Source organism: Monodelphis domestica, chromosome 5 (assembly GCF_027887165.1).
Source record: "Monodelphis domestica isolate mMonDom1 chromosome 5, mMonDom1.pri, whole genome shotgun sequence".
NCBI classification, from domain to species: Eukaryota; Metazoa; Chordata; class Mammalia; order Didelphimorphia; family Didelphidae; genus Monodelphis; species Monodelphis domestica.
The window spans coordinates 202213583-202285671 of NC_077231.1; the positions used below are offsets into that span (position 1 = coordinate 202213583).

At 39.1% G+C, this 72089-nt stretch overlaps 1 protein-coding gene and 1 long non-coding RNA gene across 2 annotated transcripts; one reads left to right on the plus strand and one right to left on the minus strand.

Annotated features, from left to right (window-relative positions):
- The first annotated feature begins 24103 nt into the window (after positions 1–24103).
- On the plus strand, positions 24104–30978 carry LOC130454591 (uncharacterized). Its single transcript, XR_008912300.1, has 3 exons — positions 24104–24715; positions 25558–26389; positions 29842–30978. It is a non-coding gene; the product is annotated as an uncharacterized LOC130454591 (long non-coding RNA).
- ZC3HC1 (zinc finger C3HC-type containing 1) lies at positions 25873–53891 on the minus strand. The gene is made up of 10 exons (XM_007504305.3): positions 53588–53891; positions 44196–44307; positions 39406–39556; positions 38681–38764; positions 35183–35310; positions 33206–33414; positions 30626–30869; positions 29867–30079; positions 29232–29438; positions 25873–26361 (listed from the first exon to the last, which is right to left on the minus strand). Exons 1-10 carry the CDS (start codon positions 53731–53733, stop codon positions 26293–26295), a joined length of 1563 nt encoding a protein of 520 aa, XP_007504367.1. The 5' UTR covers positions 53734–53891; the 3' UTR covers positions 25873–26292.
- Between the last annotated feature and the right edge of the window lie 18198 nt (positions 53892–72089).

Sequence of the window (72089 nt, forward strand, 5' to 3'; positions counted from 1 at the left end):
GTAATTACAATTCCAGAAGACTTATGATGAAATATGCTACCTACCTCCTGATACAGTGGTAATGCAGAGTGCAGCACAAGACCTTTTTTTTGGGGGGGGGGGGGGGGAGGATATGGCCAGTGGAGGGAATTTGTTTTGTTTGACTATACATGTTTATAAGTTTATAACAGGGGTTTTGTATTTTCTTGCTTTCTTGGTTGTGAAGGGGTAAGAAAATGGATCTTTGAAAAATAATTAAAATTTTAAAAGAACAACTTTACGTTCAAATCATTGACAAAATTAATTTTAAATTTTTGTTTTTTAAGAGCAACATAAATGGTCAAAAAAGATTATTATGAATCTCATTTAGGAGACTGCAATGTTCTGGAGCTTGATGCAATCACTACAATATCATCCGTGAATACAATCATCTGGATGACCTGATCTCTTACAGGGAATCTCTCCTCAATTTGCAGTCTGTGCTGGACAATCTTCATTTGACAGGGCAAACATTTTTGGTGAACATCTTTCTGTACGAGGTTAAATAGGTAGATAGATAGATAGATAGATAGATAGATAGATAGAAGGATGAATAAATGGATAGATGAACAAGTGGATAAAAAGATAAACCAATCAATCAATAGATGAACAAATGCATAGACAGATGAACAAATGAATGGATAAACAGATGAACAAAGGGATCGATAGATATGTATATGTACTATATGCACACGTTTTCATGATTTGAATATCAGTAAATAAAGTTATTTCTATGAACATTTTTTTTAACCCTTACCTTCTGTTTTGCAATCAATACTAAATATCAGTTCCAAGGCAGAAGAGGGTAAGGGCTGGGAAATAGGGATCAAGTGACTTGCCCAGGGTCACACAGCTGGGAAGTGTCTGAGGCCACATTTTGCCTCCTGCTTCCAGGCTTGGAACTCTATCCATTGTGTTACCTAGTTGCCCTTTGTGAACACATTTTTAAAGGAATATTGTAAGGTTTTAGTGTATACATAAATGATACTTTTCAAAAGAGATCCTTTAAGGTGATATTTTGATCTACCAAATCAAGCATGTGTTTTTTCCATCACTGTAATCACCACCAAAAACCCAACATGGTGGGATCTTGCAGTCTTCATATCTTTTAGTCAATTGTGTCACTCTAAATATAAGATCTACTATGTACACTGTTTGTAAAAACAACCTGCCTGTTCCTTTTTCATGCATATTTGAATTTCATTCAAATTGTCATTATGCAAGAGAAATTTTAAAACAGGAATAGGTTAATAACCTAAAGTGAATCAAACCCCTCCTTGACATAGTAGAATCAATTTTTGAGTCCAAGACCTGGGGTTAGCAATTACTATAGGTAATATATGGATCCTTTTGGATCCTTAACAAATGTTCAGGTATATTTGTGGGTTTTAAAATTAATAATCAATAACTAAATATTATATTTCATAAAGTTTTATTAATAACTAAAACAAAAGAACTGCCTGATTTCAGCCCAGTTGCAGGTTCAAGAGCAGAAGAGGGAGGAGTTACAGCCATTTAAATACAATCATGCAAAATGTGGGGACACAGAAAAATGGAATTTTGGGAAATACTAAGGGACTTCTGGGGGATGAAGTCCAAAGGCTCAAAATCTCCATTTATGCAAATCTCCCTGTGATCCTATTGGGAAACTAGTTTCCCCAAAAGGATCATGGAAACATAATCAACTTTAAAATTGCAATAATTTGTGGATAAAAGGAAAAGAGAACAAAACCAATGATTAGTAGGTTGACAAAAAGCCAATTTGGAGGTAGTCCCCTTTGGCATAAGAGTATACATTCAAAACAAAGGCATTTCAACCCCCCTTAGTTCAATTTACATCCCAAAGTTCACTCTGGATCTTCTGGTGCAGCATGTGATCTCTGCAGGCATCTATCTTCATGGGGCATTCTGGATTCTGGGAAGTACCAAGTTTCTTATCCCAAAATTGCTCGTATTTAAATCAAAGTTCACGACAATAACTTGGCCCCCCTGAGGTGAATAATAACAAACACAGGGATCACCCAGGGATGCATGGCTGAGTTATGAGGTATATGAATCAATTTGCAAAAGAAAATAAAAAACATGAAAAAATCAAAATAAAAGAGAAAAATAACTTGTGGGTGAAATACAAAATGTAAAAGTCTTATGTCTAAAAAAATCTAAGTAAAGGAAAAAAAATCTATAACAGGTCCTTGAATCAGGGCCCAATTAAAATGATTTAAGCAATTATGTATTTGCCCAATCAATAACCAGGACTATAAAAAGTTTGCCACACCATGAAAGACAGAGAAGGGACTAGATTTCAGTAGCAAATAGGAGCCAGTATGGCAGCAAAAAGTAGGTGCTTGATAGAATGTGGCTGAGAGGAAGTCCAGCCTCTGACATATGTCAAAACAGCTGCAACCTCAAACCCCAAACAAGTTCAAGCTTTCTTGTCTTGGCTCAAAATTGCATCAATCCCACTGGGATCTGGTCTCTTTGACCTTGTGCTCCGTAGGCACTATGCAGGTGCTCTGTGCTTCTTTAGCACTGTACAGTGGCTCTTTTGTATATTCCTTTCTTCTGAAATCAGACAGAATCATGAAACAAAGTCCCATAATTCTTTTAAACAATCAATGGCATAATTTTTATAGTCTAAAGCTTTTGGGGCATGCATTAATATTAGAACAAATGTATTTAAAACTTTTATTACTGCAAAATAAAAAAAAAATTAAAGAAACATCTTCTCAATACTGTTGACATGTGCTTCAAATACAAAAAGGAGAGAAAAAATAAAACTCAGATACAACATTCTTTATAATATAAATATAAATTAATGAGTTAAAGGCAGGTCTTCCTTGTCCCATTCTACCATTCCTTGTACATTCTACCAAGTATCTCAAATTTGGCTCCTTCCTGGCTCCTATAATCTAGTCCCTTCATGGTCACCAAAATGTGGATTTTAAAATTAATAATCAATAACTAAATATTATATTTTATAAAGTTTTATTAATAATAACTAAAACAAAAGAACTGCCTGACTTCAGCCTGGTCGCAAGTTCAAGAGAGGAAGAGGGAGGAGTTACAGCCATTTAAATACAATCACAGGAAAATGGAATTTTGGGAAATACTAAGGGACTTCTGGGGGATGAAGTCCAATGGCTCAAAATCTCCATTTATACATATTGGACCTCCCCTACTCTTCTCCTCTTAATAATCATTGATCTCCTACTATTGTTACATGTATTAGTACATGAAGGGACAATTACTATGCTTTATATTTACTTATATATAGATGGGAATTTACACACAAGGGACCAACCTCATCCATTCATGTCATCATTATTAGCTTATACATCTAATACATATATATAATGTAATATTATATAATAAAATTGTTTGCATATTTATCATATTCCTCTACTACTAAGCTCCAGGAGGATAGGACTATATTTCACCATTAACTTTTCATCCTTCCAAATTAAAGTGTAGCATTTTGTATGTAATTGGACATTAATAAATGGTGTTCAATCAGTGAGTATTTGCTTTCCATTCTCAAGTTTATAGATTAACACAGAGATGTAGATATTCTTCTCATACAATATTATTCTTTCACCTTTTCTATCAAATCTCAATATTACAATATTTTGGAATTGCAAGACATCTTTAAGATAATCTAGCCTAACTAAAATGAAACCAAATGCTGAGTAATTTTAAAAAATGTATTCTTTATCATTATAAGTTTGATAAATATCAACAAACATTCCCTTATCTGAATGCAGATCAAAAAAGAGGTATTTTATATAACACTTTGAATATCTATTACATAAAGCTTTTTTAAATTACATATTAAATTTAACTTGATAATTTTAATATTGCCCTGCTTGTCTGTGTTCCTTTCTGAACTTCCCAATGCTCCTTTCTGGGTATTTTTAAAATAAGTTAAATATTTAACTAATACCCTTAGCTTCTTTTTTTGGTATCACTATCAACAACCTTCCCTTACTTTTACTTACTTTCTTTCATTCCTCTGGGGGAAAAAAATCTTCTTTTCCAACAAGCATAATTTAATTTTAAAAAGCCAGGCATTTGCCATGCCTGAAAATGAATGCCAGATATGGCACTTGTAGATCATCATGTTAGTCATTATTCTTTGCAAGTCATGATTGGTCATTTTATTAATCGTAGTTCTTTTTTTTTTTTAACCCTTACCTTCCGTCTTGGAGTCAATACTGTATCTTGGCTCCAAGGCAGAAGAGTGGTAAGGGCTAGGCAATGGGGGTCAAGTGACTTGCCCAGGGTCACACAGCTGGGAAGTGTCTGAGGCAAGATTTGAACCTAGGACCTCCCATCTCTAGGCCTGGCTCTCAATCCATTGAGCTACCCAGTTGCCCCCATCATAGTTCTTAAGTCTTTCAGAATTCCTTTCCTTTGCAGTGTTATAGTCATTGTATAAATTATTGTCCCGGTTCAACTCACTTCATTCTGCACCAGTTCATCTCGAGTTTCTCTGAAACCACCTCTCTCTCTCTCTCTCTCTCTTCCCCTAGCACATTGATGTTCTATTCCATTCCACTGTAATTTGATCATAATTTGATTCCCCAACTACTTATGGGCACTCACTTTGTTTTTCATTTGTTTGCTACAGAAAAGTGCTGCTACAAATATTTTTGATCATATTTTTGTGTCCTTTCCTCTTTCTTTGATCTTTTCAAGGTATATGCCTCTGAGTAGTATCACTGGGGCAAAGTTGTGCACACAATAATGATTTTATTGGATTTGCTTCCAAATTTCTTTCTGGAATGAATGGATTACTTTACAACTCCACCAATTTCATGCACTTGACTCTTTTGTCCCACCCTCTAAAACAATTTTCATTGTTGTTTTTTCTGTCATCTTTGTCAATCTGTTAACATTGGGTAATTATCATGACAAATCTTCTCTCCCCATCCCTAAGATGAGAAAATAAGCACCTCCTTCCTTTCTGTAAAAAGGTGGGGTACTACCAGTATGGGATGTTGCATAAATGACCATTCAAAGTCAAGCCAGTCAAATGGTTTTTGCTCAACTATTTTTCTTTGTTACTAAAGAAAGTCTCACTTGGGGTAGAGGTGGGGGTATATCTGGAAATGACTGTGATATAACAATGAAAAACATTTTTTGAAAACCTCATCAGAAAAAAAAAATATATCTAATACAATCCCTTCATTTTGCAGATGAGGAAACAGATTTGTCCAACATCACACAGTTGTTAGGTGACAGAACTAGAACCTGAGCCTAGGTCTCTTGACAAGATCTGTTCAGTATTACTCCTTTAAGGAGTAATTTCTAAAATTTTCTAAAAAAAATTATTTCTTTAATTCTTTAATTTATCAAGAACATCAAAAAAATTAAGAAAGTTTTCACATACAAAGCAGAACAGACAAAAAACAAAAACCAAAAACCAAAAGATTCTGTGTGAAACCATAAATCTTTATTACATACTGCTTGCTTTTTCTTTAAAAGTATATAATAAATTCAATGTTATTTTCACATTTGACTTGCTTGTCTACCTTTCCCTCCTTTCTCCAGTTTTTTCTCTGTATTAAGAAAAAAATTTCTTTAAGGACTCTTTTTTTTGTTTCTTCTTTCTTTCTTTCTTTCTTCTTTTTTTCTTCTACTCTTCCTCTTTCACCTTTCTCCTCTTCCTTCTTCTACCAAGATTATCTCCAGATCCCTGCTTTCCCCATTTAAATCTTTCCCCTGCCACATTAAAATAAAAAGAAAATCACATCCTTGTAACAAATAAGCATAATCCAGTGAAATGAATACCAACATCTGCCATATTCAAAAATAAATCTCTTAATGCATATCCTTTGATCCACCACTAGGTTTGTACTCCAAAGAGATAAGGAAAAATGTTTGTAAAAAATATTCATAGCCAAACTCTTTATGGTGGCAAAAATAAATTGGAAAATGCAGGGATGTTCTTAAATTGCAGAATGACTGAATAAATTGTGGTATATGTTGGTGATGGAATACTATTGCACAACAAGGAATGATAAACTGCTTGATTTCCATACAAGATGGATAGACCTCCACGAACTGCTTCGGAGTGAAATGAGTAGAACCAGGGGAACATTGTACACAGACACTGAGACACTATGAGACTATCATAAGTAATCCACTTTGCTACTAATAGCAATGCAAGGATCCAGGACAATGCAGAGGAACTTGGGAGAAAGAACGCTATCCATATCTAGAGAAAGAACTGTTGGGATAGAAACTCGGCAGAAAAAACATTTAATTTATCATTTCTTTATATGGGTATAGGATGGGCAGTTTTTGTTTTTAGAAGATTATTACAAAAATGAATAACACGGAAATAGGTATTGAGTGATAATACTATATATAACCCAGTGGAATTGCTTGTTGGGAGGGGGAGGGAAAAAAGGAGGGAAAGAACATGAATCATGTAACCATGGAAAAATACATAAAGAAAATTTTTATAAAGAAAAAACATATCTCTTATACATGACCTTAGATCTATTATTTCTCTGTCATGAGATGGGCGGCCTATTTCATCACTGGCCCTCTAGCATTGTGGTTTGTTGCTGCACCGAAGAGAGTTCTTAAGTTTTTCCCACAATTATTTTCTACTACAATGTTGTAGTCACCGTATAAATTGTTTCCCTGGATTTGCTCTCTATACTCTGCATCAGTTCATATTTCCAGTTTTCTCTAAAACCATCCCCCAAGTAATTCTTGTGGTTCAGTACTCCATTACATCCATAAGACTATTTCAGCCATTCTCCAGTTGATGGGCACTTCCTTTATTTTTAGTTCTTTGCTATAAGAAAAAGAACTGCTATAAGCATTTTTGTTAATTTGGGACTTTTCCCTCTTTCTGTCAAATCAGAGTCCTTCTATTATTTGGGGAGAGGGAACATCCCTTCCTTGTATTTAGTCTTCTACAAAGGGTCCCTACTACTTATCTCTTTGAATTAAAATTCCAAGATCATTTATTATATATTCTTCCTGCAGTAGTATATAGACATCTGAAGTCATGGGGTGGGGCTAAGATTGTGAAAAGGGTATGATGTATTACTTGGGATTTGTCCCAACTGAGGTTCATGAAGCCCTGGCCAATGGTTCTTCGTTGCTGAAATGATAGACTAATTGAAAGGCTATGCATCATGAGGCTGAGTTAATAGGCTAATGAACACTGCTACCACAAAGCTTTCCTCCTCATCCTTTCCTTCTCCCACACCTTGAGGGCTGTTCCGATCTCCACCCCACATTTGCTGCCAAACTGAGAGAGTGCCTGTGGGGCAGTAGGTGGCAGCAGGTGTGCCAAAGCTTTTATTGGGGCACTTATGGTTGCCACAACCACCGCCTCTAATTACCTGGGGAAGTTGCCTTGTGCCTTTGCCCTGCCACAGGGAGACAGGGATGGTACAGCAAGAGATGCAGCAGTTGTAATTCCCTTTGCGTCACTCATACACCCACTGGAAAGGAACCCTCCTGGCAAACAATTGATCTTCTGCCTTCCTTCTTTCCTTCTTTCCACCTTTTAGGAAGAAGCCACACACTTAGTCCCTTGGGACCTTACCCAGAAAAGGTTGTTACCACTTAATTATTTCAACCTTCTGCCTCTATATCTCATTCTACATCTTGACTCTGGGTCTTCCTACTTATGTTTCTTTCCCTGAATACTAGTTACAGCTTAGATAAGTTTACAGATCCTGCTAGGAGAATCAGCTCTCAAGAGCAAGTTTCATCCACAGTAATTCTCAGTTGCAAGAGGGGGACAGAGTTATAACAAGGGCTTTAAGCTATAATAAAGGCTTTGCCCAAACTTAAGGGATTTAAGCATTTGTAGTCCTTCAGTGGTAAAGAAAATTCTTCCTTTTCTGCCCCTTCCCCTGTCACTCTGGCTGTCTCTCTCCTTAGACTCAGAGTTTTGAAATTTGTTTTTTTTCAACAGGTTCCTCTCCCCTCACCTTCTGCCTCTGTATATCCAAAGACACTTTTCCTAGGGCTCGTGTCAGTCAAGATTTGTACTGCTTGTCCTATGCTCAAAAATTCCTAGTTATGGATCTGGTAGGCAGAGTATCTTGACACTCAGTCTCTCTCCCTTCAAAAAAAAATTGTTATTGATACCTTCTCTCTTTATATCAGAGTTATCACTTGGAGGAAAACAAGCCCATTCCCCATTCCAGATTGAAACCTCCTTTATAACAAAGAAAAATAATTATGGAAAAATATCCAACATAGTGATAATATCTGACAATGTATACAATATTCTTTTTTTAATGGAGTTATTTATTAACCTATGTTTATAATCTTTGTGATATATGTATTCAGTAATTTTTCAGTCATATCCTAACCCCATTTGGGGCTTTCTTGTCAAAGATACTAGAGGGGCTTGCCATTTCCTTCTCCAGCCCATTTTATAGATGAGGAAACTGAGGCCAATAGGGTAAAGTGACTTGTCCAGGATCACACAGCTAGAAAATGTCTGAGGCAAGATTTGAACTCAGGAAGATGAGTCTTTCTGACTCCAAGTCTGGGCCTCTATCTACTGAGCCACCTAGCTGTCCATTATTCTGTCCTGGTAAGCCCCTGCCTCCCTGCCGTACTTCATCTGTTTTCTAGGATCACCACTAATATTTCATTATGCAGAATTTTGTTTCCCTTGAGAGATGCTCTTATTTTCCTTATAGTGGTCATCATGTACATTGCCTTTATGGTTCTGCATATTTCAGATGTGATCAGTTCATACATATTTCCCAAACTTCTCTTTCACAGTTGTTCCCCTGTGACTCTGAATTCCTTAAATTCATTATTTCTTACTACACAATAATATTGTTACCCTCAGATATCATGAGGTTCGCTGCCCCCTCCCAGTCATTCCCCAACTTATGGGCATCTGCTTCATTCCCAAGACTTTCCTCTCAGTTTTTTTTTTTGAGCTCTTGAACGTTTCCCTAGTTTCTTCCCCCACCAGCATCAATTCTTTTTATCTTTTCTTGCGGCTCTTTGACCTTTATCTATACTTGTTTCCCTCTTACTCCAATACACCAGAGACAGAGCAGGGGATTTTCTTTCCATTTTGCAGATGGAAAAACCATGATAGAATCAGTGGGTCTAGAATCTAGACTTCTGCTGACTTTGGGAGTGGAAATGCTGGAGGAAAAGAGAAAGGAAAGATGGGAGGTGATGTTTGCTGTTTCCTATTCTCATCACTGCTTCTTGGCTGGGCCTTCAACAGCCTATGAAACTGGTACTCTTAGGACTCAGAGAACACAGTTCTCCGCCGTATTTTCTTGCTCCAGAGTGTTTACCTCAGGGCACTTGTGCCTACTTGTCCTGATATTAGGCCAGCTATATCAAGTTCAGGGCTCTGTCTATTGAGCCATGCTGAATCATTTTTCAGGCAAGAAAACAACTGGGCTGAGGAGGGACTCACCAGGTGCAGGAGACAGAATGTATTCCACATACCCAGCTGTTAACTCCCAGCCTGCCTGTCCAGCTCAAGCCTCAGCTGGTTGGAGGGTTGAGGGTGATTCAGGAGAAGTGCGCTGGACAAACAAGCCAGTTTTCTCGCCTGCCTCAGCTGGATAATGACTATAATTAGCTTTCCTGTCCTGGTACTGTCATACCTTAAAGGGTGGGCCCTGCCCCTTGCTCGCTGGGGCCAGGGTCCAAGGAGACTGTCAGGAATGTGGTTAGTTTGGTCTGCGTCCAGTTGCCCAAGGTGTTTCCTGATGTTTCTGAAGCCAAGGTTAAAGAAAAACCAACTTCCTCTGCCATGCCAGGTTTGGGTTCCTAAGGCATACCACCACAGACTGGGGGTTCTTGGCCTTGGGGAAAGGCGAAGTGAATAGTCTGGCTAGGCAAGCTCAGCCAGATCTGTCCTCAAAGGAAAAAGAACGAGAAAAACAAAGCTGGTGCCTTTCTAAGACTGTGCCTTTGGGGGATGGGAGTGGGGACTGTCTGTCAGCTCAGAAGTTTGCTGCAGGAAGAAACGAAGGGAGCTTTTTATCAAATAAAATCATACGAGTAAAAATCCCTTAGTATTGTACTGCTATGGAAATACATATCTCGTTAGCTCAAAGCTGTCTTTCCCGAAGAGATCGAAAACACTCTAGAAGCCAGAAAATGTCAGGGTCGAAGAGAAGAGAGTTTTCCAGAGATGCACTGTGGATTGGGGGTTCTGTTAGATCAGCTTTTTTATAAGCACTTGCCCAATGCCACCCTTCATGTACCATTCTGGAATTGAGGAATGCCTTTTTAATTGGGCAGCTTCCAGAACATTATAATGATAATGATGGCACGATCTTAATAAAGATTCGGGTAGAACAATCAGATCTCGGAGCCTAATGCCACTGATTCACTGCTTCTCCCCCCTCTGCCTTAGTTTCCCCATTTTACTCAATCCATATAATGACCTCTCCCTCCTAAAACTGCTCTGAGTCAGGGTTAATTAGCATTAGTCCAGGGCTTTGGTATGCTCAGATGAAAGGGGGTCACTTTGCTTGCTAGGGGCTGGAGGTTAAGATGACATTCCAGACTAGCCTCCACCCAAGCCTCAGCCCTCTGCAGACTCATCCTCGGAGGTGGGGCTAAAAATGTCCTGCTGTGTAGCTTGGCCCCAAGATGACCCAGCCTGGAGTATCTGGCAGTGGTGGCAATCTATGTTTTTTTTAATCCCTCACCTTCCATCTTGGAGTCAATTGACTCCAAGGCAGAAGAGCGGTAAGGGCTAGCCAATGGGGGTCAAGTGACTTGTCCAGGGTTACACAGCTGGGAAGTGTCTGAGGCCAGATTTGAACTAGGGCATCCCATCTCTAGGCCTGGCTCTTAATCCACTGAGCCACCCAGTTGCCTCCCATCTATTTCTATTATGCTCTACATCAACAATGGTTTCCAATGGTTTTCTGTGGCATGACTGTGGGTTCGCTCCTAATGTAATACAGTCATCTATATTTCATAGATGTGAATATGCTTGGGATGCTACACATGACCCCGAGGTGTAACCGATTGGAGAGTGGGAAAATGGGCTGCACCCCATTGGGGTATCCCCTGTGGCTGGGGAAGCTCTTAGCCTCTTTCCTTCTCCCCTGCATTTATTATCACCTAATAGGGATCCTGGAACTGAGCCTCAGAGCCCTTTGTGACTTGTCTAAATGGGCTGTGTGCCCCACGACAGCGGAGAGTAAGGGTCCCATATTTCTTCCCTTTTCATTTTGAGACCCAATGACTCACACAGGATGAGCAGGCATAGACACATTTCACTTTAACTCTTTCCCTAAAAACACAGCCCTCTTCCAAGTCTCTGTTTAGGGTATCTCCTTCCTTTGGATCGCCTACATTTTAAACATGGCATAATCCTCGTCTCCTCCCTCTCTTGCACCAGGCATCCAATTAGCTGCTAAGTCTCCTCACTCCAACCTCCATTAGAACATTCATATTCCTCCCCTCATCCCTACTCACAGAGTTGCCACCCCAAGTCCCAGGCTACATTGTCAGGCTTGGAACCTGATTGGTCTACTCATCTGATCCACAAAATGATATTCTTTTTATTTATTTTTTATTTTTTATTTTTTTTTAAATATATTTTATTTGATCATTTCCAAGCATTATTCATTAAAGACATAGATCATTTTCTTTTCCTCCCCTCCCACCCCCCATAGCCGACGCCTAAATCCACTGGGCAACAAAATGATATTCTTAAAGCATGGGTGGACCATGGCAGCCAGGTGGTGCAGTGGATAGGGTGCTGGAGCTGGAGCTAGGAAGATCCAAGTTCAAATGTGCCCCTGGTTCCTTACTAACTGCATAACACTGGGCAAGTCACTTAACCTCTGTCTGCCTCAGTTTTCTCAAGTGTAAAATGGAGAGAATAATAATAAAAAACAACCTTCCTTCCAGAGCTGTTGTGAGGTCAAATAAGAAAATATTTGTAGAAGGGCAACTAGTTGGCTCAGTGGCTAGAGAGCTATGACTGGGGAAGGGAGGTCCTGTGATCAATATATAATTCTTAGTATAGTAGTATTTATATAATTTATAAATAAGGAAATATAAACATGTTGGGGTATATGCTCAATAAATATTTTACTGATGGGCAAGCAATCAAAAAATTTGGAGGGGGCAACGCAGTGACCCTGAACAACTTGGAGGAACCTATGAGAAAAAACACTATCCACATCCAGAGGAAACACTGTGGGAGTAAAAACACTGAAGAAAAACAACTGTTTGAATACATGGGTCGAGGGGATATGATTGGAGACATAGACTCTGAATGAACATCCTAGTGCAAACAACAACATGGAAATAGGTTCTGATCAAGGACACATGTAATACCCAGTGAAATTGTGCCTTGGCTGAGGGAAGAGTGGGTGGAGGGGAGTGAGGGAGGGAAATAATGTGATTATTGTAACTGAGGAATAATGTTCTAAATTGACTAAATAAACTTATTCAAATGGGGGAAAAAATTTGGAGGGGGGCAGCTGGATATTAAACCCAGGTCCTGGGTTTAAATCTGGCCTCAGACACTTCCTAGTTGTGTGACCCTGGGCAAGTCACTTGACTCCCATTGCCTAGCCCTTACTACTCTTCTGCCTTGGAGCCAATACACAGTATTGATTCCAAGGCAGAAGTAAGGGTTTAAAAAAAAAAAAAGGTTTGGAGAATGATGCTTTACAAGACTCATACCCCGAATGTAAAGTTTGGGAGTTATTTTCTAGGTTAGCCATCCAACATTCAATCTATTTATAGCAATGCACTAGAATACAAAAAGAAAAAGAAGAAATAGCTCAGACCTGCCCTCCAGGAGTTTCTAGTTTAATTGGGGAAATAAGACTTTCAATAAATAGAGAACAAAAGCATGAAACAGATTTTGGAGCTGATGGAGACACTTTGCTGGTCCTTGAGCTGCTGGTTGATGGTTGGGATGGTGATGTTCAAAGGCTTCCAAGGTCTCACAGACAAATACAGTCTCACGTGGCTGGAGGCAGGTGGAACAAAGAGGTCCTCTAATGGTGTGATTAGGTAGTGCAACATTTGGCACCCAGTCCCTAAAGTTCCAGAGTTGCACACCTAGAATTCACAATTTTTAATTTTTCAAAATGGGAACAATGATTTGAGTCAACTTGTTCTCAGGGCTCTGAAACACTGATGTATACCTAATATATTTATGTATGCATATATAGTATATTCATATATAAAAAGTGATTTGGGGGTCAGGGTACTAATGGCTAGGGAGTTAAGAAAAACTTACAAAAGGTAGTATCAGAGCTGAGCTATAAATGAATTTTAAAGCTTTTATTAAGAGTTTATTATGTGGGGATACATAGGTGGCTCAGTGGATTGAGAGCCAGGCCTGGAAATGGGAGGTCCTGGGTTCAAATATGACCTCAGACACTTCTCAACTGTGTGACCCTAGGCAAGTCACTTGACTCCAGTTGCCTAACCCTTACTGCTCTTCTGCCTTGGAACTTAATACATAATATTGATCTTAAGATAGAAGGTAATAGTTAAAAAAAAAAAGAACCTTTAGAATTCTGATCAAAGCAACAATCAGCCCCAATTCCAGGGGATCAACAGTGCAAGATACCACCTCTTTTTATTAATGTTGTTTACTTTTTAGGATATTTTTCCATGTTTACACGACTCATTTTCTTTCCTTCCCAGAGCTGACAAGCAATTCCATTGAGTTGTACAAATGTTATCACTTGATACCTATTTCTATATTATTCGTTTTTGCTATAGAGCGATCTTTTCAAGCCTAAATCCCAAATCACATACCCATATATACATGGGATAAGTGACATCATATGTTTTGCTTTTGCATTTCTACTGCCATACATAGTTCTTTCTCCCAATGTGGATAGCATTCTTTTACATAAATTCTTCAGGAGTATCCTGCTACCCACCTCTTGACAGAAAGGTAATAGACTCAAAATGCCAAATGAGAAAATTATTTTTTGGACAATGCAGTGATTTGTTTTGTTTGTCTATGTATATTTCTTACAAGTGCTTCTTTTTCTTTTCCTTCCTTCCTCCCTCCCCACCCCCCTCTTTCCAGAAGGGGAGATGGAGCAGAGAGAAAATAAATTTCTGTTCATTAAAAAAATTTAATTTAATTTAAAAAAGATTGATTGAGACAAAATTGTAAAGGGCTTTAAAAGTCAAAAAGAAGAATTTAAATTTGATCCTGAAAGGAGTCATTCTGGTTTGTTCAATAGGGTAGTGATGTAGTCAGATCTTGGCTTTAGGAAAATCCCTTTAGCATCTCTTTGAAGGGTAGATTGAAGTAGGGAAAGACTTAAGCCTAGGAAACCAATTAGGAGGTTATTGTAAGACTCTAGGCAAAGGATGAAAGACAATGAGTGTGGTGACCATGTGAGTATAAAGAAGGAGATGGATGTTAGAGATACAGCCATATAAATGGTAGAAGGAAATAAGCACTTATTTAATGGCTACTATGTGCCAGGAACTGCCCTAAGTACTTTGACTAATATTTCATTTGATCTTCACAGCAACTCTGGGAGGTAGTGGCTGTTATCTCCATTTTACAGATGAAGAAAACTGAGGTAATCAGAGGTAAAGTTAATTTGTCCAGGGTCACACAGCTAATAAGTGTCTGAGGCTGTATTTGAACTCAGGAAGATGAGTCCAAGCTCAGTTCTTTATCTATTACACCACTGAGTTGCCCTAGTTTATATTGATATATCTAATTTATATATAGATATAAAACACCCACATATGCAAGTTGTTTCTGCAAGTAGAATGTCAGCTTCTTAAGCAACAGCTTCACTTTTGTCTTTGTATGTCTTGTAGGCACAGTGTTGGGTGATCTAAGTAGATGGACAAATGGTTCTCGAAACTATTAACAACAAATGAAAGATTTCTACAGATCATGAATAAAGGAAATAGAAATCAAAACCAATGTTTTACCTAGTACCCAGCTAACTGGCAAAAAAAATAATAATAATAAAGATGGGAATAGTCATTATTGGAGGAGTTGAGGGAAGATAGACACAAGTACATTGTGAGTGCTATTGTGAATTACTTCAACCATTTTCTGGGAAATAATTAGGAATTATGCAATTAAAATGACTATATTATCCATACCCTTTGACTCAGAGATTTCACTACTAGTCATATATCCCAAGGAGGTCACTGATAAAAAGAAAGCACTTTCACACACACACACACACACACACACACACACCCCAACACCTTTTGTGTTAGCAAAGAAATAGAAATAAAAGAAAAGCCCAGCAATTGGAAAATGATTAGACAAATTTTGGAACATACATGTAATGGAATATTATTGTGCAACAAGAAATAATGAACATGAGGAATACAAAGAGACTTATATGAACACAGTGAAATAAGTAGAAGCAAGAAAATTATATTCACAATGAATGCAGTCATTTAAATGGGAAGAATAACCACAAAACAATCAAAAGTGAATGTTCCAAAATTACAATGAACAAGCATGGCCTTAAAGAAGACATATGAGAAGACACCCCCCCACACACCTCTTGCAGAGTTGGTAGGTCAACAGGTGCTAAATGTTGCATATATATTTTTATATTTTTTAACATAATTGTTAGGTTTTGCTAATTTTGTTTTCTTTCCTTTTTAATTTATTTTTAACAATTTTTTTTATGATATTGGAGAGTCCTAGGGAGGGAGAGAGGGGGGAAGATACATGGGGAAATTAAGGCAATGATAAAATAAAAGATATCAATAAAATTTTATTTTAAAAATTAACATAGTCCATTAAAAAGGAAAAAAGGAAAATATCTTCAATACTAATATTCTCTGGTGATATTACATAGCTTTGAATCATGGTACAACATGATGTAAGAAGAACTTATTTCACAACGATTCAAAGGGCAGTGTAAAGACATAGTGGGTGTCATTTAACTGAAGCATATTACCAAAAATGACTTATACTAAAAAATGCTATAACAGATGCCATCAGAGACATATCTGACCCAAAAAGGAGGTGTCCTCACATAGCAAAAATGAAAGACAAGGAGCATCCCTATTGGTACCCCTGAGATATTTAATAACAAAACAGAAGGTGGCCTTGAGTACTTTGGATGGAAATTCCATGGATGATTTATTGTGGAAACAGTTGAATAAGAATAATATAAATTAAGAAGACATAGAGGGACAGCCATCTACATTAGTGGAGACAGTATCCAAGTAGGGGAGTACCATATGTGACTACAGATCTATCAAAATATGTAAGAGAAGAGGCACCTAAATGGCTTATTGGTTAGAGATCCAGGTCTGGACTCAAAAGGATTTGAATTCAAATCTGACCTTAGACACTTCCTAGCCAGGTGATCCTGGACAAATCACTTAACAGCCATTGCCTGGCCCTTACTGCTCTCTGCATTAAAAATAAATTAGTCTCAGACACTTACCAGCTGTGTGACCCTGGGCAAGTCACTTGACCCCCATTGCGTAGCCCTTACCACTCTTCTGCCTTGGAATCATATTGATTCCAAGACAGAAGGTAAGGGTTTAAAAAAAATTAGTATTGATTCTAAGACATAAAGTAAGGTTTTTTTTAAAAAAAAGTATGTAAGAGATTGGTATTGGTAGTAGTGACCATTTCCACTTAACTACCAGGAAAGTCAGCTCACATACCAGAAACTACTTTGTGGTGAAGATCAGTTAAAGTGGTGGGAGTGGGGAGGTTTGAGGTATGGGAAGGATAGGTTCTAGTCTATGCCTAGGACTCTATACCTATAATCCATTCTATATTATTGTGTGGTCCAGACAAATAACTTCCCTGCTCATCAAAAAAAAAAATTGGAGAATTAATTCCTGTCCCTGAAGAATGTTAGGAAGGCCATAGACTGTGAAGTGTTATGTACAATTTATTCATATAGCACAATGATTATTTGGCAACATTCAAATTGTCATTTCTTAACCTCATTCTTCTCTATATCTTCTTATCAAACCCATCAAAATGACTGAGGTCCTCTACATCCCAAATCTAGAGAAAATCTAGAGTCATCGAAAGATGTATCTTAGATACATGGGGATGTTAAGGGCTCCAGCAGCTTATGCCAATCCACTGATCACCATTTTCTAAGCATTTTAAAAGAATTATAACCTTCATTTGTCAAAAATGTATTGTCTGTCCATAACACACAAAGCATTGTTGCTGCCTCTTATCAATGTTTTCCCCTTCTCCCTCTCCCTCGTTTATCATTTTGAGGCAGAGTCTACTGGGAGCTTTTGCTATTTTATCTTGGCCCAAAGGGTTGGTGGACCCACCCAGCCAGCCAGCCCTGACTGTACCTTCAAATCCTCTCCCTGCTCCTTATTCTCACACAGCTCAGAAGACAGGTGCCTGGCATCACTCCAATGGTAAGAGCACAGGAACAAATGGTGGACAAAAGAATTTATAGAAATTCATAAGCCATGATTGCTCCTCCCCCCTTTTGGTTTAGATCTGGATGAATGAATGTTCTGGACGTGGAGCCAGGAGAGCTGGGACTTTGTGTCTTCAGGAAACTCACTTCATCCCTCTCTGGGTCACAGTTTCCACTTCTCTGTAAGCTGAGGCTGTGTGGTGAGTTGATCTCCAAGGTCTCTGCCAGCCCAAACACTGTAATTCAAATACCATCCCTTTTCCAACTCTCTTATTGACCCAAAATGTCAATGTCATTCTTCCTCCTCATATATCATATCCTAATCGTAGGATCATAGGGTTTTTCTTTTTTAAAAAGAACACTTTTATTGATACATTTTGTCTTTATATCACAGTCATTTCTGGGAGTAAACCCTTCACACACACAGACTAACCTTCCATTGTGACAAAGAAAAACAAAATTATCTGATACAGTGACTGCATCAAACAATGGATACAGTTTTCTCTTCTAATATTCCCCCACCCCCATTGCTATGAGAGAGAAGGTAGAAGCATAGGGCTTTTAAAGGTGAAAGGACCTTGGACATCATCTAGTCCAAACCCTCTCATTTTGTGGATGAGAAAATCAAAGCTTGGGAAAATAAAACAAGTAAAAACTTAACAAAGGTCCCCTAGGTAGCAACTGTGTGCAGAATAGAATGAAGCCAGGCACTCGGATTTCAAACCCCATGTGTGTTCTCTCTCCATTACATAGTAATGGCAAGTCTGCCTACATTGACTGACCCCACCTTCTACTGGACCTCTCTCCAGCTTTCACCATTATGGACCAGCCCTTCCTTCTGGATATTGCCCTCTTTGGTGACTTCAGTGACACTGTTCTCACCTGGATTAATGTCCTTCTCTTGCCCCCAAGTGGGTCAATCCCCAATGGCCAAGCTTCTGGTCTTTTTCATCTCTCAATTTCTACTAGTGGTCTTTTCTACTCCCATATGTTCAGTGACCATTTCCACAAAGATGATTATATAAATATATATATGTATACATACATATATTTGTATACATATATATATACACATACATATATAGGAGATATTTTAGGGAGGCAGATACACCTAACACATATATTCCTACATATATGTATATTATATCACTCTCTCCCTAATATATCTATCTCTCTACACATATATGTATATATACATGCATGTATGTATATATGTATGTGTGTATATGTGTACATATACACAAAGAGTCAGGGCAACTAGGTGTCTCAGTGGATAGAGCACCAGACCCGGAGTCAGGAAGATCTGGGATCAAATCTGGTCTCAGACACTTCTTACCCACATAACCTTGGGCAAGTCATTTAACCCCAGTTGCCTAGCCCTTGCTGCTTTTCTGTCTTAGAACTGGTACTAAAACAGAAGGTAAGGGTGGTTGTGTTTTTTTTTTAATAAAAAGGATATAGACACACACACATACACACATACACCCACACACATATCCCTTAATGTCTCTAAATTTGACCCTTTAAACTACTTATTGGTAATCTCCACTTGATAGTCCAATCAATATCTCAAATAAGCTTGTTCAAAACAGAAGTGATTGTCTTTCTCTGCTCTAAACTTGCCCTTTTCTGTTGAGCGTACTACCATCTTCCCAGTCAGCCTGGCTCATGACCTCAGTATTATCCTTGACTTCTCACTCTCACTCATCCCACTTATCCAATCTATTGTCAAACACTGCATTTCAGCCTTCCCATCTCTCATGTATGTGCCCTTTCCCCACTCACAAAATCCCCTCTTGCCTGAACTAATAGTTTCTCTTTTATTCTTTTTAAAGTTCATTTTATTTTATTTTTCCTACTTAAATACCACATAAAACAGGCATTTCCATATGTATATTAGAGTGGAAAAAGAGGATAGTACATTGAACCAAGGATCTTTCATGTCCATTTGTTTTAATTTGTAAATATGTCTATCATAAATGTGACACCTAATTTTCAAGGCTGTCCTGCTTGTCTGTGATTCTTTCTAGTTTTCTTTTTGTTCTCTTTGGTGTTTTAAAAACATGCTTAATTGATCTTCTTTTCTTTCATTTCTTTTTCAGGTCACCCTATCCCTACTCCTTTCTGCAACTTACTCATCCTACCCTTTAAACTGGAAAAACAAAACCAAAACCAAAATCCTTTACAACAAATATGCATAGTCAAACAAGACAAGTTTCTACTTGGTTGTATCTGAAAATCTATGTCTTATTCTGCATCTTTAGAGGTGAGTAACAGATCTCACCAATACTCTTGAGTCAGGTTAGTTACAATGGTCTACTTTCTTTTTTTTAAACCCTTATTTTCCATCTTGGAATCAATATTATATGTTAGTTCCAAAACAGAAGACTAGTAAAGGGGTAGATTAAGTGACTTGTACAGAGTCACACAGCTAGGAATTGTCTGAGGCCAGATTTGAATCCTCCTGACTCTAAATTTGGTGCTCTATCCCCTGGACCACCTGGCTTCCCCCTTGAGTCTTCTTGCATTTTCCTTCCCTCCCTATACTCTACACACTAGCTAAACTCACTCACTTGCTCCTCCCCAAGTACTGCAATCTCTTCCCCATCTCTATATCTGCACAGATTGTCCCTTGTGCCTGGAGTATTTCCCCTCTCTACCTCCCACCATCTCCATGGTTTTCTGGCTTCCTTCAAAATTCATTACAAATGCTGCCTTCTTTGAAAGGCTTTTCCTGACTTCCCCAGATAATGGGACCTTCCTTCACAGATTATCTTCCATCTCTTCTGTGTGCTTCTTGTTTGTACCTTATTATTGTCATGTTGTCTCTCCCATTGGAACAAGAGCTCCTTGAAGGCAAGGACTTTTGCCTTTCTCAGCATCCCTAGTGTTCAGTCCAGTGCCCAGCACATAGTAAGAGAGCTTTATGGAGTTCATCTCCAAAGTATCCATCCTTTTCTTTCCGTGCTGAAACTCCTAGGGTCACCACCTTAGTCCAAGCCCTCCTCCCCTCTACAGCCAAAGTTGGCCAAATGCTTTACATACATAATCTTCCCTGAGCCTCACAACCACCCTGTGAGGCAGGTCCTAGATGTTACCTTTCCCATTTTATAGATGAGGAAATTGAAGGTAAGAGGTAAGAGAGGTTACGTGCCTTGCCTATGGTCTCACAATTAATGTCAGAGGCAGGATTTAAACCAAAGGTCTCCTGACTTCAATGCAGTTAATCGGTTAATAAATATGTATTGTCCTTCTCATGTGTCAGGCAATGTCCTGAATGCTGGGGATGCAAAGAAAGGCAAACACCCAGTTCCTGCCCTCTAGGAACTCATATTCTAATTGGGGAGATAACATGTCCCCAGATAATTGTACATACAAGATATATACAGTAAACATGGAATGTGATCTTAGAAGAAAGGAACTGTAGAATACACAGCTTCTATATTTTAACAGCCTCCAAATTGGTCTCTCTGCTTCCAGGCTCTTCCCTCTTCCATCTATCTTTCTCAAAGCTGCCAATATTATCTTCCTATAGCAAGATCTGACCTTGAGCCAAGAATGGGGGAAAGCCCACAGACTTGGGAGTCAGAAGACCAAGGTTCAAATCTTGCTTCTGATGCCATCTTGGGTGGCCTTAAAGTCTGGACCACAGTTTTTTCATCTATAAAATGGGATTGGATTTAATTGCCCCTTTCTTCTTTGAAGACACTATACCACTCACTTGATCAAGAAACTTCAGGGACAGGGGCAGCTAGGTGTCTTGGAGGATAGAGAGCCAGGTTTACAAGTAGGAGATTTCTGGGTTCAAATGTGATCTCAGATACTTCCTAGCTGTGTGACCCTGGGCAAGTCATTTAATCCCCATTGCCTAGTCCTCAGTGCTCTTCTGCCTTGGAACCAATACACAGTATTGATTCTAAGAGGAAAGGTAAGAGTTAAGCAAAGAAAAGAAACTTCATTTTGTTCCTGTTGTTTCTAGGGGGGAAAAAACAGAAATAAACCTTTCAGGTTGGTGCTTAAGACCCATCTCCATTCTAGGTCTTACCTTTCCAGCTTTATTTCACAGTATTCACCTTCCCATACACACAAACTTACTAGCTAGTCCTTGAATTCAACCTTCCATCCTCTAACTCCATGCACTGGCACAGGCTGTCTTCCATGTCCTCCCTTTTCATCTCTGTCTTTCAGAATCCTTAGCTCATTCCAGTGACCTCCACCAAACTTCTGCTGTTTTTTCCAAATGCTAACAATTCTCTCCCTCTTCCAATGACCTGATATTTACTCAGTTGTCCTGGAGGCTTCTCTCAGTAAAATGTAACTGTTTTGAGGGCAGGGGATATTTTGTTTTTATCATTTCATCCATTTCATTTAGTACCTTGCCCATCATAAGTCCGTAAAGCCCCCTAAAAATCTTTCAATTAACACTTGCTTTGTAGGGTAGTTGTTGAATGTTAGCACATCTGCTAATCTGTATCATGAGTATTTAAACATCTGTCTAGTCTATCATCCTTTTACTGAGGAGACCAAAGCCTGGAGGTAAAAAGTAATTTGCCCAGGAGCACACACTACAGCTGGAAAGTGGCAGAGGCAGAAGTCACTCAGAGGTCTTCTGACTTCCAAGTTCTGGGCTCTATTGGAGATAAAAGGCTAGTTTTTCCCAGTAGCATTTTGCTTCTGCCAAAAGGAGGTAAGTGGATGTATCCCCACTTCCTTGACATTGACTCATGGTCATGAGCAGCAAAACCAGCCGCCTCCACCAGCAGGGACACATAGATTTAACCCATCATCTCTCTGTAAATGACTCATAGGATCTCTATATCCATCTCTTGGCTCTCTGCTGAGCTTCAGCATGTTACCATTTGTCTAGAGGATGTTTCAAACTGGATGTCCTAAAGACATCTCTAACTCAGTATTTCTCAAAGTGAACTTACTATCTTTCCCCCTTAAATCCTGACCTGTTCTGAACTTCTGTTTCTCTTAAAAGCATTCTAATATGCCAGATTCATAACAGTGGCATCATCCTAAACCTCACTCTCACCCCAACAGTATATCCAATCATTTGCAAAATCTTGTCATTCTACCTCCACAATATCTCTCTCTTCTGACCCTTTCTGGATTTCCACAGCTACTACCTTAGTTCTGGCCTTCATCAGCTCTAACTTACATTATTGCAACAGCTTCCTAATTGGTCTCCCCACCTTTATACTCCAGTCAATCTTCCAGTTGAAGTAGGTTTTTTTTTTTTTAGCACAGATCTACAAGACTCTCCTACTCAAGTAATTCTGTAAAAATTAAAATTAATCTCAAATAATAAAAATATTCTATTTTAAGAGATTTATTAATGATCATTTGTAAAGGAATAAAAAGGCAGTGGCTCCCTAATTGCCTCAAGGACAAGGTGTCAACTCTGTTTAGTTTTTAAAGCCCTACACAACCCTGACTCAACCTACCTTCTCTCCAGTCAAACTGGGGATCCAGTCAAACTGGCCTTTTTTCTGTTCTTCCCACATCATGCTACATCTCTTTGCTTTTGCTCTGGCTATTAACCTCAAATTCCTCATCTCTACCTTAGAGTCTCCTCTTTCTTCAAGATACAGCTCAAGTACCATCTTTATCCTGATCCCTCTCATCGGCCAGTGCCATGCCTATTAAACTACTTTGTTTTCTGTTTTTTTAAGCCTGACCTTCTGTCTTAGAATCACTATTTTCTCCCCTCTGCCTATGGGTTGAAACTTTCTTAACCAACATAAAAAGATATACAGAGTAAATAAGTGAATAAATACAAAGTTAAAAATAAGGTGGCTAGGTGGCTCAGTGGATGGAGAGCCTGGTTCAGAGATCTAAGGTCTTGGGTTCAAATTTGACCTCAGACACTTCCTAGCTATGTGATCCTGGGCAAGTTACTTGGCCTCCACTGTCTAGCCTTCTTCTGCCACTTCACCACTCTTCTGCCATGGAACCAATTCATAGTATTGAGTCTAAGACAGAAGGTAAGGGTTAAAAAAAAAAGAATCACTACTATGTGTTGACTCTAAGGCAGATGAGTGGTGGTAAAGGGCCACACAATGGAGGTTAAGTAACTTGCCCAAGATGACATAGCTAGGAAGTGTCTGAGGTCACATTTGAACCCAGGACCTTTTGTCTCTGAACCAGGCTCTCCATCCATTGAACCACCTTATTTTTAACTTTGTGTTTATTCACTTATTTACTCTGTATGTCCTTTTATGTTGGTTAAGAAAGCTTCAACCCATAGGCAGAGGGGAGAAAATAGGTCAAAGGATAGGCATGGAATACAAGCCCTTCAACAAAGTTTCTAAGGCAGTCTACGCCCCTAAGGGGTTGCACGGACTGTAGGACCCAGACAGAAGCTATCTGAAGCCAAAGAAAACCTGGAGTAGGAAGACGTCTAAAAATAGAAAGGAAAAACGGAGAGAAGAAAGTGTTTATGGATCTTTTGCTGGTTGTGGCTTCAGGGGCGGCTGTTTTTCCTTGCCGGGATGGAAAGGGGCAGGACAAGTCAGAGAACAGGCCAACAAGCCGCCTCTTCTCGCCGCCCAGCCCCAGCACAAATGTGCCCATTCCACAGAGGCCCTTCCCTAAAGGGAGACGGCAGCCTTGAAGGCAAAGCCAGCCGGACGGAGGCTGTGGAAGCCGCCTCTCTGGAGACCTTCGGGCAGAGACTGTCCGCTCGGCTTTTGGGGCGGATGTTCCGGCCGTAGTTTGTGCGGCCCCGTGGTTCTAGGCGGTGGCGCTGGCTCCTGTTGCATCGGTTCTCCAGGGACTCCCTGACCTTCTGCGGTGCCCTCCTTGAAGACTCTCGGAGGGGACACCATCCTGCGACAGGCAGCGAAAGGAAACGGAAGGTGCATTTGCGGAGGCAGCTGGGAGAGGGGCTGCCACATGACGCTAGGAGGAAGTCCAGCCGGCGAGCGGAGAGGGAAGGGGGCCCTTCCGGCGACCTGGCATTTATATTCTCCCAGGGGCAAGCCGAAAGGGAATGGTCCCTATTCTAGCCAGCAGTGGGCAAGGAGGCGACGGGATGTTCATACCCAGTGAGAGAACATCCTGCTGGGAATATCAGCCACGGTGTTTGACAGCAGGAAAAAGACCAAAAATATCAAAATACTCCAAGTGGCGTTGCTTGTGGCAACAAAAAGTAGAAACAACTTTTGGGGAAAGCCTAAAGAATTAAAGTATGAAATGTAAGGAGCGGTACTACATGGTAAGGAGCCATAAAAATGAAAAATCAGAGAAACATAGGCTTGCCCTGAAGCCGGGGAAGGAAGTGGAGCCAAAAGAACAGTATACAAGAGGACTGCCACAACGTAAGTAAAGTCGACCTAAGAGAGGCAACAAAATTCTGCTTAAATAGAGTTCAGCATTCAAACCACGTTATCCCAATTAAAAGTCAAAGGTCCATTTTGTTAATAAGCAAAGGACTATTTCAGGGTAGTTGGGGTGTTGGTTGGTTTGTGTCTGTTGTATCAAAGCAAAATGTATCCAGCTTTTTATTTTTTTAAACCCATCCCTTCTATCTTAGCATCAATACTGTGTATTGGTTCCAAGGCAGAAGAATGGTAAGGGCTAGGCAAAGGAGGTCAAGTGACTTGCCCAGGGTCACACAGCTGGGAAGTGTCTGAGGTCAGATTTGAATCCAGGACCTCCCATCTCTAGGCCTGACTCTCAATCCACTGAGCCACCCAGCTACCCCCATACCCAGTTTTTAAAAGAAGTATACTAGCGCAATGGTGAAGTTATAATGACTAAGGCTGCCCCACCACTGCTTTGCAAAGATGGGTGGTCTTGGGGTTGGAACATTGCTTATGTCAGACTTTTTCAATGTGTAGTTTTGCTAAAATTTCATTTTTTTTCTCTTTCTTATTCTTTTTTATAAGGGATAGCAGTCTGGGAGGGGAGGGGAGAAGAAAACACTGGGGAATGTGGGTGATATAAAAACAAGATAGCAATAAACATAAATCTAAAAAATATTACCATCAAAAAAAAAAAAGATGGTTCAAAGATATACATCTGAAATAGGCTCCTGGAAAAGACAAGTCAAGAATTTTTACAGATTCAAACAGAAAGCCTACAGGAAGTTATGGTTTAGGGCCTAAGGAGATGGAAGGGAGCTTGAACATCATCTAGTTTTCATTCCCTTATTTTACAGGAGCAGAAACTGTGATCCAGAAAGATTAAGTGTCTTGTCCACTATCACACAGATAATATAATACATCAGGAGCTCTAGATGCCATCTCCAAGATCAATTCTCTTGTTTACAAGATGATCTCCATTTCCTAATAGGCCAAGACAGATTATAAATTTTCTTCTATTTGTGGAACTTTTTAAAAATCAAAGTGTTTTACACTATACAGACTACTTGGCCCAAGATGGTTGCTGGAGTCCAAGTAGAAGAAGAGCTCTCAAGTCGGTACTTCTTAAATGTAAAACTCACAACTCGGGGAAAAAGACCAAGATCGAGAAGTAAGAAAAACCACAGTAGAACTCTTTATTACCCCGACATTTCATCACAGGCTTTGGAATTTAAGAGCCATTAAAATATAGACCCCCTTCCCAACACTGGGCACAACAAAGAGTAATCATATCGTTGATCTTCTGGACAGACTCACAATGGTAGTATTTTTTTTAACCAAACTAAGGTCTCTGTAAGATTGTCATATCCTACTGTTCTCCAACCAAGAAGATACAGGTCTGTTTAGGCATATGGGCATCGGTGACATTTATTCCTTTTTTTATAACAGTTGGTTTTCCTTATGATTAAACCAGCTTGTCAAAACCCCCATTAAGCATCACTGACCCCAAAAGGGTTCAGATTTTCTTGTCGGGGGGGGAGGGGGGGCATAAATATCTTTCTGCTTCTCTCCTTGAAGGGGATGGAATGTTTTCAAGATGAACACATGGACTCCCACTGCCGGAATATTCGGAACACTTTCCTTGATTTCTCAGAGAGATTCTATGGGATAAAAAGACAAATACTAGAGGTTAGTTCCTTCCATAGGACAAAGAATGATACAATCAGTGAATTTCTTCTATATAAATAAGTTATACTGTGCCCAAGACTGAGTGAGGTAAATAATTATATTCAATATCTGGTTAATTGTTGGGGTTTAAAAGTAGAAGGGAGGATGGGGAGGGTGGAGAATGCCAGGTGGGAATTGGAAGGCCTGGGCCGCTGAACCCTACTGCGATCCCACTGAAACTGAGGCTACTCGCCTTCTCGGTGAATCGTGCTCATCTATGTCTATGTGTGCCTTTTCTGTCAGCTGCAGAGAGGACTCCAGTTGTGACAGATGAACAGTGACCAAGTCCTCCTTGAGGACAAGGACATGGGATTATTATAAAGTGGGTGACCAGGGTTAGTGCTATATAATCTGTCGCCAGGGAGTAAAGTGAATGGGCCTTTGGTAGTCAAACCTGTGGCTGTGTCCTTACCAGCATCAGGTTTTGACCATCAGAGTTCATAATAGGAAGAATCTCATTGTCCCTGGGTCGCATCAACAAAATAGTGTGGAATTTCCAGAAACAGTGTTAGAGGGAGACAAAACAATGCCACTAAAAATTACTCTGACAGTGAATCATTAGACTTGGCTTTTTCTGCACTTGAGAATCACATTTGAGACTTGAGAAGGGCCTCAAAAGTCATCTAGTCCAAAACCTACCTGAAAGAAAGCCCTCTCCAACATTTCCAACAAATGGTCATCCAGAAAAATTAAGAAAAACACCCGGGGCAACTAGGTGGTTTGGTGGACAGAGTACCAGGCCTGGAGTTGAGAGGTCCTGGGTTCAAATGTGACCTCAGATACTTCCTAGCTGTGTGACCCTGGTCAAGTCACTTAACCCTGATTGCCTAGCCCTTATTGCTCTTTGGTCTTTGATCTGATTCTAAGACAGAAGGTAAGGGTTTAAAATAAACAAACCACTTATATTCCACATGGTGGTGTCTTCAGGAAGAGTATAAGCCGTGTGCAGTATCTGACAAGCTACAGACCCTGGAGATGAACTTAAATCAATGTATAAAATAAGACTTTAGGCTATCCATAATAATGAGTCCAATAGATGCTTGCCTGAAAGACAGTCACCACAGTACTAGAAACCAGCTGCTACTAAGAACACAGACTAAAACTATGGAATGCAGGGGGACAGACTGTGTGATGGACAATGGAACTGGAGAAAGAACACGTGTGTCCAAATCCTGGCTCTGCCACTTGCCACCTGTGTTACCACAGGCTGGCAACTAACCTCTTTAGGCTTCATTTTCTTCATCTGTAAAATGAATCTCTAGATCCTTCCCAACTCTAAATCTTACAATCCTCTAAAAATAAAATGTCAGTCTTATTACAGGAGAGAAGGTGGCCAACCATTCTGTCAGCCTTCTCCAGCCCTGGGGACCAGGGAGACCCGACCTCTGCGGGGGCAGGCCCTGTGGTGAGAGGACTGAGCCCTTCTAAGGCAGTCCATTCCTCTCCTGATCAGTTCCCACTGTTGGGACATTTTCCACATCTACAATTTAAGCCTACTTTTCTGCAATTGACACTCATGGCAAGTCCAGTTCCAACCACAAAATTATTTTCTTCTCTACTATGTAGGGTAACAAAAGGGTTGCTTTAATAAGAATTTCCAATAGAATCCTTCACTGAAAAAGCACATGAGGGCATCTAAATAGCTCCATGGATAGAGAGCCAGGCCTAGAGACAGGAGATCTTGGGTTCAAATTTGACTTCAGATATTACCTAGCTGTGTGACCCTGGACAAGTTGCTTCACCCCAGCCTAGCCCTTACTGCTCTTCTGCTTTGGAAGTGATGCTTAGTATCAATTCTAAAATAAAGAAGGTAGGGGCTTAAAAAACAAGAAGAAAATGCAAATGGTTTTTCTTGGTGATAAGAAAATAGACAATGGTATGAAGGAAGAATACTTAGCTTTATTTCTGACTTGACAAGTGGAACAAATATTTAAGACCTTTAAAGTAAGAGTAGGCAGATGGCTATATTTTTGTTAAAAAAAAATTTTTTTTTTCCGGAGAAAAGCCAAATAATTCAGTTTCAATCTAAAGGAACATAAAATTCTGGTTTGGAGTGTTGTGACGATTTTGTTTCCTTATAACACTTCCTGGAAATATTACCTGCTTATGCTATTTTGCCCTTTTTTCAGAGACAGATTTTTGTAAGAAGGTGAGGAACTATTTGCTTCAGGCTTTATATAATCTACTTTGTTGAAAATTGATGAATGAGCTGGAACTAGGAGAAACCAGGACTCCTAATTGCCATTATTCTAAATTCTCAATTTTTATGTACAAAAAGTGTATGCATTTTGACCCGTCCAAGTTTTGATGGATTTGCACTCAATTATTCACACTTGTTTCCTGGGGATAAGAGTACAATCTGTGACCACAGAACAGGGAGAAGGGAACTGTCCCATATGAGGAATGAACTCATGACCTTGATATCATAGCACAGGGCTCAAAACAACGAAGTTGATCTGCCAGGGTCTCAATTGCAAGTGATGACAGCACATAATGGAAGGAGCAGCTGTTCTGCAACACGGGGCCAGAGCAGCTGGATGCTCATCTGTTTCTGTACTTCTTTTCGAACCCCTAGCAATTCCAGTTGGGAACTCAGAGAATTAACTGGAGGCAGATGACTGACTGACCCCTCAGTAGATGACAGAGATTCGGTCAGTTTCCCCTCTCTCTGGGATGAAACTAGACACGGAGCGGCTCGGCTGGAGAAAGCTCCAGGCCCACAGGGGCTATTTATAGGCCCCGGCTCTGCCATCCTCATCCCATATATGCACATGCACACACAGAGAAGAACCCCGTTTCTCACCGTTGAGTCTGAATCGCCTGGGAGGTTAGACTGTTGGTGGGTCAGGAGGATGTGGAGCACTGCCTTCCAGCCTGGCTCTGTTGGTCTGCAAGTGTCTAACTCATTCTCCTTCTCCTCTTTGGCTTCTTTCACCTGTGTGCTATTGACCCAGGGGCACCAGTCTCGGTGCTGGGAAATAGGGTCAAAAACGCTTTTGACAGATGTGTCCTAGCAGAGGAGGCAGAAAAAAAGAAATGGTATCAGAGACAGAGTGCTGCATCAATGAAAGAAGCATTACTAAAGTTGCAACAGAGGGTGGCAGCTGTCCATACTCAAACCCCAAGTCACCTATCTGCCTCAGTGGAGTTTTCCCCTTTGTTTCCTCACGTTTTGCCAGGACCTCCTTTCTCATCTTCCCTACCCTCTCACTCTTTACACAGATATCAACCAGGTCTATTTATCACTTAGCCGTTTCTTTCCTCTCCTTTCAACTTACTTATGTTTGACACACATGGCCAAAATATTTGATGCCTCCCTTCCAACTGAGCTTTAAAATTAGTTCCTTCCTTGAAACTTTCTCCAGAATCCATCCTAACTTACTATTTTACTTATTTATATTGTTTATGTTCAGTCCCCAAGTCCAGTGATGAACCTACTGAACTGCTAGAAGAACAGAGGCGTGCCCGCTTGGCTCGCCGGTGAGGACTAGATGGAACTTCCAACCCAGTGCTATCTCCTTGCCCCATACTGCGGGTCACTGGGCGGCTTCTGGTGGTGGGGCTAGCAGCCTCTGGCTCCGGACGATCAATAGGACTAGAGCAGTCCCAACTCCGTGTTCTGGATATGACAAGACCTGGACTCTTTTCAGACTAAAAGGAGGACAGGAAGAAAACATTTTCAAACACAACAAAGCAGGCAAGGGTTCTTGTTTTTTAAAAATGCATATACTTGGTAACTCTTTTAATATAATTGGCTTCCTTTATAATATTGTGTATTTTCCATTTTATGCTTTTAAAAACATTATCCTGAAAAGGGACCCTTTGGCTTCACCAGACTGCCTGAGAGATTCACGACCCAAAAAAGAATCAGATTCCCTGCTGTAGCAGATGGTTCATCTGCCCAAAAGAAAGGGGCCAGGGTCCTTACTACTTAGATAACATTCCTTCTCTTTTTACCTTCTGGAATTTCTTTCAGCAATATGTCAGAACAACTGGGTTTTTCAAAGAACATTAGATTTACAAAACAAAATGATCAATTTGGCCTCTTTGAAGCAATGATAGATAAGAATCCCAAATGGTATTCTGAGGTGAAGCCCACCCATTTCAGGAGACCCAAAAACTCTCTGATATCAATAAGACTGAATTCTTTGACCCATTCCTTAACATCAGGGCAAACAAATCAATAAAAGTTCATACTTGTTCAGAGCTTGGGGAAAATGTGGCATCCTGGCTGCGTGTCATCATTCTCCTCGGAGACACTAAAGCCAAAGGAAAGCGTTCCGATCGCCCATCAGGGACAGCAATGGGGGTGCTCATCAGGCCAAAGGTAACATCCAGATCAACCAAGGCAGACTCAATCTGCTGGAAGCCCCAGAGTCCCACTTTTCTCAAACAGTGTGAACATGCAATTAGAGAAAGTTGCACAGACTCCACAGAAGAACTGAACATAGGAAATAAAAAGAAAATTATATTAAATCCACTAATGGGGGGGGGGGAATCTAATTAAAAAAATTATACCAAAACCCAATTAAAATGTCTAGAATGCTTGAGATTTGCATTTTCTTTGTTCACTTTGCAGAGGTCTCAGAAAGGATAATCCTTACTATGCCTAACCTCAAGACCTTAAGATCATACGTTTTCATTAGTAATATCCAGAGATATCTGGGTAGTCTTTATAGCTGATGTAAGGATTCCTACCACCTAAAAGGTACAGCTTTAAGAAAAAAAGATATGATAAGGTACAGGAAAAATATGAGGAATATTCTGAAGGAAAAGAAGAATCTAGGATTATTCTGAGAGTATGCACAGAAGAGTTGGTGCTATTGACGGGGTAAGGATTCTACAGAGTGCTGAGCACAAAAGAAATTAACTATTTGGAAATGAGGGCCCCTCAAAATTTTGCCAGATGGGGGTGAGGGGGCAGCTGGGTAGCTCAGTGGATTGAGAGCCAGGCCTAGAGACCGGAGGTCCTAGGTTCAAATCTGGCCTCAGACACTTTCCAGCTGTGTGACCCTGGGCAAGTCACTTGACCTCCTTTGCCTAGCCCTTACCATTCTTCTGCCTTGGAACCAATACACAGTATTAATTCCAAGACGGAAGGTAAGAGTTTAAAAAAAAAAAAAACAAACATTTGCCAGATGACACAAGGGATCTCTGAAACAAGTTTGGGAAATAAGACTGTATTCTATTTTCAAGGAGATCTTCCAATTTACATATTCCTCCAGCCCCTCATAAAACCTTTATCTTTCATATTAAAAGCATTCCTTAAAACCTTGGAGTCAAAAGACAATATGTTTTAAATAAGTAAAAACTGGATCTGACAATCTCCCTATCTCTGAGGGAGTTTGTGCCAAGCTGAGCAGCTGGAACGGAAACATCAACCCAGGAGCCCAGAGCACTCCAGCTGGTGTTTTCTATGGTCATTTTATCAATTAAATTGACTTTGTTCCTTACTAAGATTAGACAAGGGACTCCAATGAACGTTGCATTTGTGGGCACATAAATTCCCAGCTGGCTACTATGTCTGCAACAGACAGAAGCTGTAAGATTAAAGTGTACAAGCTGGACCTTGGGCTCCTCATTCTGGTCTTGCTCTTTAATTTTGCTCTTCTACTTAGGCTCTCCATGCTTCAATTTTTAGATTGATAGCATGTTCTTTCTTTTGTTCACAAGCAGAACTACAGAATTAACCTTAGGATCTCAAGTGTGGTGTTTGGTACTAGACATATTATTCTGAAATGGAAGTTAGGTGCTATATTAGGTAAAGAGTACAGAACTTGCAGTCAGGAAAAACAGAGTTCAAAACCTGCTGCAAACACTAGCTGGGCCACCCTAGGCAATTCACTTAAGCCTCTATCAACTACAGTTTCCTCATCTGTAAAATGGGAATAATGAACCTATCTCAATAGGGTTGTTATGAGAACAACCCTACTGCTTTTAGAGCTTTTTGCAAACCCTAAAGGGCTATATAAACACCACCTATTTTTCTTATCTTATACATTAAAGAAATATGATCTATTTGTTGAGTCAAATTGAACTTGGTCCTAAACTGCTTTTCCATCTGTTTCTGATTTTTCCCTCTGATGCTACCTGAACAATCCCAAATATAGCATTCACTGAATTTATCTCAGTGAAGCATTTTCTGAGAGTATAAAACTCAGAGCAATTTACAAAAAAATGTTACTAGGCTACTTGAAATCTTTTCTGTCCCCATAATCTGGGGCAGCCTCTCTCCTGTGTTGCTTTCTTTGGGCTTTTGTGGCATTGATCACTTCTTACATTACAAGATAATTAGGTTCATGTTGTCTCCCATCCTGGCTGTGGCTCCTTTAGTACAGGAGGCATGGCTTTTTTCTCTCTGTATTCCCCACAGTACACAGTGTAGCATGCCTTATAGCTCCTAATGACTCAAGAGATACTTCACCAATTCACCCTGTAGTCAGTCTGTATTGTTTTGTTCAATAATCAGAGATTATTCTAGAAAAATGTTCTAAGAAATACAGCCTTGTGAGTGTAGAGTAGATCACCTAAGAGACTTAGTGAGCTCCCCACCATTGAAAATATTCAGGCTGAGGCAGGATGACCACTAGCTGGGGATGTCTTGAAGAGGTGTATCCACTGGGTAAGCAGCTAGATTAGATGGCCTCTATGGCCCCTTCTAACTCCAGTTTTCTTCTAACAAGGAATATCACTCTCCCCAGATTATTGACTTTCAAAATGAGGAATGTGTGTTTGTGTGTTATGACTCCCGACCCCAGTTAGAGCTGACCCACTAACCTACAAGACCAGCCACAGAGCGCCAGAATACAGGCAGTGACATGGATTTGGATGTCTGAGCCTGATTTGGCTGGAGCTTTCTCTCCATCAGTTCCTTTCTCCCCATCAGTTCCTTTTTCTCCATCAGTTCCTTTTTCCCCATCAGTTCGGTGCTCAAGCTCATCTTCAATCAGGTGTAAAAGAAGGCTGACCTTGTCCTCAGACAGACACTAAGGAAACAAAGAAAAAGAAAAGCAAACTGAGGCTAAGGTAATCTGCAAGGAGATAGTCTTTCAAGTTGCTTGTGGCATTACTGATGAACAACATGATAGCATAATTACAATGAGCAAAATTGGCCCCAGAAAAGAGCTGAAAAAAATGTACCAAATTTCCTTCCTTTCAAGTGGGGGACTATGAGGGTAACTCTGCATATATAGTCTGATACCATTTATATGTAGTTAGTTTGGTTGAACTTCTCTTTTTAAAATCTCTGTTACAAGGGATGGTTTATAAATAGGGAAACATTAAAAAATTAAAATTATATAAAAACAAAAGATAATATCAATAATCAATGATTGAAAACAATATCTTCTCCCTCCAATATTTATAATTTTCATCACTAACTATAGACTTTTCTCTGAAACCTATAAAACTTCAATGTCAAATATCAATAATCAGGAATATCCTAGAACAGGCACCGGGTTTGGTTTTTGCCATAAGAACAAACTGTTATATGCTAAATTGTTATGAATAATAAAGAACATCTCCCCTGCTAGGGACAGGACATTCCTAATCCATATCAACTGCAGAGGTTAACAGTTTGGTGTGTCAGGGTAGGCTGATCAGGAGTTACTCACACAGCATCACCAGAATGATCAGCAGGAATAGAAGTACACGGCCACAAAATGGCCCCCGCTACTAAAAGGGGCCAAAATATTTCCAGCTTTCCTTTAGAGAAGTAGGAAATGGATTATTCTAAACCACTTCATTATCTTATATGTCAAGTGAGTTAGACAGGCAAAGTGGTATAGAGGACAACACACTAGATTTCAACATAGAAGACCTTTCAAGTCTTGGCTCAGACTAGAAAGTCTCCCCCCCACCCCCAATCTCAGTTTCTTCATCTGTAAAATGGGGAAAGTAATACTCTGCACTACCTAGCTCACAGGCTTATAAGGAAAGAACTTGCATAGTCCTATAGAACAAGATGTTAACGAGGCCAAGTAGTTTTAGTTTGAAATCAAGAAATGACAAAATTATTTTATGAAATATATACTGATGGTTCAAAACTGGGACTAATGTATTAAATGTCTGAATAGCCTATTGCAGATTCCATTTGAAAAACCAGCTTCTTGACTGACCACAAAGAGGTGGGTTGGCCTTTTCTGTGACAACATGAAATGTCTCCTCTTCTTTTTTTTTTAAACCCATATCTTCTGTCTTGGAGTCAATACTGTGTATTGGCTCCAAGGCAGAAGAGTGGTAAGGGCTAGGCAATGGGGGTCAAGTGACTTGCCCAGGGTCACACAGCTGGGAAGTGGCTGAGGCCAGATTTGAACCTAGGACCTCCCGTCTCTAGGCCTGGTTCTCAATCCACTGAGCTACCCAGCTGTCCCCTCCTCTTCTGCTTAAAGAACTCTGGTTCCCAAAATGACCAGCTCCTGAGGTCTGATGCTGAAGCATGCTACCTACCTCCTGACAGAGTCCACGCATTCAGGGTGCAGACTGAGAAGCATTTTTTTGGACTTGATCACTGGGAGAATTTGTCTGACTAGACCATGCATATTTGCTACAAGAGTTTTCTTTTTCTTTTTCTTTTCCAGTGGTGCAGTAGAGGAGAGAGAGGAGGGAAATGGTGGTGAAGGGAGGGAAAATAGATATTTGTTCATTGAAATACATTAAATAAAATAAAAAAAGAAAACCCAAAGCAATATGTATTCTATACCGAAGACTGACAACTGGATCCAATGTGTGATAGGATAGGCAAGGAAAATTTACCATATTTTTCAAGTCATCAGGTCTCAGTGAAGGCAGCTGGAGGTCCAGGCGACAGAGACTTTGAAAACGATCTATGAAGTCATTAAGAAGGGCAACAGGCTCATCCACTAGTAAAACTCCAAAGCGATCTATGGGAGGAAAACATTTGAAGTGCCCCATTTGGCTTTTCCTGTATTTATGATTTTTCCTTCCTCACTCTTTCCTCCACCCCCAAAGTTTCTTTATCCCTTTATGTCCGAGGTCTTCAGTGGAACTATTTCTCTTTTGATCCCTCTCATTAACCTGAGACACACTTTACAAGTCAGATAAGTGGAAAAAGATTAATAATAAAAGCTAACATTTATATAGTGCCTATTATATGCTAGGTACTGTGCTAAGCACTTTACAAACATTATCCCATTTGATCCTATCAACAACCCTGGGAGGTAAGTGCTGTTATTTCCATTTTACAGTTGAAGAAATTCAGGCACACAGAGGTTAAATGACTAGTCCAGGGTCACCCGGCTAGTACCAGAAGTTGGCTTTAATCTCCGCAGGCCCAGTGTTCTAATCACTTGTACTGCCTAGCTATGTGCTTCCACAACCAACAAGGCTGTACTTCCTCAGATCTTGCCTGGAGATGATTTTGTTTGCTTGGGCAGATGAATCTTTTCAATATTGACACTTAATAGGTTATTTCCTGGGCAGCAGTCAAAGTAAAAGTGAATGAGCCCAAACAGTGTCTATTTTATCACTGGAGTTCCACCTGTTTAATACCATGGGCAATTTCATGGCCTCCAGAGGTTACATTTTCAAGGAATGGAAAAATCAGTGAAGAAAGCCTGGCTGAGAGAGCTGTTAAAATCACTTAATTCATCAACAGCTGCTCCATTCAGTGTCTAAATGAGGTTTTCAGGACATCTAAAATTTACACCAAATCTTCATAACTAGCACATTCTTGAGCCCTGCATGTACTTTTTTTCACGTGACATCTGGAACACAACTGGACTGGTGGGAGGTAAGAAAGGAAGGAAACAGTTTAAATGGCCAAAATGAGAATAATAATGAAAACTGAATGGAGATAATCCACAGGTCAATATGTGAAAAACACCTGTGTTTGCATTACTATGTAGAGACATGTTCCTGACTGGGAAACTAGACTAACAAATAGTACCAACAGGCAATGACTGGAGATGGAACCAAAGAGACTAAACCCTCTGCCAGCTGGCTTGCAACTTCTTCACCACAGAACTGCACTCATCCCAGCTCCTCGCTGTGGGTGTGCTTCCCCAAGGCTTTTTCTGGGTCCTCTTCTCCATTTTTTTCTACACTTTCACTCAGGTACCTTATTGACATCTATGAATTCATCTCTGTAGTTAACTCCCACATTTCTATATCCCAGTCTGCTTTCTCTCCTAAACTTATCCCTTATCACTGTAAACCTCAAAATTTCTTAGACTTATAAATGTTGGAAATTTCACCATTGGGAAATTTCATACTTGAAAAATTTCCTATTGATAGTGGGTCTTGGCTATTGGAATGTGAACCCCATTGGCATGAGAGTTTCCTCCTCCTCCCTTCTTAAGATTACTTTAGGACAGAAACCTTTTGCTGAACAATGGAAAGGACTTTGACCTATGCTTAAGCATAGAACAGGAATTTCTTTGAGTCATGATTGATTTTAGAATTGATATAATGGAGATATTTGGAATCAATCTCCACCCTACTCAGTCCTAACAGGATTGAGGAAGGGCTGCAGCCTAGATCAAAATTTAATTATTCCAATCTCTACCCTACTCAGGTTAACAAGATTTAGGAAGGGCTGTAGCAAAGGATCAAAGATTTAATTATTTGAAAATATGACCTTCACCAGACAGGTGCAAAGCCAGAGACCTCTGGGCGGTCCTGGGTTAAGCTAGAGCCTCCATTGGCACAGGGAAATTGATGGACAGTGATTGGTAGATATGAGAACTGAGGGGAGGGAACTTGGATGGTTTCCTTAAAGAGAGAGGGGTCTGAAGACTCGGGGGGGGGGGGGGGGTTATTGAGGAGTTTGTCTGAGTGGTTGGAGTGTGCTCTAAGAAGCTTGCTCTGAAGGAAGCTGAAGGTGGGGGCCTCTGAGACTGTTTCTCCATTTTGGTCACGTGAGTAATAGGGACTGATCTCTTTTCTTTGCCCCAGCTATCTAAGGGCTTGGGCCTTTTGGCCCAGCCTAAACAGAAGGGGTATTTAAGCCCTATTCCCTTCTCTCCCTTTTCTCTCTCTCTATCTCTAATTCCTTTCTTCCTCCTGTTGTAATTAAACTCCATAAAAGATTGACTGCTGACATGAGTTTTCATTTAGGAATTACATAGCTGAATTTCTTGGCGACCTTAAATTAATATATATCAGTCTTTTTAAAGTGATTTCCTTGTCACATCACCAAATGTCTATCAGGCATTTCAGATATAAGCATAAGTCCTCTAAGTATCTCAAACTCAATGTGTCCAAAGTAGAATTCATTATTCTCATTATCATCCCCACTAAACCCATTCTCTATTACTGTTGTGGTCACCAACAGACTTCCAGTCATCCAGGTTCCCAAACTCAGGGTCATCCTCAACTCCTCACCTCATAGAGCTAACCGGTTGCCAAGTTTTGCTTTTCTGTTTCATCATCTTCTGTACATCTTTTGTAAATGTGCCCTTCTCTCCACTCACATGGCTACCACCCTAATTCAAGTCCTTATCATCTCTTCCATCACTCATTATGGTCTCTCCAATCCAATCTACCCTAAACACAGACAACATGATTTTCCTAGAGAACAGATCTGACCACATCACAGCCATCCACAGCCTCTAAGACGGAACACGAACTCCCTTGTCCATGGCACTTGTAACTTCTTATCTTGGCCCCATCACTCCTTTCTAGTCTTATTACTTCCCTCCACAAACTTTCTAGTCTAGCCATATTGGCTTTATTGTTCTTCACATGACCTCCACCTCCTTTTACACTAGCTGCCTCTCATGCCTTGCATTTACTCTTTCCCCTGCTCACCTTCTTGAACCCTTAGTGTCATACAGAACTCAATAGAAGGGTCACTTTCTGCATCAGATTTTTTCTGGTCTCCCCAGCTATTAGGCCTCCAACCCACCCAGGATTACCTTGGATTTGCTTTTTATATAGTTTTGTGTTCATGCTATTTCTCTTCCTTATCCTTCTTAATAAGTAAACTCCTTGAGGGCAGAGATTGTACTTTTTTCCTTTGTATTCCCAGCACCTAGCATATAGTAGGCACTTAAATTAGACCCCTCATCACTCTCCATCCTTTTTTTTTCTCCCAATGAGGGGATCTAAATGCGTAGGCAGAACTGCCTGGCAATCCAGAAGCCTCCAAAGGAGGCCCAGGTCAGAGGATTCTCCATCCATGCTTTTTATGCAAAACAATATTCAACAAGTCTTTTAGAAGGAAAAATCGATGACATTGGAAAGATGCTGACCTAAACTAAAGGACAGGTAGCTGGTCTCAGGAACAAATACCTGGGCATGGGCTGTCTGGCCAGAAACAGAACTTCTCATGAGCAGTACATAAGGCTTTCTTCAGCTCAGTGCATCTTTCATTATCTGAAATTAACATCAAGAGTAATGTATTTAAATGCATTACAAAGGTACAAGTAATCAATATTTTAATTTACTTATGGACTTTTAAGAATGCATCAAATGCTCAAGAGCCCTTAAGAGTATGTACATAAGTAAAATGCAAATAATTAAAAGGTAAAAAAAAATAAAGCATTTTTCATTCCCCAAAATATTTTAGATTAAACTGATACTGTATTAATAATGTAGACAAATGAGAACTGTTAGGTTATCAGTAGGTAAGAAGTGCCAAAGATATTCAGTGGCATGGAAAGAAAGCACCTTAATACCCCAGAAGAATAACCCTTGGAACTATAAGCAAGCAGATACCAGCTATTCCTAACTACTTTGAATATAACACTCCCAAAATTCACAGTGGGGTGGGACCATCAGGGATTAACAATTTTCAGATTAAAATATGGCAACTGTGAATAAGTACCCAAGTCAAGAACAACTATGGACATAAATGCAATTGGGTATAATTAATGCATCTATTCATGAACCAAGAGAAGTAAGTGATCATTTCAAACATCATAAACAATAAAGTTTATAAACAAAACTAAAAAAGTACCAACTCTCCATGTGAATAGATATGGAAGACTAATGCCATTTGTCCACTTCATACTTACACCTCTCAAAGTCAAACGCTGGCTGCAGGCTGGCACACAGGAAAGCCTGACAGCTAGAACACCTGAGCATGTCACACTCAACTGTGACCCAACCATATTTTGCACAGACCAGGGGAGACAAGTCATGGGGTTTGCCTGCCCATTTCAAGGAGTTTTCATGTTAAGGAAAACACTGTAAATATGTGACTTCATATTTCAATACTTTAAAGACCTATTATTTCATCATTTGTGTATATTCCCCAAAGTTTCCTATGATGTGGCTAAGAAAATTCACTTTCATCCTATCTTGTGATAAGCCTTTAGACAATATCTATACAGTTTGTCACTAAGACTATACTTGCAGCCTTTTCATTTTGGTAGAACCTTGCCACAATTTATGCCCCATTGTCATATTCTCCCAAGCTTCAAGGATGATATCCAAAGCATAAGACACTGGAGTAGGACTTCGATGGAGTACTACAGACAAAGTAATAAGGTGAAGAATTGAAAACGAAATCCAAGAGCCTAACTGCTGTGATAAGGACTTGTTATTTGACAAGATTGCTCTTTGATAAGAACTGAAAAAAAGCATTCTTAATGTAAAAAAAATTACATTAAAAAAAGCCTAAAGAATGGACCCAGGGTTTGGGGTAAAAATTCATACCCAAAGAAAGATAAAAAAAGATAATTTTGAATATAAAAGTTTTTACATGAAGAAAATTAATGTAATTAGAATAAGAGAGCCATTAATTGGGGAGAAATTCACATTCAAACATCTCTGATAAAAATCTAATATCCAAGATACATAGGAAATTGATAAAAATGTGTAAGACCGATATTCCCCGATAGTCAAAGGATATTAATAGTTTTCAAAAGAAGAGACTGCTCTCAATTACTAATAATAAGAGAAATGCAAATAAAACAAATCCAATGTTTTACCAAAAATCCAAAACTGGTAAAGATGACAAAAGATAGGAATAGTCAAGGTTAGGGGTGGAGCAATGAATGCTCAGTGGCATATATACCAAAGAAGTCAAAGACAGAAGTAAAGTTCTCAAATATTACAACATGCCTATAATAGTATTTTTCTGAAGATTGCAAAAACTATAAACAAAAGTGGTGCCCATCAATGGGGAACGATACTGTGTAAATAGAATTTCCCCTCCTCCACCCCAGCTCGTCTGACCTAGCTCTCATTTGTGCACCTATGCTGTGTGAATGGACATGTGCTGGATGGAGGATAAGAGGTGTGGTGTAGGAGGTGCAGGCCTCGCTACTTCACTGGATGGCGGCATGATAGGTGGACAGAGAGTCATGCAGGAGGATGAACACGTGGTCAGACTTAAGAGTAGAAAAGAATAGGCTTTAAACCTCTACCTATTCATTTTCTTTATTCAAGGGATTATTAATAAACTCTGGAAAATTAGAACCTGGTGTTTCTAATTTAAATCTAACAATACTGTGCTTTAAAATTAATGCAAAATACTTAAGAGAATCAAAGAAAATCAACTAAAAAACTAGTTGAAATAATAAACTTTGGCAAAGTTGCAGGATACAAAATAAACTCGTGTAAATTGTCAGCATTTCTATATATTTCCAACAAAATTCAGCCCAAGAATTATTAAGAGAAACTCCATTTAAAATCACCCTAAACAATATAATATACTTGAGAATCTATTTGCCAAGACAAATGCAAGAATTATAAGAACACAATTACAAAAATAAAAATAAAATAAAAAACAAAAAAGAACAAAATTATAAAACACTTCGCACAAATAAAATTAGATCTTAAATAATTGGAAAAACATTAATTGCTCATGGGTAGGCCAAGCTGATCTAATAAAAATGGCAAACAATCCTACCTAAATTAATTTATTTATTCAGGGCCATACCAATCAAACTACCATAAAACTACTTTATAAAACTAGAAAAAAAAATAACAAAATTCATCTGGAAGAACAAAAGATTAAGAATATCAAGGGAACTAATAAAAAAAAAGGTATGATGGATGGTAGCTTACCAATACAGATCTTAAACTGTACTATAAAGTATTAATCATCAAAACAATATGATACTGGCTAAGAGATAGAAGGTAAATCAATGGAATAGATCAGGATTAAGTGACCTCAGCAATCTTGTATTTGATAAACCCAAAGATTCCAGCTTTTGGGACACGAATTCACTATTTGACAAAAACTGCTGGAAAAATTGGAAAACAGTATGGCAAAAATTAGATTTAGATCAATATCTCACACTCTATACCAAGATATGGTCAAAATGGGTACATGATTTAAACATAAAGCATGATATTATAAGTTAAATTGGGGGAATATAGAATAATTTACATGTTAGATCTATGGAGAAGGGAAGAATTTATGGCCAAACAAGAGATAGAGGACATTGTAAGATATAAAATGAATAATTCTGATTTTATTAAATTAAAAGGGTTTTGGGGGCAGCTGGGTAGCTCAGTGGATTGAAAGCCAGTCCTATAGACGGGAGGTCCTAGGTTCAAATCTGGCCTCAGACACTTCCCAGCTGTGTGACCCATGGTTAAGTCACTTGACCCCCATTGCCTAGCCCTTACCACTCTTCTGCCTTGGAGCCAATACATAGTATTGGCTCCAAGGCAGAAGGTAAGGGTTTTTAAAAATAAAATAAAATAAAAAAATAAAATAAAAGGGTTTTGTACAAACAAAACCAATGCAACCATGATTAGAAGGGAAAGAACTAGGGAAAATATTTAATAACAAATTTCTCTGATAAAGGTCTTATTTCTCAAATATATATTTTAAAAAGTCAAATGTATAAGAATCCAAGTCATTCCCCAGTTAATAAATGATCAAAGGATATGAATAGGCAGTTTTCAGATGAAAAAAAAAATCAAAGCTATCAATAATCATATGAAAAAATGTTCTAAATCCTTCTTGATAAGATTAAGAGAAATGCAAATTAAAACAACTCTGAGGTACTATCTCACACCTATCAGAATGGTCATTATGACAGTAAAGGAAAATGATAAATGCTGGGAGGGGATGTGGCAAAATTGGGACCCTAATGCACAAAAGGAGTTGTGAATGGATCCAACCACTTTGGAGGGCAATTTGGAATTATGCTCAAAAGGGCTATAAAAGAAGGCATACCTTTTTATACAGTAATACCCCTAACTAGATCTGTATCCCAAAGATATTTTTAAAAAAATGGGAAAGGGCCTGTTTGGACAAAAATATTTATAGCTGCTCTTTTTTGTGGTAGCAAAGAATTGAAAACCAAAGGGATGTCCCTCAATTGAGGAATGACTGAACAAATTGTGGCATATGATGGTGATGGAATATTATTATGCTCTAAGGAATGATGAACAGGATGATTTCAGAAAGAGCTGTTAAGACCTCCATGAACTGATGCAGAGAGAAACAAGCAGAACCAAGAAAATACTGTACACTATAACTGAAATATTGTAGAATGATCAAATGCAATAGACTTTGCTATTAACAATACAAATGATACAAAACAATTCTGAGGGACTTATGAAAAAGAATGCTATCCACATCTAGAGAAAGAACTGTTGGAGTATAAGTGCAGATGAAAACATATGATATATCACTTGTTTATTTGGGTATATGTTTGGGGGTTTTGGTTTTATAAGATTATTCATTTGCAAAAATGAATAATATGGAAATATTTTGCATGGTAATACATGTATAACCTATTAATTGTTTGCCAGCTCCAGAAGGGGGAAGGGGAGAAGATAGGGAGACAATATGGATCAAATAACTTCAGAAAACTCATATAGAAATTTGTTATTAAAATTAAAAATCCAAATTAAAAAATTATGATAAATCTAAGAGGACAGCTATGATAAATCTAAGAGGACAGTTAGTCCAATGAAGAAAAATGGAGATAACTTTTGTAAGTGAATAAAATGTCCTTCTTGCTAAAAAAAAAAATGTAATTCATGCTGAATCAACTACCTATTATTTTGTTACTTTTCTCAATTAAAATATACATCTAAAGATGAACTGTTCACATAAAAAAACAACTAATGTGGAATGAAGTAAAAGACCACAGTTTTGTAAAGGTACACATATTGCTAAGAGATTAGAACTTGGACCAATGTAATGATCAATCTTAACTCCAAATGACTGATGAAAAATGCCTTCCTCTTTTCTGGAGAAAGGTGATAAATTATAAGTACAGAATGAAATCTGTTCTGGGACTCTTCTAATACATACTATAATAGCATGGATACATACTTGGGAGGAAATCATCCCACTATTCAAGACACTGGTTAACTCCTAATAGAATAAGTAGTTTTTATATGTTTTTAAGAGGAATATGAGCAGGGCAAAAAGCTTCTAAGACCAGGAATACTAAAAGGCTTGAAAACTGGATTCAAACATAAAGATTGAAGAAACTGGAATTATTCAGTCAGAAGAAGAAAAAACCTTTGGAGACTTAAAATTGATTTAAATGGACATAAAGATTTCACCCTCCCCAGATGGTGGTGTACTTTTCATATCTATTGAGGAAAAAAAAAAGCAAATGAATTTAAACTTTGATATAAGGAAGATGAGTGTTAAAATAGGTAAATGCTGTTGAAGTGCCAGAAGAAGATTCTGGAAAAGTCTGTTTCAGGCCTGTGTGAAGGAAAACTGATCCCTCAAATACAAAATTTTTTAAAAAAACATTTGGCAATTTCCAAATACTTCATTAAAAAATAAAAAAGATAAAAAAGTCAGGGTGGGATAGGTATATGGTGCTTTGAAGAATTACAATATCAAAGTTCATACTGAATAACCTGAAAAGGATATAGTAAATGTTTCTACTCTGCTAAAGAAGGCTTCTTTGCTTGTAGATTCAAAAGGAGGTTGTTCTGCTTGGGGTGATCCATTAATTGGCTGGGACAAGGCAGACGTATCCTTCCTAAAAGAAAAAAAGTGGAATATCTGTAAAAATATTCCTGATAAATACTTAACAAACTATTTTAAAATATAATAAAATAGATAACAAACCACTTTAAAATTAAGCTAATTCATAGCCTGCAGGAATGTTTATATACAGATTAGTGGTTCCTGTTTCTATTTGAGTTTGAAACTGTACTGCTCTAAACCTGTGTCTGAATTGCTTTTATGCTTTCTTCAGACCCTAAAACTATCATCTGACCTACAGATATAACCTAACGCTCTGCCAACCCCACTCCCTCAACCCAACACCTTAAGATTTTCAAAACTTTTCATATATCTTCCAATTGAATTTAATTTTCATTAAAATATAAGCTCTTTGACAGCAAGGCTGCCTAACTTTCTTCTGTTTATAACCTCAGAGCTGACCACAGTGCTTGTTATATGATGATAATGGAATATTATTGTGCTATAAGGAATGATGAACAGGATGATTTCTGAAAGATCTGAAAAGACCTCCATGAACTGATGCAGACTGAAATAAGCAGAACCAGGAGACCATGATACATAGTAACTGAAACACTGTGGGACAATCAAATGTGATAGGCTTAGCTACTCTCAGCAAAAAAATGATCCAGGACAACTGTGAGGAACTTAGGACAAAGAATGTTATCCACCTCCAGAGAAAGAACTGTCAGAATGCAGCTGAAAGCAAATGGTTTTTCAATTGTTTATTTGGGTTTACATTTTGGCATTTGGGTTTTATAAGATTACTCATCTATAAAAAAGAACAATAGGGAAGTAAATTTTGCGTGATAAAACATGCTTAACCCAGATTAAACTGTGTGCCAACACCAGAAGAGGGAAGGAAAGGGAGGAAGATAAATTCAATCATACGACTTGGGAAAACTTGAGTGGAAATTTATTACACATAATTGGTAAAAAAATTAAAAATAAAAAAGAAATCCCATCTCTTCCATGTAGCCTTCCATGACTATCATAAACATACATTATCTCTCCCTCTCCTTCCTTAAAGATGAGTGAGGGAAGGAGAGGGATTTGTTCCTGGACTGTACTCAGGATAGTATGGAGTGAGAGAAGCAGCAGATGTCCATTCCTTGGTCCTGTCAAAAACTAAATTCATTGACTTCTTCCCTCAAACTCCCTCTTCTCTTCCTTACTTATTACTGTAGGGCATCACCATCCTCCCAGTCCCCCAAGTTAACAACCTATGTGTCATCCTCAACTCATTCCCTCTTACCCTCAATATCCAATCTGTTGCCAAGGCCTTTCAATTTAGTCTTTTTAACATCTCTCACATATTCTTTCCTTTCTGTCTTCAGAAACTGCTACCACACTGGTTCAGGCTCATCTTTAGAATATTATGGAAGCCTGCTGGTTGGTCTCCTTTCTAAAAGTCTCTCCTTGCTCCATTTCAACCTCTACTCAGCTGTAAAAGTAATCTCCTAAAGTGCAGGTTTGACCATGTCATCCCCATAATTCAGCAAATTCCAGTAACTCCCTACTACCTCTTAGTTCAAATATAAAATTCTTTTTTTTGGAATTCAAAGCTCTTGATAACCTGACCCCCATCTCTACTTTATGATACTTTTTACCCCACCCCACATACTTTCCAGTCATTTCCCCCCCATATCTATCTTCTAACTGCCCTAATTTCTATAAAGTTCCCACTAAAATCCCATCTTCAACAAGAAGCCTTTTCTGATCCTCTTTAATTCTAATGTCTTCCCTCCGTTAATAATAGGGATCCCTTCCACATCATGGAGGTTAGGGATAAAGCAGCCTCTATCTGGAAAATCTGCAGAAAAAAAATTTTTTGTACCTCCCTTAATACCAGAGACATCTGAATTTGTTCTTTTTCTTTTATGGGATGTTTATTCATTTATATATTATTTATAAGTTACTAAACTTTTTAAGATAGCTTTACATTTCTAGCCTTGTGTGTCATCTGCTAGCTTTCATGTTCTTTTCACAAATTTTTTACTTATTTTAACTTTTAAAAAAGAAATTGTGCATATTTATGGAAATAAAATGTTGATATTATGCAATTCTATATGTATATTTCATACATTTCTGAGTTTCTAAACTTTTTGTGTGTCCCCTGCTGCCCTTTACCCGTTGTCTGTGGCTTCCACAAAACTTCCCCAAAATTCCCATTTAATTTATGTCAACCTGCAACATATCAAAACTGTATTGGGGAAAGGTGCAATGTAGAACGGATACTTGTATTTTCCATTCATCCTGTATATAATTTGTTTTGTCTCCCCCATAAGACTAGCACTTATAACAGTCCCTGACATACAGTGGGTGCTTAATGTTTATGGACTTCCTGCTCCCTTAAACCCATCCTTGTAGGTTCTAGATTCTGATGTCTGTCCCATTCTTCCCTAGTTTTCTGCTGTGCTCTTTGAAAACACTGTTTTAATATGTTAACAAACTGCTCATTGTATTAGGCCTGTGCATTCACTTAGAAAGGTATGTGCTGTGTACTCGAATAGACAAATATATGTTTTCTCTCCAAAAGAATGCAGCTCCTTGAGAGTAGGGATTGTTTACATTTTTATCAGTTTAGCTCTAGAATCTAACATATAATGCCTGGCACAGAGCAGGTGTTTGATCAATGTTCGTTAAATTTGAAATTAGAAGTTCATCAGAACACACAATCCTCTTTTATATTCTTTGAATGTTTTATTTTCATAAAGACATTTTTAAAGTGCATAATAAAAATTTTAAAAGAAATGAACACTTATTGAATCTAACAGCTTTGAGCCATCCAGGAATTTGACAAATATGACTTATAGGTTTTATTCAGATATTAGTAAAATGTTAAACAGCAGATGACACAGTACAAGGGGCCTCCTTCCAAGATAACTCTGAACATTAATGACTACTTTTTAGACTGAGCCAGTTTAGTTCCAAATCTGCCTTCCTGTATTATTGTCTAAATTTCTCCATCTTTCCCACAAGAATAGCATAAGAGATTTTGTCCCTGGGGAAAGGGAGAAAGTACATATTTGATATAAACAGTTCTTCCATCAAATATTTTGCTAAATTTACGTAACCTATATCTACAACTTTCTCCTAACCTACCAGTTTATTGACATTGCCACCTCACCCCCAAGAAAGAAATGAGCTTAATCTGATTACGATCATTGCTCCTTTATTCACTAACCTTTCTTAGAAAATGGGCAATGCTAGGCAAATTGGGAGGATATTTTTTCCTCCTAGTAACTTGTGAACTTTCTTACCTAGTGACTTACTAAGTGTTAAGTAGAGGTACTTTTAGTTCTTGATTAACTCAAAATAGACAAAAAGGAATTTAAAAATCCTTTCACAATAATCAAGCTGGTAGGTGTTCTTTTACTATATCCTTTATTTTGGATTTCAAATCTTTATTAGTCATTTCTTACATCCTTTCTAGTCCAAAGATAATTTTCCTTGGCAGAGAAACGAGAAGCAAAATAAAACCAGAGTGGATCTGCATTCCCTTAGCATGGTAAAGTGGAAAGACTAATAAACCTTGTGTTAGGACACCACTATTTAAATCCTGCTTAGATATTTACTAATTCACTAGCTGTGTGATCTTGGGAAAATTACTCAATATTTCTAATTCCTGTTTCCTTACATATAAAATAGGAGGTGGAGGATGGAATATTTGTAGTTAACTACCTTGTTAATTTGTAAGGATCAAATGAAACATTTGTAAAGCACTCATGTAACTTTCAGGCACTAAATAAATGTCAGCTCTTTTTATTGTCCTATCCACCCCCCAAGCAGTAGTCTTTTCCCATTTTGGTTCTTCTTTCCTTCGACATAGTTTTTTTAAAAAAAATTTTTTTAAAACCTTACCTTCTGTCTTGGAGTCAATACTGTGTATTGGCTCCAAGGCAGAAGAGTGGTAAGGGCTAGACAATGGGGGTCAAGTGACTTGCCCAGGGTCACACAGCTGGGAAGTGTCTGAGGCCAGCTTTGAACCTAGGACCTCCCGTCTCTAGGCCTGGCTCTCAATCCACTGAGCTACCCAGCTGCCCCCCTTCAACATAGTTTTAAACCTCATTTTATTGTATTTCGTATACCGAACAAAATCCAGCCAGGTGGCAAAGTGGATAGAGTGGCAGGCCCGGAGTCTTCCTGAGTTCAAACACTAGATGTGTAATCCTGGAAAAGTCACTAACTTTGCAGGGTTCAGTTTCTTGATGTGTAAAATGATCTGGAGAAGGAAATGGCAAACCACTCCAGTAGCTCTGTCAAGAAGATGGACAAGATAGTGTACAAAATAATTTGACCCCTACCCCATTTGGGTTAACTCCTGTCTTACTGCTAAGTCAATGATTCTATCTGTAGCATCCCAAGCATATTCACATCTATGAAATATAGATGACTGTATTATTACTGTGTCTCCAAGCATGAGGCTTTACCGATAAGGTTTGTGAAGGTAACCTTGACCTGATCACGAGACCTATTGTCCAACACAAGTCCATTAACATGTTCGGAGACTTGCCCGGGATAGTGCGGTTACGTCCTACACGCCCAAAAGGTGTTCCCTCCACTGTACCACCCAACCATGATTGTCTACGTGATTAGAGGCATCCCTCTGCCTCCTCATCAATAAAAGCAAGGCAACCCCTGGAATTTTCTCTTTTTAGGAAGGTTCTTTCCTTAGATAGGATTAACGTTTCTCTCTCTCTTTCTCCTCCAAGTCCTTTCCTTCCCCGAGGCTGTGACCATCTCGGCCTGCATTCTCTGTCTTAATCTCCTCAACCACCTTGTATTCCATTATCCTCATTTTCCGCCTTAAGGAAAATCATAGGGGTTGCCTGCCCTATCCAACCACTGATTTGTCGGTGTCTTTCATTTCCACCCTGGTTCTCGGTCCTATTACAAAGGTGAGCCCCTTCCTTTGTGGGACCCTGCTGGTCAGGGTAGTTCATTAGGAGCGAACCTATGCTAATTCCTAATCAGTATTAATCATTTTAATGTGATTCCATAGGGGAAGCGATTATTTCTTTTGTATTAAGATATACTAAATAGTTAAGGATAACCAATATATGGTATAATTAGGAGTTATTAGATTAGGTTAAATAGATTTGTTTTTATGTTATTTAAATTTGTCAGAACATTCTATTTGTTTGATCACAAAAATGTCTTTAGGGGACTGATGTCAGCATAGACAGATCTAGGCCTCCACCCTGGGCCATCTGAGTACTATATGACATTTCTAGATGTTCTAATGGGATGAGAAGTCCCTAGAGAAGGTCCCTAATTATTTTAGGAGTCTGAGTAAGATTCTGTACTGTACTTAACATTGGAGAAACAATTGTAGGATCATTACCCAAAACTTGGGTGGAGATCTACCAGCCTGTTACTGTCTAAACCCCAATGTGATCATGGGACTACTAAAGAGATTTTGATTTGGTGCTGTACTATCTGGACTGTCTGAGACTTGAGGAATGTAACACTTTAATTCTGGAACATGGAGGCATCAGGAAAATCCTATTTATTTAAGGGATCTAGGAATCTTTAATAAAGAGCTTTTGGATCAGAGCTCTGCCTCAGTTGTTTTACTGCAGATTGAGCTGATTTTTTTTCTACAACACTGAAAAATGACTGAACAATCAGATGCAATGCATTCTGAATTTTCAGCATTCCTAATAATAATACAATGGGATCATGTCACAATCTTGTATCACCCCTCTGTTATATAACCCTAACTTCCATCTTATGTACATCTCTTAAAAATCTAAGTCAGTAGATGAGTTCTTTGTGTATTCATATTGTTCTCTTTAGACAAATCCCTTTTTTTTCCTTCAGTGGAATGATTTCATTGTGTTTTTAGAATTGTATTTCTTAAGAGCTTCCTATTTTTTCTGGGTTGGACTAAAAAAAATCCTACCTTATCTTTCCTCTGAACTCTGTAATGCTTGCAGATCTAGGTGCATGTCAGACAATGCATGCCTTTCCTCCCTCTATTGAAAATTCTGAGATGGAATGGTCACTACCCCACCAAGGTTCCTACCATTTCTATTCAAGCAACCATTTCCTCCTTTCTGGTAAAAAAAAGAATACTGAAAATCAGTGCCCTTTATTGCTTCCTCCAACTTAGGAAAGTTTATCATTAAGGCAAGCTAAGAAATTATTAGCTGTTCTTCTTTTGGCTCCATCAGATCACTTGGCCTCTATATGACCTAGTTTCTTTTTCTAAAAAAATGAAGAGGTAAGAATAAATGACCTACAACTTCTAGTCTTAAATCTATGATTCTATATATGGATAATTGAAGTCCCCTATCATTATATCATGATATTAAGCTGTGTGTCAGGCTGGTAATCTATTTTCTCATTTCTTTCTTCTGCTCAGGTCATCTAAGGTTTCTTCAAGCTCTAAATCTGAGATATTGCGTTTTTTCCTTTTGCATTTCCCTCCACTATGCTTTCTTTCTCTGATTCTTGAGTTTCCTAATATGAATATATCTACCCCTCCAAAACCTAGCCTATTCCTTTTAAATGGAGAATCCTTCCAGAACCTTTCCAGATCCACACTCAATCTAGTGGTTCCTCCTATCATGTCTCAGTGATACTTATATGGTCAAATTGCCTCTTTGTATTAGGTTCTCTAGTTTACCTTATTACTTCCCACCCATTTTTGGAAAGGGCCTAGATTTTTATTTCATCAGTGGAAGCAACTTCTTGACAGTGTGGAAGACTGATAACTTGTCTGTCACTTATCATCTTAGGGAGCTGCCTGGAGGTAGTGAGAGGTTAAGTGACTTGCCCTGGTCACATACCTAGAATAGAGGAAATATAGGAACCCAGATATTCCCATTTCTATGCTCTTCTTTTCCATGATGCTACTCTTGTTCTTTTGCTTTTCCTATACTTTTGTGCATTCTGTGTATCTGAGGTCAAAGGTTTTATTGCTGGGTCCTTTCTTGGACTTTTGAATCCTGGGAACTTATAGGTTTTTCTACTGATATTCTTCCTAAACTACAGTTCCCTGTATGGTAACTACCTTGGTAAAGATATACTGACAATGTCTTCTCCCTCTACTTTCCTTTTCTGTTTAAAGCCCTTATTAGACTTGCAAAACTCTAGGGAAAAAATATTTTTACTAGTCCTTAAAAGCTACATGCCATCCTTAGCCAAGAGCCTACCCTTATTGTATTTTAAACAACTCCAGAAATCCTGGATTTACTCTCATTATTACCCTCTTATTAAACATTTTATATGGTTTTTCTTACAATGCCTCATGCACAGTGGCTACTTAATAAAATTTGTTTAATAAGTAAATCTTCTGTTGCAGCCATCAGTTGAGTGGTCTATAGTTCAGATATGAAATATAAAAATAAGTTTTTAAATAACAGGATGACAAAATCCTATAGCAATCCAGATTGGTCCAGGACCTGGCTCATAATGGCAGATTTTATATCTGATCTCCCAAGTCATTTACTCCCAAATCTTTACAGAAACTGATAACAATAAAAGAGCCTTAAGAGATTCCATGAAACATAGGAGAAAACACCAAAACAAGTCCTTAATGTCTAAGAGGATATGGAAGGACATGGTTATTTCAATGTGACTCTTCTGAAAAGTAAATAAGGTGGTTTGTGTTCCTATATTGATGATTAGAATTTGAGGAGTGTCTGCTAACATTAAAATAAAAACTTGGTGGAGTAAAGTGAACAGCAGTGGGGCCAAGAGGACTCATACATCCCCATTCTTTCCAACAGCCTCTGCCTAAAAACAACAATTATATAGTGCTTTCTAGTTTACACAACACTTTCCTCATGACAACACTCTGGGCGTTTAAGGTCAGAGCATGACTACCTCCATTTTACAGATGAGGAAACAAGAGACATTGTGTATTTTGTGGAACGAACATTCAAAAAGATCTGGTTTTAAATCCTGATTCTACTACTTAACTTGAGTGAACTTGGGCAAACACTTAAAACTCTCTGGGCCTCAATTACCTTATCTGTAAAATGAGGGGGTTGTATTACAAGGGTTCTAAAGTTCCTTCCAGTGTTGATACCTTTCATTCTTCCTGGAATGCTTTGATCTCTTTGCCTCCTTAATTCTCTATCTTGTATCATATAAATCTGTGTGCCTGTTGTATTCTCCACAGTCCAATATCAAACTCCTTGAGAGCTGGAACTTTTGTATTTTTCTACAGGTTCTAGTACAGTGTCTTACATAAAAGAGGGTCCTAGCCCTTGCCACTCTTCTGTTTTACAATCTATACAAAACCCTTACCTTCTACTTTAGAACTGACAAAAGGTAAGAGTCTAAAAATAATAAATGAAAAACATATACAGCACTGAATTTAAATTGAACTCCCTGTAAAAGGAAAGCTTAGGGAGCTCGAACTGTAGAAAAACTAGGCCTCCACCAGGGCCTCTTTTTTTAAAAAATCAGGCGTTCTAAAACCTTTTTCTGTGGCAGTCTGATGAAGCCCTTTTCTTCGATTCCTATTTCATCTACGCACCAGACTTGTGAAGATCAAATGAGAGAATATTATTATTATGCTTAGCACATAGTAGGCACATAAATGCTCAGTTCCTACCCCCAACCTAATTCTCTGTTCCTAGCTTGAGAGGCCTCAGCTTCAAATCCTACTCCTACTAGTCAGCTCCAAATCCTACTCCTACTAGTGTTGTTTTTTTTTTTTTAATGAACTATGCTTACCCTGGACAAGTCACTTAGCCTGCTAGGGCCTCAGTTTCCTCATATACAAAGGGAGGAGGTTGGACTAGATGGCTTCTGAGGTTCCTTTCCAGCCCTAGGTCTATGAATTTATGAAATACATCCAAATCTTTTAGGAAGAGCTCCCTTCCTTTCTAAATGGCCGACAACGTTACGTTTCAATTAGGCACTGGTGACAATAATGGCACAATTTTTAGTTCCTTTCCCAAGTCGCTGGCCTCCCGACATCTTGCTCCCCGCTGCCCCCGGCCTAGGTGGCAGACGCCCGCTTTCATCCAGGTCCAGGCCGCGGCCCAGTGTTTTCTCTGGGTCTCACGGGTTTCCGCCGCTGGGGACCTCGGCACGTTCCGTTAATGTTAACGGCTCCAAGGGTGCGGCTCGGGGCGGATCCAGTCTCAGTTACTCTAGCCCTTTCCTAGACAGAAATTACGCGACAACACCCCCTGCCCCTTGCCCCGACGTCCGGTGGAGGAAGATGAAGAAGAAAAAGAGCAAGGCCTCCCGCTTCTGCCATTCATCCCTCCCCCAGTCCTGGGCTGGACCCCCGGAGCCTGATGCCTTCCCGAAGTCTATGACGAACTCACGCGTCCGACCCTCCCTCCTCGGGGGCGATTCCTTCATCTATCAACTGCCGGATTTTCTGGGGGGTCACCTCTGAGGAGCGGACCCCAGAACTCCGAGTTTTTTCCTCTCCAGCAGCAACCACGGGAGCAGGACTGGGTGACTCCATCTTGGTCCCTTCTCAAAGTATTACCCCCTAGGTCCTAAAACCTCAAGCACTTCCGTTCCGGGAGGATAAACTGCCACAGGAACTGTTAGAGACCAAAGATGCTAGGACTGGGAAGTAGAAAGGCAGGGGGCGTCTCCTTTTTTTGCGGCATCCTGCTTGGCTAACCCTCCAGCTGATAAATCTTTATTAACAGTCTCAAGCCTCGAAGAGCTTCCCGAAGGCTCTTCATAAAGGATTTGGACGTATTTCGTATTTCTTATAGACTTGGAGCTGGAAAGAGATCTCCGAAGCCACATAGTCCAACCTCCTTCCCCCCCAGTTTTTGACAAAAAAAAAAATTGAGTTCCATATTCTCTTCCTCCCTCCTTCCCTTCCTCCCTTCTGCTCCCCAAGACGGATAGCAATCTCATATAGATTTAAATGTGCAACGTAAAGGAAGAAGGGGGGAAGGAAGGAGGAGAAGGAAAAAAAAAAGAATATTTTGTTCTGTATTTAGATTCCATTAGTTCTTTCTATGGCAATGAAGGGCATTTTTCCTCATGAGCCTCTGGGACTGTCTTGGATCACTATACTGCCTAGAATACCTGGGAAATTAACAGTTATTTATCAAAAAATATTGCTGTTATTTTGTAACAATATTTGTTCTGATTCTGTTAATTTCATTTTGCATCTGTTCAAGTAAGTCCTTCCAGGCCAGCCTCCTTTTAAAGAGGGGGGAAACTAAGACCCTACCTTGTACAGCACTGAATAGGTCCTTAAAAATATCAGAAGTAGGGAGAGGGGACTAGGGAATAGAAAGCCAGAACTGGAGAGAGGACATTCTGAGTTCAAATTTAGCCTCAGATACTTCCTAGCTGTATGACCTTGGAGCTCATCCTTAGTATGGATTCTAAGACAGAAGGTGAGGGTTTGTTGTTGTTGTTGTTTGTTTGTTTGTTTTTAAATCAGGAGTAGGATTTGAAATTGACTCTTTTCAAGTCAGAGCCAGAAAATCACAATCCACGGTCAGAGAATTGCAGAAAACAAACTGTCAACATGGAATCTAGAAACCCCAAACTTGTAGCCTAATAAGATCTGATGAACCCTAAATTTTAGGACTAGCTGATAAGCCGGAGACCCCAAAGCTTGTACTGGTTCCCTGTTCCCATGAGAATCCACTCTGAAGAATCTCAGTCTAGCAATCTTGGACTGAATAATGAACCCTAAGGTAAAAGACAATTCCTGTCAGGTGAGGCCAACCCCAAGCCAGTTGACTTGTCTTGTCTCCAGAAGCCTCTCCCACTGTAAGACATCCTCCTTTTGAGGACTGATTATTTAACCTTCCTTAAATATATAGTAAGAGATTAATATCTGCTTCTGTTTTATGGGTGAATTCATCCCATTCACATTCATAGTTATAATTATCAATTTTGTATTCCCCTCTGTCTTATTTTCCCCTTTTGATCCTGCTCTTTTTCCTTTTGCTCTGTCCTCCCCACCAATGTTTTCATTTTTATCACCCCTCCTCACTTTCCCCTCCTCCTATTAGCATCCTTCTTCCCTTGTCTTATGCCTCTCCTACTCCTTTATAGGATAAGATAGGATTCTATACCCCAATGATTATGATTATTATTCCCTCTCTGAGCCAGTTACAGTGAGAGTAAAGTTTAAGTGTTACCACCCTCATCCTCCCTTCCACTGTAATAGTTTTTCACACCTTTTTAGGTGAGATAATTTACCCTATTCCAACTCTCCCCCCCATTTTCTCTTAGTAATCTTCTTTTTCACCCCTTGATTTTTTTTTGCATATCATATCATCCTAATCAGCGTACTTCTACACCTTCTGTCTATGTATACTCCTTCTAGTTCTACTACTGATAAAAAAATTTTAAGAATTACAAATAGCCTCTTTAGTAGAAAGACATAGAGTTTGACTTTATTGAATCCCTTAACTTTTCTCTTTCTAGTTTACCTTTTTAGGCTTCTCTTGGGACTTGTGTTTGGACATTAAATTTTTTGTTTAGGTCTTCATCAGGAATGCTTGGAAAGCCATCTTATTGAATAAATGTTTTTTTCCCCCTGAAAGAATATATTAATTTTTTCTGGGTTGTAAGCCTAGATTTTTTGCCTTCTGGAATATCATATTCCACATCTTCAATCCTTTAATATGGAGGCTGCTAAATCCTGTGTAATCCTAACTATAGCTCCATAGTATTTGAATTTCTTTCTGGCTGGTTGCAGTATTTATTCCTTGGCTTGGAGGGTTCTTGAATTTAGCTCTTATATTTCTTTTTATTTTTTAAATTTTATTTAGTCAATATAGAACATTATTCCTTGGTTACAAGAAACATATTCTATCCCTCCCTCCCCTATCCCCATCCATCCCATAGCCCACACATAATTCCACTGGGTATAACATGTGTCCTTGATCAGAACCTATTTCCATGTTGTTGATGTTTGCACTGGGATGATCATTTAGAGTCTATATCCCCAATCATATTCCCCTCAAGCAGTTGTTTTCCTTCAGTGTTTCTACTCCCACAGTTTTTCTTCTGAATGTTGATAGTGTTCTTTCTCATAGATCCCTCTGGGTTATTCAGGATCATTGCATTGCAACTAATGGAGAAGTCCCTTACATTCTATTGTACCACATTGTATCAGTCTCTGTGTACAATGTTCTCCTGGCTCTGCTCCTTTCATTCTGCCTCAATTCCTGGAGGTCATTCCATAGCTATTATATTTCTGGCAGTTGTCATTTCAGGATTTCTTTCTGGAGGTGATCTGTCTATTTTTCTCTCTTATTCAAGAATATCAGGGGAGTTTTCATTGATAATTTGTTGTATTATGATGTCCAGGATTTTCTTTTTTAATCATGGCTTTCAGATAGTCCAATAATCCTTAAATTGTCCCTCCTGGATCTATTTTCCGAGCCATTTGGTTTTTCAATGAGCTATTTTACATTTTCTTCTGTTCCTTTTGTTGTTGTTCTTTTGATTTTGTTTTATTGTTTCTTGATGCCTCATGAGATCATTAGCTTCTAGTTGCTCAATTCTAATTTTTAAGAAATTACTTTCTTCCATGAGCTTTTGAGCATTCTTTTTCATTTGGCTAGTTTCTTTTTGCATTGCTTTCATTTCTCATCCCCATTTTTCCTCTACCACTCTTAAATGACTTGAAATCTTTTTTGAGGTCTTCCAGAACCTGAGTCCAATTCATATTTTTCTTTAAAGCTTTGCATGTATTTGTTTTGCTTTCACTGTCCCCTTCTCTGACCCTTCCTCTTTGTCGCTATAAAAAATCTCTGTGGTTAGGTGTTTTCTTGGATTTTTGCTCATTTTCCTAGCCTTTTTCTTGACTTTCATTAAAAAAACCCCACTCTTACCTTTCATCTTAGAATCAGTACTGTGTACTGGTTCTAAGGCAGAAGAGTGGTAAGGGCTAGGCAATGGGAATTAAGTGACTTGCCCAGGGTCACACAGATAGGAAGCATCTGAGGCCAGATTTGAACCCATCTTTAGGCCTGACTCTCAAGGCACTGAGCCACCCAGCTGCTCCTGACTTTCACTTTTATTTTAAAGGTAGATTCTATTCTCAGGGAGGATAGGACTTTTCTAAATTTCAGTTCGTTCTCGATGCTACCCTTAGCCTTATTTCTGGGTTTCTGAAAGTTTCAGTTCTTCCAAGGTGGTATGGTGGCCTATTGGCTGAGAGCTCTAAGAGTCAACTTTCACTGCATATTCAATAACCTTCTGAGACTGCTGATGGCTCAAATTCTAGCCTCAGGCTTGTGCAAGAGCTTTTGGTCTCACTCTGGGCTTTATCAGGTCAAGCACACTGTGGACTGCCTTGCCCTAGGACTCCACCTTGAGCTTTGATAAAGGCTAGCTACCTTTGGGCTCCCACAGGCCAGCACTTAGAACTCTCTTCACTGGGGATCCAGGAGCCTAGCTCTGAGTTTACACTGCCCAGGAGTGCCCCACAGACTAGACTGCCTCAGACTAGTATTCAGGTCCTCAATACAAGATTGGCCTGGGGCTCCTGGACCCTCTCTGGGCTTATACAGATCAGGTGCTCAACACAGATTGCCTTGGACTGGAATTCTGTCTCTTACTGCAGGTTTGCTTAGAACTTCACAGGTGTACATTGGGTTATATTGCTATTGATTTAGCCAGACTCAGGGTCTGGATATTGGCGTGGGCCCAGGGGGAATTGCTGTTGGCTTGTTCCTTGCTCCTTGTTTTAGCCTCCTGCTAGCTGTGCTCCCCTCTCACCTCAGTGACTGAGACATTCTCTCCCTGTGTTTCAAGTTGTTTTGTCATGAAAGTTACTTCATTGTGTCCCTTTGTTGGTTCTTTCACTCCAGTATTCATTTTGTGGTGTTATTTTAAGATTGGTCGAAGAGAGTCTCATCATGGTTTCCGGTTTCTCTGTTTCTACTCTGCCATCTTGGTTCTTCCTCCAGTAGGTGCTCTTACTATTTCTTGACTAAGCCAGAGTTGAATAGGAGGAAGAGAGTAGTGAGCAAGATTACATCTTTGAAATTGAAAAATGTTTTTCATGACCCCAAAGTTTCTCCCTAAAACAAAGGCCTATTTTTAAAAAATCAATATACTTTTTTTTTAACCCTTAATTTCTGTCTTAGAATTGTAAATGAGTATATTTGTTCCAAGGTAGAAGAGCAGTTAGGGCTAGGCAACAAAGTTTAAGTGACTTGCCCAGAGTCACACAGCCAGGAAGTACCTGAGGGGATGATTTCAGACGGAACTTGGAAACACCTACATGAATTGATGCAGAATGAAATAAGCAGAATCAAAAGAACATTGTATGTAATAAGAACAATATTGTGGGATGATAAACTGTGAAAGACAACTACTCTCAGCAATATAATGAACAAGAAATTCTGAGGGACTTATGACAGAGAGTACTATCTACCTCCAGAGAAAGAACTGCTGGAGTTGGAATGCAGATCAAAGCATATGCTTTTTCACTTTAATTTATTTGGAGTTTTTATGGGGGGGAGTGGGTTTATATGAATATTACAAAAACAAACAATATGGAAATATATTATGTATGATTATACATGTGTAACCCAGAACAAATTGCTTACCAGCTCTGGGAATGGAGAGAGAAGGAAGGGAAAGAGACAATTTATTTTTTTTTCTCCTTTTAAACATTATTTTATTTGGTCATTTTGAAACATTATTCATTGGAAACAAAGATCATTTTCTTTTCCTCCCCACCCCCATAGCTGATACGCGATTCCACTGAGTATCACATGTGTCCTTGATTCGAACCCATTTCCATGTTGTTGGTATTTGCATTAGGATGTTCATTTAGACTCTCCTCAGTCATATCCCCTCAACCCCTGTAGTCAAGCAGTGGCCTTTCCTTGGTGTTTTATTCCAAAAATTTGTCCTCTGCTTGTGGATAGTGTTTTTTTTTCTCCTAGATCCCTGCAGATTGTTCAGGGACATTGCATTGACACTAATTGAGAAGTCCATTACATTCCATTGTACCACAGTGTATCAGTCTCTGTGTACGTTTTCCTGGTTCTGCTCCTTTCGCTCTGCATCACTTCCTGGAGGTTGTTCCAGTATCCATGGAATTCCTCCACTTTATTATTCCTTTTAGCACAATAGTATTCCATCACCAACATATACCACAATTTGTTCAGCCATTCCCCAATTGATGGGCATCCCCTCATTTTCCAATTTTTGGCCACCACAAAGAGCACAGCTATGAATATTCTTGTACAAATCTGTTTCCTTATTATCTCTTTGGGGTACAAGCCCAGCAGTGCTATGGCTGGATCAAAGGGCAGACAGTCTTTTAGTGCCCTTTGGGCATAGTTCCAAATTACCCTCCAGAATAGTTGGATCAATTCACAACTCCACCAGCAATGAATTAATGTCCCAACTTTGCCACATCCCCTCCAGCATTCATTACTTTCCTTTGCTGTCATCTTAGCCAATCTGCTAGGTGTGAGGTGATACCTCAGAGTTATTTTGATTTGCATCTCTCTGATTATAAGAGATTTGGAACACTTTTTCATGTGCTTATTAATAGTTTTGATTTCTTTATCTGAAAACTGCCTGTTCATGTCCCTTGCCCATTTATCAATTGGATAATGGCTTGATTTTTTGTACAATTGATTTAGCTCTTTGTAAATTTGAGTAATTAAACCTTTGTCAGAGGTTTTTATGAAGATTGTTTCCCAATTTGTTGCTTCCCTTCCCTTCTTAGTTACATTGGTTTTGTTTGTACAAAAACTTTTTAATTTGATATAGTCAAAATTATTTATTTTGCATTTTGTGACTCTTTCTAAGTCTTGCTTGGTTTTAAAAATCTTTCCCCTCCCAAAGGTCTGACATGTATACTATTCTGTGTTCGCCTAATTTACTTATAGTTTGCTTCTTTATGTTTAAGTCATTCACCCATTTTGAATTTATCTTGGTGTAGGGTGTGAGGTGTTGATCCAAACCTAATCTCTCCCACACTGTCTTCCAATTTTCCCAGCAGTTTTTATCAAATAATGGATTTTTGTCTCCAAAGCTGGGGTCTTTGGGTTTGTCATAGACTGTCTTGCTGAGGTCATTTACCCCAAGTCTATTCCACTGATCCTCCTTTCTGTCTCTTAGCCAGTACCAAATTGTTTTGATGACCACTGCTTTAGAGTATAGTTTGAGATCTGGGACTGCAAGTCCTCCTTCCTTTGCATTTTTTTTTCATCATTTCCCTGGATATCTTTGATCTTTTGTTCTTCCAAATGAACTTAGTTATGTTTTCTTCTAATTCAGTAAAGAAGTTTTTTCATAGTTCAATGGGTATGGCACTAAATAAGTAAATTAATTTGGGTAGGATTGTCATTTTTATTATGTTAGCTCATCCCACCCATGAGCAATCAATGTTTTTCCAATTATTTAGACCTAGTTTTAACTGTGTGGAGAGTGTTTTGTAGTTGTGTTCCTATAGTTCCTGTGTTTGTCTTGGCAGATAGATTCCCAAGTATTTTATATTGTCTAGGGTGATTTTAAATGGTATTTCTCTTTCTAATTCTTGCTGCTGAGATGGATTAGAGATATAAAGAAATGCTGATGACTTATGCGGGTTTATTTTGTATCCTGCAACTTTGCTAAAGTTGTTGATTATTTCAAGTAACTTTTTGGTTGATTCTCTAGGATTTTTTTAAGTAAACCATCATATCATCCACAAAGAGTGATAGCTTGGTCTCCTCATTGCCAATTTTAATACCTTCAATTTCTTTTTCTTCTCTAATTGCTTTTGCTAGTGTTTCTAGTACAATGTTAAATAATAGAGATGATAATGGGCATCCTTGGTTCACTCCTGATCTTATTGAGAAGGCTTCTAGTTTATCCCCATTGCAGATGATGTTTGCTGATGGTTTTAGATATATACTGTTTATTATTTTTAGGAAAGGCCCTTCTATTCCTATACTTTCTAGTGTTTTCAATAGGAATGGGTGTTGTATTTTATCAAAGGCTTTTTCTGCATCTATTGAGATAATCATGTGATTTTTGTCAGTTTGCTTATTAATATGGTCAATTATGTGGATGGTTTTCCTAATATTGAACCATCCTTGCATTCCTGGTATGAATCCTGCCTGGTCATAGTGGATAACCCTTGTGATGACTTGCTGGAGTCTTTTTGCTAGTATCCTATTTAGGATTTTTGCATCTATATTCATTAGGGAGATTGGTCTATAGTTTTCTTTCTCTGTTTTTGACCTGCCTGGCTTTGGGATCATTACCATCTTTGTGTCATAAAATGAATTTGGTAGAACCCCTTCTTTGTTTATTCCGTCAAATAGTTTGTTTAATATTGGGATTAGTTGTTCTTTGAATGTTTGATAGAATTCATTTGTGAATCCATCTAGACCTGGGTTTTTTTTCTTAGGGAGTTCTTTGATTGCTTGTTCAATTTCTTTTTCTGATAAGGAGTTGTTTAGGTAATTTATTTCTTCCTCTTTTAGTCTAGGCAATTTATATTTTTGTAATATAAAAATATTATTTTTTTTATCAATCATGAGGTCAATCATGAGGATCTGATGGCAGGAATGAATCACCAACCAGGAAGTCCTCGATAGAGCCAACTCCACCAGCATCGAAGTCCTGGTCCTCAAAACCCAGCTACGATGGTCTGGACACGTCATCCGCATGGACCCACAGCGAATACCAAGACAGGTATTCTATGGTGAACTGTCAGCTGGACTCAGAAAACAAGGCCGACCAAAGAAAAGATTCAAGGATCAGCTAAAGTCAAACTTGAAGTGGGCTGGTATTATACCAAAGCAACTAGAACTCACTGCCTCTGACAGAAGCAGCTAGCGAACCCACATTAACCATGCTGCCACCACCTTTGAAGATGAGCGACGTCAACGTCTTGCTGCTGTGCGTGAACGCTAACACCAGGCCACAACCGCACCTCCCGTAACAACTGGCGTCCCAGGCCCCAGGTGCCACAAACTTTGCACCTCAGTCTTTGGACTTCAAAGCCATATGACGGTACACTGTAGATGATAATGCACAAAGACAATAGTCATTCTCGGTCACTGAGACTACCACTATCTGTATACCTATTTATGTCTTGTCCTTTCATCCTATACAGTTTGTCACTGTTCCCTCTAAGTGTACTTCTTTTTGCTGCCCAGGTAATAACAACAGTTTTTAAGAGTTAGCAACGACCTCTTTTCTTATAGGGATACATATCATTTTAACTTATTGAGTCTCTTAAAAATTTTTTTTGTTTTGTTTTGTTTTTCTTTTTTCCCTCTTTTTTAAATTACCTTTTAATGATTCTCATGAGTTCAGTGCTTGGACATCAAATTTTCTGTTCAGGTCTGGTCTTTTCTTTATGAATTCTTGGAATTCTTCTATTTTGTTGAATGACCATACTTTCCCCTGTAAGAATATAGTCAGTTTTGCTGGGTAGTTGATTATTGGTTGTAGACCTAGTTCACTTGCTTACCGGAATATCATATTCCATGCCTTTTGGTTTTTCAGTGTGGATGCAGCCCGATCCTTCCTGCATTATCCTCACTGTGGTTCCATGGTATCTGAATGACTTCTTCTTGGCAGCTTGTGATATCTTTTCTTTGGTCTGATAGTTCTTGAATTTGGCTATAACATTCCTGGGTGTTGTCAGTTGGGGATTAAGTACAGGAGATGATCTGTGGATTCTTTCAATCTCCACTTTTCCCTCTTGTTATAGAATATCGGGGCAGTTTTCTTTAATAATTTCCTGTAATATAATGTCCAGGCTTTTTCTTTTGTCATGGTCTTCTGGGAGACCAATGATTCTTAAATTGTCTCTCCTTGAACGATTTTCTAAATCCTCTGTTTTGTGAATAAGATGCTTCATATTTTCCTCAATTTTTTCATTCTTTTGGTATTGTTTTATAGTGTCCTGCTGCCTTGTGAGGTCACTTAATTCTAGTTGTTGTATTCTTTTTCTTAAAGACTGGATTTCATCCCTGGCTTTTTGGTCATCCTTTTCCTTCTGGTCTGATTTTCTTTGGAGGTCATCTTTCATCCTCTTTACCTCATCTTTCATCTCCTTTTTCTCATCTTTCATCTTCTTCACCTTATCTTTCATCTCCTTTGCCTCATTTTCCAGCTGGTTGATTTTGGCTTTCAAGACACTATTTTCTGTTTCCAGATGATTTATCTTAGTTTTTAAGTTCTTTTCCCAATTGTCTTCAGCCTCCCTTAATTGTGTTTTGAATTGCATTTTGAGTTCTTCTAAAGCCTGTATCCAATTCACTGGGATTTCTTATTTTTCCTTTGCTGATCCCTCCCCCTCTGTTTCATTCACTCTTTGCTCATTACCTGTACAGAAGCTATCTATTGTAATTTCTTTCTTTTTCTTTTGCTTGCTCATGTTTACCCCTTCTTTGCTCCCTGTATTTGTCTGTGTTCTTGCTCCTCTCATTTTTTTTGGTTTTGGGGCTGTCAGTCTCCCCTCTTGGAGCTTTGTCAGATTTCTTGGTAGTCTCTGGGGGAGGAATGTTGGCTTCCCTGTCCTCTGGAGGCTTTTGATCGGATTAAGTTCAACTGGGTTGGGCTGTATGTGATCTGAAGCCAAAGACTCCTAGAAGGCTGGAGCCAAATGGAAGGTCTCAGCCGCCCATGCTCTTTCCAATTCTCCAGCTGCTTCTCCGCTGCCTGCATTCCACGCTCTAGCCTGGCACAGCACTGTCCACAAGGTACACCAGTACCTTTGCCGGCCCAGAGGTTCCTGTCCTTGCAGGAGGCCCTGTACTCTATGGGGGAGAGGTCCTGGCCTCCCTGAGCTCTGAGGACTCCTGATGGGATTAAGTTCAACTGGGTTGGTCTGGATGTGCCCTGAGGCAAAAACCTCCAGTGAGCCTGGAGCCATATGGAACGACCCAGCCAAAGGACTACAGGCTCTTTGGTCTCTCTCTGACTGCTTCCCTGCCACCTGTGTTGGATGCTCTGAGCCTGGTCCAGGTTGCTCTCAAGGTACACCCTCCAGACCAGCACCTTTACCCACTCAGAGGTTCCCGCTGCCACTGGGGGCTCAGCGCTCTGGGTTGGGGGGGAGGGGTCCTGGGACCTTCCTTCTGCCTTCCCCTTAGACCCCAGTGTTCTCAGATTCTGGCTTTTGGGGGGGGTGTACCTTTTGAATTGAATCCAGAAGGAGGGTTCCCTGCCTCTGTCCTGTTGTTAAGTTTGAATTTCAGTCCCCTAGAAGTATTCAGTTTGTGATCGGTAAGGAAGGGTTTTCAGAGGTCTGAACTTTTGCTGCTTCTAAGCCGCCATCTTGACTCCGCCTCCAGAAAGATATAATTTAGATCATATAACTTCTAAAAACTTTTGTTGAAAATTATTACATGTCATTAGTAAGGTTAAATATTTTTTACCAAAAAAAAAAAAGGATCTGAAGCCAGATTTGAACAAAGGTCCTCCTGTTTCAAGGCTTGATCTACTGAGCCACCTAGCTTTCCCCTATCAAAATGTTTATCATAAATATATGGCTGCAAATCATAGATGATTACTGATGAATTCAAATTCTGAAGAGACATTTAATTTAATTTAATTTAATTTAATTTGGGCACCAAAGATGGTATAAAAGATAATCAAGGAGATGTATAACAGGAAGGGAAGTAGCTCAATCACATAATGTGAAGTCTCCTATAGACTAATTTTGGACTCACTTGTGTCTAGGTGCAATCTAGAAACCCTTATACTTATAGCCTTGTGAGTTCTGATAACCCCCCAGTTTAGTTAGCTTGAAGGTGAAGACCTCAAGTTTGTCTTTGTCACATGAGTTTCCCCCTGAAGGAGAAACCCAACTTCTTGAGTCTCAGACTAACAATAGACCCTAAAGTAGTTTAGGTGGGGCTAGCTAATCCCATCAGGTGTTAAGTATCTCTTTTGTCCCAATGGTTTCTCCCCTTAGGCCAAAGTCCTTTACCAAGGTAGCCCAGCCCTTGACTGGATCTTTCCCTTTTGTGTCCATTATAAAGCATCAGCCTCTCACTGTTTTTCCAGTCTAGAACTCTTCATTTTTTTTGTTACCATTGTAAAGTTAATCAACTGTACTCTCCCATCCTCAGTCCTCAGTTCCCCTAAAAGGGAATTTAAGCTTCCCAATTTTTATGGCACCTCAGAGTTTCCATCTAGCATGGTGGCACTCCCAGGACAGTGACCAGAGCAGCCAGAGTCTGGAGACTCAGAGCACAGCTCTGAGAGGAGGCCTAATTAAAGCACCCTCCCCTTCTTAATTAAAAAGTGGTTTTTCTAACTATTTAATAGTTCTTCTTGTTGTTGTTTAACACTTGGCATCAACAAAACATTAAGAGAACTAGTAGAAGAAAAACCACCAGGATTTTTGGAGAGTTCTAGTGGAGGTTTTATGGGAGAACCTGGATAAGAGAAGAACAGGATATAGAAAGTATGAATGGGTTTCATTCTTGTCAACGTGGAAATCTAGAAGTCCCCAGTTTACTTAGTTTGGAAGTAGAAATCCCAGGTTTTGACCTTGTCACAGGAGAATTTTCTCCCTGAGGGAAGGTCCTACTTCACCAGACTATAGACAAACCACTTCAGGTGGGAGATAAACCCAATCTGAAGTCAAGTGACTCTTTGGCACAGTGGTAGCACATCAGCCTTGAAAACTGAAGGTCCTGAATTGTGATCTCCCACCTGAAGTAGATTGTCTATTGTCTGGTGAAGTGGAACCTTCCCTCGGGGAAAACTCTCCTGTGACAAGGTCAAAACCTGGGGTTTCTACCTCCCAACTAAATAAACTTGGGCTTTCTAGATTTCCACTTTGACAGTCTGTACAATTCAATTCAACAAGCTCTCAAGTGCCTAATAATAGTACTGGTTACCATATCTATATATACATATGTGTATTTTATATATACAGGTATCAATCACTGGTTATGTATATCCCACAATTGGAAAATCCAATGTACAATTTTTGGGCCTTCTCTTTATACCAGAGAAAAGGTCTGAATTTTTTTTTCCTTTTATGGAGTGTTTACAGTACCTTATTGTAAAATTTGGCTTAAGTATTTGGTCATAAGCAATATGTAGACCAATATTAATATTCCTAGCTTTTTGTGTGTTGTCCACTGTCTTTTACATTCTTTTTACAAACTTTTTATACTTAATTTAACTTAAAAAAAGTTTCCAACTTTTTTCTGTGTCATCTGCTGGCATTCGAGGTTTGTCTGCAGCTTCTGCAAAACTCCAAAAGTCCCCATTTAATTTCTTATGCTGACCAGAAATATATGGAAACCATGATAGGGAAAGTTGTGAAAGAAATATGTGATAGGGAAAATATTTAAACTCTTTAAGGTTCATAAAGTGCTTTACAAATATCATCTAATCCTCACAACAACACTAGTATTTTCACTATTTTACACTTGAAGAAATAAGGCTACTAGAGGTTAAGTGACTTACCCATAGTCATACAGCTGGTAGTGTCAATCTGAAATGGTGCACTTCACAAGTGAGTCCGGACACCCAGAATTTCAATTATTGGAACCATGATTTATTAATAAAAGAACAAATAAGGAATCTACCAGCTGGAACAGACTTCCCTAGTGGAAGCTGCTCCGATCTAACATTTTGGAACAGTTTATATAGGGTTACAGTATACAAAGCTATTTCCTTTTACATATAGGTTCTTAATCAAACAAACCTTATCACCAATACAGGAATGTGGGGACTGAGATGAGGAGACAATCCTCAGATTTATCTGGGGGCTGTTATTTAGGGGTTGTTTATTTTTGTATCCATTTAGTCACCTAGCCCTAGTTAGCCATATGTTATCTTGCTTCCATCCTGAACTCTTTGATAGTCCTGAAATTCCTTTTGCTTTCCTGCCCATTCTAATTCTCACCCCCAAGCTAAGTAGAGCCTGGTCTGCTGTCTGCATAAACAGCCTGACTTCCTGGGGGAGGGAAGCCAGGTCTGTTCCCTAAAAAAATGCTGGCAGGGATTTATCTGCTTTATCTACTTTAATTTTACTATTCTCCCCTTTTGGAACTACTTCAAATCTGGATTTTAACTCAATTCCTCCCAATTCCAGGTCCTGCATTGTATTACTATGCCACTAAGGGGTATATATGCCACTACTGTGTGCTAGGAAACATTTTAGGTATTGGGTTTATGTAAAAAATTAATCCTTATCATCAAGGAGTTTTAATTCTGCTTAGTGTAAGATGAAAGGGATAAGCTATACATAGATAAGTAAATTAAAAGTGGATACCACTAGCAATTGGGGAGATCAGGATAATCTTTGTGTAGTAAGTGACTCTCAAGCCTTGGAGAAAGTAGGGATTCTAAGAGGTTGTATGATATTGAAATCGCTTTAAAAGAATGATATATAGTAATTTAAGGTCGCCAAGGAATTCACTTATGTAATTCCTAAATGAAACACTCAAGTCAGCTGCCAAATTTTTATGGTGTCTTAATTACAGCAGGAGGAAGAAAATATTAGAGGGAGAGAGAGAGAAGGAAAGAAGTTTAACTCAGAACCACTCTGGCTCAGGCTGAGCCAAAGTGGGAGTTAAGGCCTTGGATAGCCAAGGCAGGGAAAGGGATCAGTCCTTATCACTCACGTGACCAATCTGAAGGAAAGCAGTCTTCGGGTCTCCTCCAACCTCAAGCATCAGCCTCGAACTGAACTCTAGCCCTCCTCACTGGAAGTCCCAAGAACTCCAGAGGCTGTTCTCTACCTCACTTCCTACGTCTCACAAGTGCCAATGGTGGCCCTAGCTTGAGCTAGGACCACCCAGAGGTCTGTCCTTTTTTTGCACATATCTGTTGAAGGCCATATTCTCAAATAAATAAATCTTGAGTTTGCTGCAGCTCTTCCTAATGTTGATACACTGAGTAGGGTGGAGAATGTAGTTTCCAAGACCTGATTCTGTTATTTCAAGTATCTCTATTGTTATTGATCAGGAAATAGCTAAATCGGATCTTCTAAAGAATGGTCTGAATAGGGTGGAGTAGTTTTGAAATTCACAGTTGTGATAAGGAAGGCATATATTCTAGGCATAAGAGGACAGCCTGTAGAAAGGCACAGAAATGGAAAATGGAATATTGTACATAGAGAACAACCCTGTAGATACAGTAGTTTATAAAGTGTGAAGGGGAATAAATGTGAAATAAGTCCAGAAAGAAAGCCAAATTGTGAAGGATTTTCAATGTCAAGCAGCATAATTTATTCAATCCCAGAAGTAATACACACACACACACACACACACACACACACACACACACATACACATACACACACATATATATATATATATAAATCCTTACCTTCTATCTTAGAATCAATAGTTTGAATTGGTTCCAAGGCAGAAAAGTGGTAAAGACTAGTCAGGGTCCCACAGCTAGGAAATATGAGGCCATACTTGAACCCAGGACCTTCTGCCTTTAGGCAAGCTTTTAAAGAATGATACTAAGGGAAGCTAGATGGCTCAGTAGATTTAGTGTCAACCCTGGGGACAGGAGGTTCTGGGTTCAAATCTGGCCTCAGATACTTCCTAGCTGTGTGACTCAGGGCAAGTCACTTAACCTGGGGTTAATACCTAGGCCTTACCTGTCTTCAGCCTTGGAACCCATACTTGGAATTTATTCAAAACATAAGGGAATGGTTTATTTAAAATTAAGGGGGGAGGGGTTTGATACTGATAAATTAGGGTGTCCAGAAAAGATTCAGGTAGATACCATGACAAGTAGTTAAAGGGGAGAATACCAACAACTGCTGTAATCAGGTGAGTTATGCTTTGAAGGGAGGTCAGGATTCTAGGATATGGAGGGAAGTAGGGAGAACATTCCAGGCATGAAGGACAGCCTTGCAAAGTCAAAGAGATGGGAGAAGGAATGGCATATATCAGAACGGCAAGTTTGCCAGTGTGGCTGGAACAAAGAATGCATAAGAGAGTTATTTGAAAGTCTGAAATGATGGTTTGGAGCCATATGATAAAGGACTTTAAAATGGCAAATGAGAGTTTGTGTTTTATACCAGACATGAGAGTCATGAAACCTCTTGAGCAAAGGAATGCTGGCTTGGGCTGTCCAGTCCTTTAAGAGTATCAATATTGTACTTGTAGCCTTGTAAAGGATGGATTGTAGAGGGAGATACTGGAGCCAAGGAGTCAAATTAGGAAGCTTTGTTTTTTTGTTTTTTTTTTTAAACCCTTACCTTCGGTCTTGGAGTCAATACTGTATATTGGTTCCAAGGCTTTGAAAGAAGTCTAGGTAAGAGATGGTAAAGGCTTTAAGTAAGATGGTGGCTTTGTGGATGGAGAGAAGGGGAAGGATGGAAGAGATGTAGAAGTAGAATTTACAAAACTGAGCTATTGGAGAGGAAGAAACTATCACTGAGTTCCTTGTTTGTTGTTTAGTCATTTCCAATCATGTCCAACTCTACATGACCCTATTTGGCGTTTTCTAGGGCAGAGATACTTGACTGGTTTGCCATTTCTTTCTCTAACTTACTTTATAATTGAAGATATAACTTATTTTATAAATGAAGAAACTAAAAGTCCACAGGGTTAAGTGACTTGTCTAGGGTTACACAGCTAGTATATGTCTAAGGTCAGATTTGAATTCAGAAAGATGTCTTCCTGATTCTAGGTGCAGCACTTTATCCATTACACCATCTAACTGCCCCCATTGAGCTGTTAGGTCCATTGAAATATCCACGTAATGTGCCCTATCAGAACTCAAGAGGGGAGAATTCTGGGTTGTTGTTTTTTTGTGACTCTCCCCATTTGGAGTTGGATTAAATACCGCTCCAGAACACCCTTCATATCTCCTATCCTCAATCTTTTCTCCTGTCCCTACTTAAACTCAGTTTGGCTGAGGGTAATGGAGATAATGGACCTCTCATGGCTGAAGGAAACAAACCATTCTTGTCCATGGCAGTTTTCTATAATATTTCCCTGCCTAGACTTGCTTCTTGCTAACTTCAGACAAGTCGCTGAATCTCAGTTTCATCTTTAAAATGAGAGGTTTAAAGGTAGCTAGGTGGCTCAGTGGTTAAAGAGCTAGGCCTGGAGAAAGGAGGTTCTGGCTTCAAATATGGCCTTAGACATTTCCTAGCTTTGTGACCCTTGGCAAGTCACTTAACTCCAATTACCTGGTCGTTACTATTCTGCCTTGGAACTAATGGCTTACTATCAGTTCCAAGACAGAAGATGAGGCTTTTAAAAAGATAAAATGAGACATTTAAACTAAATAGCCTTTAAGGACCCTTGGAGCTCTAAATTTATGATTCTCTGAGCCTACAGTGGTGGTGACATAGTAATTGCTCATTCTTAGATTCATCTTTATCATAAAGAATACATACAAATGAATTATTAAGGAATCAGAATTTTAGAGCTTAGCTTAGCATGTTCCTTGTCCTAATTTCTCCTTGCATTTACCTCAGCCCTGTTAATTTTACAAGCAAATCAACTGAATCCCAAAGTGGTGAGTCACTTAACCTCATTTATGTAAAATGAGGACATTGGATTAGATGACTTCTGCATTCTTATTGTTGTTTTTGAGTCATTTCAGATGTGTCCGACTCTTCTTGACCCCATTGGGGGTTTTCTTGGCAAAGATACTAAAGTGGTTTGCAGTTTGCTTCTCCGGTTCTTTTGGCAGATGAAGAAACTGAGGCAAACAGGGTTAAGTGATTTGCTCAGGATCACCCAGCTATTATGTGTCTGAGGCTGGATTTGAACTCAGGAAGAAGAATCTTGGCTCCAGGTCTGGCAGTCCATCTACTGCACCACCTAGCTGCCCTGAGTTCTTACCCAGCTCTTTGCATAAAACTCCTCTGTTCACAAGTGTAGTTCAGATAGTTCAAATTAACTGTTAGACAAAGAATGAGTAGCACCTTAAAAAAGATTCCACTGATTTGATCTTCTTGAAATGGAAATAAAGTATTTTCCATAGAAAGTCCTTCCTTCTGGAATTTGCTGCCCCACTCTAGTCCAAAAGAGTCTTAGTGGATTGACCTTCAGGGCAGAATATTAAATTTCTCTACATTCCTAAGCAGGCACAGCATTTTGGCATTTTCTTTTCTCTCTTTCTTTTTTTTAAAGGAGAGTCCAAAGGCTGCATTTAATTTAATTGCTATACAGCACTTATATTTTGAGTCCATGCCCCAAAGGCCCTAGGCATTGGGTGTGCTTGCAATTAATCTCAAAAGCTGGAGTAAATTTTCATTTGTGTCAAAACTTGTATCTTTTATGTGGGGAAATTAAACATTTATAGTATGCTTTGCTCGAGGAAACAATTTCAGGTAAAGCTGACTTTTCAGTAACATTGAAACCTGGGGCCCTGACCTTTTTGGCTTGCAGGTATCTATGTTTCTGATAAAATGGGCCACATTCCAGTATTCATATTCATAAACTTTCCCAGGTTGATTCAATTGTATATTACACTGTCTTCTACCTCTTGTCTTGCAGTCTGTTTTTCGTCTTAGAATTGGCTCTATTTCAGCAGTTTTTATTGATTTATGTGTTGCTCTGAGGCATTGCATGGGTTATGGCCAACATCCTATGGGTGGAATATACATCTGTCATGACTGATGAAAGCTAGCAATTGTTTTCTCACTCAACCCCGTGACAGTCCCAGGTAATAAGTACTTCCAAGCCAAATACATTCAATTCTTATATGTGCTTTGGGTAAATCCTTCCATATGCTTCCTTGCCTGGAATATACTCTTTTGTCTTCATTGATACATTACCTTTAACACAACTGATCAACATAAACATAGATAAGACATGTACTTCCTGAAGTTAAGCAGAGTGATTTGAGTATTTACCATAATATCATATGAAACTTCGTAGTTTTGTAATTTCCTGCCTGTTAAAAGGA

Excerpts from the sequence above, each read along its gene's own strand:
- ZC3HC1 (XM_007504305.3), bottom strand. The coding sequence starts at position 53,733 with ATGGAGTCACCCAGTCCTGCTCCCGTGGTTGCTGCTGGAGAGGAAAAA. Across the intron at positions 39,557-44,195 it reads GCAGAGTAGAAACATTTACT|TCCTTGAAATGGGCAGGCAA; the intron begins ATATCCTTTTCA and ends TAACATGAAAAC. Across the intron at positions 26,362-29,231 it reads CAGGCGATTCAGACTCAACG|AATCTCTCTGAGAAATCAAG; the intron begins GTGAGAAACGGG and ends TTTATCCCATAG.